The sequence below is a fragment of the Girardinichthys multiradiatus genome, chromosome 6 (genome assembly GCF_021462225.1).
Source record: "Girardinichthys multiradiatus isolate DD_20200921_A chromosome 6, DD_fGirMul_XY1, whole genome shotgun sequence".
Classification (NCBI taxonomy): domain Eukaryota; kingdom Metazoa; phylum Chordata; class Actinopteri; order Cyprinodontiformes; family Goodeidae; genus Girardinichthys; species Girardinichthys multiradiatus.
This window is the reverse complement of record NC_061799.1, coordinates 1,333,706-1,405,794: the sequence shown is the minus strand read 5'-3', so window position 1 is coordinate 1,405,794 and position 72,089 is coordinate 1,333,706. Positions and strand designations below refer to the sequence as shown.

The following is a 72,089-nucleotide window of genomic DNA, read 5'->3' as shown; positions in this document are numbered from 1 at the left end:
AGACATTTTGTTAGACAAGCTGTCTTCTAAAGTTACTCAATAAATTTGTAACTTACATTTATACAGGTCCTTCTCAAAATATCAGCATATTGTGATAAAGTTCATTATTTTCCATAATGTCATGATGAAAATTTAACATTCATATATTTTAGATTCATTGTCAGCTGCTGGTGTTGGTCCACTGTGTTTTATCAAGGGCAGGGTCAATGGAGCTAGCTATCAGGAGATTTTGGAGCACTTCATGCTTCCATCTGCTGAAAAGCTTTATGGAGATGAAGATTTCATTTTTCAGCACGACCTGGCACCTGCTCACAGTGCCAAAACCACTGGTAAATGGTTTACTGACCATGGTATCACTGTGCTCAATTGGCCTTCCAACTCTCCTGACCTGAACCCCATAGAGAATCTGTGGGATATTGTGAAGAGAACGTTGAGAGACTCAAGACCCAACACTCTGGATGATCTAAAGGCCGCTATCGAAGCATCCTGGGCCTCCATAAGACCTCAGCAGTGCTACAGGCTGATTGCCTCCATGCCACGCCGCATTGAAGCAGTCATTTCTGCAAAAGGATTCCCGACCAAGTATTGAGTGCATAACTGTACATGATTATTTGAAGGTTGACGTTTTTTGTATTAAAAACACTTTTCTTTTATTGGTCGGATGAAATATGCTAATTTTGTGAGATAGGAATTTTGGGTTTTCATGAGCTGTATGCCAAAATCATCCGTATTAAGACAATAAAAGACCTGAAATATTTCAGTTAGTGTGCAATGAATCTAAAATATATGAATGTTAAATTTTCATCATTACATTATGGAAAATAATGAACTTTATCACAATATGCTAATATTTTGAGAAGGACCTGTATTGTCTGTCTTTTGTTTTTACAATGTGTAATTGCTTTTTTATAGCATATTTTTCTTCTTGAATCCAAATTAAAAGACAGATGATTTTTCTAAATGGAGTCCCATAAACTTAAAATGGTTAACATTTGAAAACTAAATATTATTTCCTAAAAGTAGTTAGAAAATGCAAGTATTTTATGCGTGATTCATATATGTACTTGAAACTCAAAATAATGAGTAAAGAATACCAAATCAAAAATGTATATTTAACATGAAAACATTTATCAGTGTAACTTAAAAATATTTATCCAGACCTACTACATATGGTGTGTTCATTTAACTTTTATTTTTGAGTCTTAGTTACTTTAAATATTTGATGTAATCAGTTTCACCAAAAGTTTTTAGTTCAATTAACTTATTGGGTTTTACAGTGTAATAGTAAGCAAGCAACATAAACGCAACGAGAAAAAAAACTGTGTAAAACACAAAAGCTTCTGAAACGCAAAGTGTTTAAATGTGCTTATGTGTTAGATTAACTCAGAAATTTAGTAAAGGGAAAAGTAGATTATGTCAAGAGAATCTGAAACATCAAACAGATCCATCATGTGCAACAGTGAAAACAGGAAATAAAGCAATAAACCTCACCCACAGGAGTGACACCGAGTAGAGTATCTTAACACACTCTTTACTTATTATATCACTTTTATTATAAAGTTCAAAAGGCAAAGCACTCAAGCTGTTTAACATATATGTGTTCCATTCTTGGAAAAAGCTGCAGAACCACCCTCTGCCTTTAACTTTTCCTAATGAATAAAAAATCCTCCCCTCCTCTATCTGTGTTCGACACTCTGAAATGAGTGCAATGCATAATAAACAAAGAGTATAATTCACAGCGTCTGTTTGTAGAGCTGGATAATGTACCTCATGCTGGTGCTTGCTGTCACTCAGGTCAGAGCTTTGCAGAATGCCAACATAAGCATCTGGTCATCCAACGTCTGAACCACCCCTCTCCCCTTCCTCCCTTCTCTTTTTATAAAAGATCATGAACAATTACTTTTTCCACATTAATTTAAGAAAACATTGTGGTATATTCATTGGTTTCCTGTCTTTTATATTTAGTTTGTAGCAGACACACTGAAAAGATCCCTCTCCATTGTAGCTGATGAAAAGCTTTTTGGCAAAAATAATGTAGCCTTTACCAAGACGCAATTCTCCTCAGCAGAGAAAGTGCTGGAGATTTTTTGGAAATCTACCATTTCATCAAACAAAGTTAAAATGTCTTGTGCTGTTTTGTATGAGTGATGGTTGGATTGAATGGGAGATGGACAGATGGATTGGGTGTTCATCTGCAGCGAATAATTATCCATTAAGTGAAAAAAAACAATAATGTTTGGCTTAAAATGAATCCATCCATCCATCCATCCATCCATAACTGTGCCAGCTTTGTCACTGGTACACCTCTTCAGAGTTCAGTGGTCAAGAGACAGTACAAGGGGAGAACACAGCACACCTTACAGGAAACTTAAAGTGGCCAGTTAACCTAGTATAAATGGTTTTGGATGGTGTGAGGAAGCTGGAATATCTGAAGAAAACCCATGCATGACTTGATAAAGCATCCCAACTTCACACAGAAAGCCCTCAGACTTTGAACCCAGAACCTTCTTGCTGCAAGGCTTAGGAACTGTGCAACCCGAAATTAGTTCTAGTTTTAGTTTAATTGTGCATTAGTAAGGATCTGATCTAAAGAGAAAAAACAACAACATTGTTTTGTCAAATGAGACTAATATTGTTTAATTTTAAATTTGGATAACAAAATTCATCCTTTACTACCATGTGAAACTGGAAAAATATTTTCTGTCTTTATAGACAGTTTGACCAAACATATGATCAACATGTGTATGTTGAGCATAGCTACAGTAACAATGGTGGCTTTTGCCATGAGCCATATGGGTATTTGCCCAGGGTGGCACCAAAAAGAGAGAAGTACCAAGTAAAAAATATAAATATATAAATGTCAGTTGTTCCCCGAACAGGTTTTCCATTACTTTCATGAGCAGAGTTGGCATCCCAGTGTGTGGAGTATGCTTCTCCTGCTTGTTGCTGACGATATGGAGAGGAGGTGAAGTCGTTTGTTTGGAACATCACTGATTTTATTCTGCCCTAGAATCTCAGATAATTTTATGCATTTTGATTGAATGCAGCATAAAGGGGTGCTTGCCCAGGGAGCAATTCATGCCAGAACCTCCACTGCTTTATATATTTTCTTGATCGTTGAAAAGGACAAAAACTTATATCAAACAAAAGGGCATGAGACCCTTACAAACGGTAATACAAAATATCAGTATGCTTTAACCTTCACATTCCATTTGGCCTCAGTACTTTCCACTGTGAGGTTTCATTCAGGTTTCTGTGACCTTAGGGAAAGCTGATTTTCAATGAAGTGTGGGTGTTTCAGAAAAGTGGTTTCTAAGTCTCTAAATGAACTCTAGATTGACCATTGTTAATCTTGTCGATGAAAATAATGAGAGTAATTTTGTCAACAGCCTTTTCTTACATATGGAAACTAGTCTAAAACTAATGGAAAAGTCAATTAGAAAGACAGCTGCACCGTTGGTAGCACAGTTGCCTTGAAGCAAGAAGTTTCTGGGTTTGGATCCCGACTTCAGGTCTGCATGGGGTTTGCATGTTGTACCCGTGCATGCATGAACTCTCTCCAGATACTCCGGCTTCCTCCCACAGTCCAAAAACATGACTGTTAGGTTAGTTGGTTTCTCTAAACTACATAGTTGTTTGTCATGTGTATCTTTGTATTTCACTGGGATGGACTGGTGACCTGTCCAGGATGTACCCCACCTCTTACCCAGCAACTGCTGGGCAAGTGTAAACAATGGATCGATTGATGAATTAGAATTGAATTCATCACAGAAAATATAGTCCCTGTATTTGTTACTTTATCAATAGATTATTGTGATTCTTTAATATCAGGTAAAGCTTCAACTTATTCAAAACTCGGCAGCGAGAGTTCAGATTAATTTTGAAATAAATAAAACAGGTCCTGAGAGAGACTACAGGTCCTTCTCAAAATATTAGCATATTGTGATAAAGTTCATTATTTTCCATAATGTCATGATGAAAATTTAACATTCATATATTTTAGATTCATTGTACACTAACTGAAATATTTCAGGTCTTTTATTGTCTTAATACGGATGATTTTGGCATACAGCTCACGAAAACCCAAAATTCCTATCTCACAAAATTAGCATATCATTAAAAGGGTCTCTAAACGAGCTATGAACCTAATCATCTGAATCAACGAGTTAACTCTAAACACCTGCAAAAGATTCTCGAGGCCTTTAAAACTCCCAGCCTGGTTCATTACTCAAAACCCCAATCATGGGTAAGACTGCCGACCTGACTGCTGTCCAGAAGGCCACTATTGACACCCTCAAGCAAGAGGGTAAGACACAGAAAGACATTTCTGAATGAATAGGCTGTTCCCAGAGTGCTGTATCAAGGCACCTCAGTGGGAAGTCTGTGGGAAGGAAAAGGTGAGGCAGAAAACGCTGCACAACGAGAAGAGGTGACCGGACCCTGAGGAAGATTGTGGAGAAGGGCCGATTCCAGACCTTGGGGGACCTGCGGAAGCAGTGGACTGAGTCTGGAGTAGAAACATCCAGAGCCACCGTGCACAGGCGTGTGCAGGAAATGGGCTACAGGTGCCGCATTCCCCAGGTCAAGCCACTTTTGAACCAGAAACAGCGGCAGAAGCGCCTGACCTGGGCTACAGAGAAGCAGCACTGGACTGTTGCTCAGTGGTCCAAAGTACTTTTTTCGGATGAAAGCAAATTCTGCATGTCATTCGGAAATCAAGGTGCCAGAGTCTGGAGGAAGACTGGGGAGAAGGAAATGCCAGAAGTCCAGTGTCAAGTACCCACAGTCAGTGATGGTCTGGGGTGCCGTGTCAGCTGCTGGTGTTGGTCCACTGTGTTTTATCAAGGGCAGGGTCAATGCAGCTAGCTATCAGGAGATTTTGGAGCACTTCATGCTTCCATCTGCTGAAAAGCTTTATGGAGATGAAGATTTCATTTTTCAGCACGACCTGGCACCTGCTCACAGTGCCAAAACCACTGGTAAATGGTTTACTTACCATGGTATCACTGTGCTCAATTGGCCTGCCAACTCTCCTGACCCGAACCCCATAGAGAATCTGTGGGATATTGTGAAGAGAACGTTGAGAGACTCAAGACCCAACACTCTGGATGAGCTAAAAGCCGCTATCGAAGCATCCTGGGCCTCCATAAGATCTCAGCAGTACCACAGGCTGATTGCCTCCATGCCACGCCGCATTGAAGCAGTCATTTCTGCCAAAGGATTCCCGACCAAGTATTGAGTGCATAACTGTACATGATTATTTGAAGGTTGACGTTTTTTGTATTAAAAACACTTTTCTTTTATTGGTCGGATGAAATATGCTAATTTTGTGAGATAGGAATTTTGGGTTTTCATGAGCTGTATGCCAAAATCATCCGTATTAAGACAATAAAAGACCTGAAATATTTCAGTTATATGAATGTTAAATTTTCATCATTACATTATGGAAAATAATGAACTTTATCACAATATGCTAATATTTTGAGAAGGACCTGTAGAGTAAATCAATCAGGATGCAAACATATCAGAAAACAAAATCGAAAACTAAACATGAGCAAGGTAATGTAATACATGCAAAACCAAAGACTATAAACCAAACAAAAGATAAACTCTGGGATAGAAATACTTCCATTCAGTTTTATTTATATAGCACCAATTCATAACACATGTTGTCTCAAGGCACTTCACAAAGTCTGGTTCATACATTCCAAATAATCCTCACCATTGAACAGTGCAGTCAGATTCAGTTATTTATTCAAATTGGATAAAAAGTGTTTCTATCTAAGGAAACCCAGCAGATTGCATCCAGTCAGTGACTTGTAGCATTCACTCCTCCTGGATGAGCATGTAGAGACAGTGGACAGTCACTGGCGTTGACTTTGAAGCAATCCCTCATACTGAGCATGCATGTAGCAACAGTGGAGAGGAAAAACTCCCTTTTAATTGGAAGAAACCTCCAGCAGAACCAGGATCAGTGTGAGCAGCCATCTGCCATGACCGACTGGGGGTTTGAGAGAACAGAGCAGAGACACAAAGAGATCAAAGAAGCACTGATCCAGGAGAACATTCTATGGGAAGGAAAAGTAAATGTTAATGGATGTAGCTCCTTCAGTCGTTTCATCTAGAAAGAAAGAACAGATAAACTCTGAGCCAGTTTTCAAGGTTAGAGTCTGAAAGAGAGCACATAGAGTTATACACAGTAGAAGCTCAGTCAGTAGATATATCTAGGAGAGAGAAAGGGTTAAACATTGAAAGACAGGGCCATGTGGATCATCGGTAGAAGGTGAGCATTAAGTTGTTGCCAGCAGAAGCTTGGACGATGCCCCTCTCCAGAAAGGTGCCACAGGTAGACACAGAGTCAGGCCAGGTGTAGCTTCTAGGAAGAGAAAAGAGAGAGAACATAAAGTTAAAAGCTGAAATAACAGCAAATAATGCTAAATTGGAGAGTAGTGTGAGAATGCAGCAAAGAGGGTGAAAGTGGTCATTATGTCTTCCAGCTCAAACCTATAACAGCATAACTACAGAGGTGTTATGCTCTGTAGTGTAGAGTGTGGAGTACTCGGTTAACTTAAACTCAAAGGTTATTAAAAAATGGTCAGACAGGACACGGTTATGAGAAAATGTTGTGTCTTTACACTCAATGCCATATGTCAACATAAGGTCCAGAGTATGAAGAAAAAGGTGAGTAGTTTTGTTAATGTTTTGAGCAAAGCCAATTGAGTCTAAGATAGCATTAAAGGCTAGATTTAGGCTATCACTTTCAGTGTCAACATGGATGCTAAAATCCCCCACTATAATAACTTTATCTGTATTTAACACTAAGTCAGATAAAAGGTCTGAAAGCTGACGTAAAAATTGAGAGTAAGGACCTGGTGGCCGGTACAAAACAACAAACAGAAGTGGTTTTAGTGCTTTGCAATTTGGATGAGGAAAACTAAGGATTAATTATTCAAAATAGTTGTACCTATTGATTGGTCTGGGACTAATCAATAAATCGGACTGAAAAATGGTTGCTACTCCTCCTCGCCCAGTATTTCGAGGAATGTGAAAATGTAAATAATTAGTAGGAGTTGACTCATTTATAGAAACATAATCCTCTTGCTACAGCCAGGTTTCTGTGAGGCAAAATAAATCAATCTGATTGTCAGAAATCAGGTCATTAACTAGCAAAGTCTTTGAAGAGAGAGATCTTATGTTCAGTAAGCCACATTTAATTGTTTTATTTTTTTTTTCAGTCTGAGTTGTGTTTATTTTTATGAGATTTTCACGATTTCCTCCTTTTACATTATTTTTTAATCTATTCAATTTTGGCCATAGGCAAGACACTTAATAGGGTAATGGGTGGGTAGCATTATCAAAGCTGCAGAGAGGAGTGTTAAACTACGACCCTGCTTCCTGATCTGAACCCTGAGTTGTCAGTTTTGGAGAACTAATAAATTCAGCCTGATTCCTAGAAAGAAGAGCTGCTCCATCCAAAGTGGGATGGATGCCGTCTCTCCGGATCAAACCAGGTTTTCCCTAAAATGTTCGCCAATTATCAATGTAGCCCACATCGTTTTCTGGACACCACCTAGACAGCCAGCGTTTTTCTTCTACAATGTTTCTCTTCAAATTAAAATTAATCTACAACACAAATGAAGAACTATTATTTTCATTTTTAGTAAGAAAATTTACAAAATCATCAAGATCATTATATTTCTATAATGATTCAAACTTTGTATCAGAACAGAAAAATCAACATTTTCATCCTTGAAAGCCCAGTATTTTAGATGAAATCCTCATATGGCCTACAGTGCAGGTGCAGTATATGATTTGTCTTTTTTTTCCAAGAAAAACTACTTCAAGGCCATTTGTTGGGCTTCATGTGAGACAGTAGAACAGACAACTATCATGGTTTTGTTTGCAAAGTAATGCTTTTAATGCTTCTTTTTACAACATGTACAAGATATTTGAAGCAGTGTTGAAGATCCAAGGTCCAGTTGTTCCCAGTTTAGCAGAAGTTGATTGACAGCCAAATACACTAAATCACACACTGCCAGTGTAAACCTGAGTTCCTGAAATTTTTGACATGCTGACAACAGTAGAAATTTAGTTTAGGATTAGAAGTTTAAAGAATATGCTAATCTGTACATGCCTGAGGCAGTCTTTTAGTTTGAACTCCACAGAACTTTCCAAGCTCTCTCTGTAGAAGAAAGGGGACCACAGTGCCGAGAGAACCACTAGCCTGCCAATCAATTTGTTTAACTCCATGGGCAAGTGAGTGATTGGTGAACTCTGCACACACACTCTCTTCTTTCCAACAAAGCAGCCCATATGCCCTCTCAGCAGGGGCTAGCCCTGATATGGGGCCCGTGTATTTAGAGACCCAGTTAAAGGAATTTAGAGCTAATAGAATGAAAGGCCTAATGCCAGTAAACGGAATCTTAGTGTAATTCTTATTCATCATGCAATCCTGGTGCTCCAAAAAGCCTACAGTTACACTACTCTAGTAAGTGGGAACTAAATAATCCAATGGCAAAACGGTTTTTAGTTATATGGCAGAAATCTTATTTCCAGAGGAATTCAAATGTTTTCTGCAGTAATAATAGTAATAATTATAATTATGACAATTGACCTCAGTCAACTTTGTAGCAATCCCTGATCCTAAACAAGAAAGTGACATTGTAAAGAAACAACCTTTTAACAGGAGGAAACCCCCAGCAGAACATGGGTTAACATGAGCTTTGACTGAAGCAAAGACAGAGAAAAGACTGGTCCTTGATTACTTTTTATGTAAAAGCAAAACTGAGTAAACAAAGTTATTACTAGTGTTAGCTCTGATAATTGCTTGGTCAATGAAAGACATAGCAAGACAGAGAAGCTAAGTAGGTGGTAGTATCTATGGGATAAAAATGAGAGTATGCAAAGTTAATTACAGCAGTTACCTGGTTACCTTTAGCTTTATTCGAGACAGACAGGATTAAACACAAAATGACAGTGCACTCAGGACCATCTATAGAGAGAGACAATTAAGTTCTTGGCAACATTTGCTGAGTTAATGGCAGTGTTGCTGTAGGATTGATCAAGGACACAAGTTTTGGTAAGATGGTGAAGGTTACAGTAAAGTAGTTGGTTTTGATGGCTACTTGTATGTAGGGAGCCATATTTTCAAAGTAACTTGGTGTCATTATTGGTGTCAAGTTTCTCAATCACACACTTACTGACATGCTACTGTGATGCTCCTGTACGTTTTCTTTGTTTGTAGCTATGAAAATACAAAATGTGGCAACAGCTGTGTGCTGAACATGCATTGAAAGTGAAATGTCGTTGTTCCTGCTCTTACCTTTCATATGCTACTATCGTTGTCAACAGATGATTTTATGTTTTTAGAATCTACATTAGAAATGTCCGCCAAAATCCCATAGTGAATCCTTATGCCGCAATGCTTTTTGATAGATTGATTGTCATGCCTTGGATGACTGAAGATCTACACCAGCTTTCCTCAAGAAGTTTGCATATTCTCCCCTGTGTATGCGAGGGTTCTTTCCAAGTCCTCTTGCTTCCTCCCACAGTTGCTCTACACTGTGTTTTTCTGTGACAATGAGGGTATTAAAAATGGAACAAAGTCTTTAAAGACACACCTCACAAGAGGTTGGGGATTACAGCACAATAAACTCTACTTGAACATAAATCCATATGCTGTCACTTGCCTGCTGCTGGAATTTTAAGTCTGGTCAGTCCAGTCCAAATTCCTTTAGCTATTTTTTTTTCCTCCAGTGATAGTCTCGTGAAATAGTTATTTTCGAAATAAAATAAAAAAAAATGTTTTAATAACCCCTGTTATAACGTCTCGTCAAGGGCAGGTTGTTTCCGCTGACTTACACCAGCCATTCTCTCCTATCAGAACCTCTGGGGGAAATTCATCTAGACAGCTAGAATTTATTTACTGTTTCTATTATATGTGCTAACCTCTAGTTTGAAATGCATTACACTATTCAAACAAGATTATTCTTTAGTGAAAACAAACTTTTTAAAAGCAGCTGATGTTTAGTGAAACTATTACTTGAATTGCAAAAGTAAAAAAAAAAGCCAGTAAAGGGCTTTAAATTGGATTTGGATCACATTGAGAACTGTTCAGTTAAAAAAAACTGCAAAAATAAAATTCAACATGTTAATGTGCTTTCAGTATGTTATCTGTTCCAGGTTTGAACAATTGATTTTTTTTAAACTGGAACTTTTTAAAGATTATCTATTTGCATAAAAATAATTAATTAATTAATTTATAGAATTAAACAACATACTTTATGTCTCACTTAAATGTTTGAGATCATCAATGAAATTTCTATCAAAGAGAAAACAAAAACCACAGTTTTCAAATGATGATTTTTCTTTTTCCTGTCAAGTTTTAAACTCGACAGGAAGGGTGTCACATACTCACCTTAAAGGGCTTATGTAAAGTCTAAATGTAGTTTTTGTGGATGCCCTAGCATAAGTAAATACTATTTAAAAGTCTCTCAGCCCTGTCACTAAGGTTACTATTTAACTTTCCTTTGCCTTTTAGCTAGAGAATGTCAATAAGATGCCGAAATGTTATGGTTTGCAAGATATAGGACCCCAGAATGCAGACGAGCAGGCAGCGTGATGGTAAGTGCAAAGGTTTAATAACAGAAACTCACTCACAGCAGGAGGCAGGAACAAAACAAACGGGCAGGCAAGACAGGCATGGCATGATAAAAAAAAAAGCAAGACTTGGCTTGAGAACAAGACATGATCTGAGAACAAGACATGAGCATGAAAAATGTTTCCGCAATGAATGACAAAACAGGAGTGTATATATGGAGTGAAAACCAGGTGGAGCAAGGAGACAGATTAACTTGGAGCAGGTGAACCGAATAAACTTAATTAACAGAACAAAACGTGACTGGAGCAAAACAGAGACTCTTGAACACAAACTAGAAAAACATGAAGCAAAAGCATAACCAGATCCGAAAACCAAACTTGACAAAACATGAACAAGACGACAAAACAAAAGCATGACCAGGAAAACAAACAGAAACATGATTCAAAACTTGAACTGTGAATAAGACCAACAAAAACCCAGAAACCAAAAACCAAACAACCCCAAATCATAACACAAAAAGAAAAAGGCAGATAGATACTTTTCAAGATAAGCCTGGAAATAAGTTGAAAGCTGTTGAAAAAATAGTAGAGTATTTTAATTAGACATTGTTTATATTTATGTTGCGATATTACTGTATTTTAGGCATACCTTACCTGTGCACCTTGCCTGTTTAGGATAAGCAGTTGCATACAGCACAGTAATGTTCAGAGGTCAGCAATGAAATACATTTATACATAAAATAAAAAGAATTCTGTTACAGTGTGTGTGTGTGTGTGTGTGTGTGTGTGTTTGTATGTGTGTGAGTCATGGCTGGAGCTTCTTTCTATCCAAGGTGCAGTCGGTGTCTGGTGTGCAGTGCATGTAGGGTGATATAAAATTCCTAATTTCATTTGAAATGTTTTAATTAGGGTTTATGTGAAAATATGGCCAAGAATGAGGAGGGGAAAGGTAAAGAGAAAGGAAAAGGCAGACAACTGGATGGCAGACCGGAAGAACAGAGTGAGGTAGAAATCAGAGATGATAAGGATGCTGTTATTTGGCCACAGTTCATTAAGCCTAATTAACCAGATCTAAAATCAGTCCTTACCCAAGTATACTCTGACTTTTCAATTTCAGTGGTACTAGAAATTTGTGTTTAATAACATCTAACGTCTCCCCTCCACCCCATGCATAAAAAGTTACCTTCCCTACCCAATGGGTAAACATCCTCCACACGTTTGAAAAGCTTGCTACACTACTGGCTTTGCTTGGCCACCATTTTTGACAAATGAGTTCAATTTCTCCCAGGTTATTGCCAGACCTGTAGACCCATGAAATGATTGAAATATAACTTGACTGACAACATAACGTAGGTAGCTCTAAAGAACAGCACATATTGATTTCTAATCAATAACGTCTATCAGTCTGGAAAGTGAGAGCCATTTTTCACAAAAGGAGGAAACATAAAACATTTTGGGCCTCGCTTGTCTCAGTTAAGGTCAGTGTTCTTGATTCCACAATAAGACAGATTGGGCAAAAATGGCATTCATGGGAGAGTTCTGAAGAAAAACCAAAACATCTATCTCAATTCCTCCAAAAAAACTTGATGATTTCCAAGACTTTTTTGGAGTGACACAACAAAAGTCGAACTCTTTGGAAGGTATGCATCCTGTTACATCTGGTATAAAACTAACAGCATTTTACAAAAATAACATCATACTGACAGTGGAACATAATTGTGGTAGTGTAGTGGAGTGTAAATAATCATCAACTCTGCTCTCTACCAGTGCAGCCATTACTTTGTCACCTTAAGCTCAAGAACCTGTGCTTTATGCAGCAGGAAAATGATCCAAAGCACACAAGCAAGTCCACCGCTGGAGATGCCTACTGAAAGTCCAGACTTAAATACGATTGAGATGCTGTTTCACAATCTTAAACATGACATTCATGCTCTAAACCCTACAATGTTGCTGAATTAAAATACATCTACAAAGAATAGTGGACTACAACTCCTCCACAGGGATATAAAAGAATTATTGCCAGTTATCTAAAAACACTTGACGGCATTTTTTGGGTACCAAAAGCAGGTATTAGGTTTAGGGTGAGATTACTTTTTTGTTTTAAATAAATTGTGTATTTACTCTGCTTATTTCTGTCTGATATTAAAATGTGTTTGATGATCTGAAACATTTGAGTGTGAGAAAAAAGCAAAATAAAAAAGGACTATATGGGGGCAAATTCTTTGTCACAGCATTTTATCTATTTATTTATTTGTGTATAGAAGGGTCAAACATCTTAATAATAGAGAACATTTTAAAAATGACTAAAGATGTAAAGTAAATATATAAAAAGTTACCTTTGATTAATTAAAACTGAGGACATTTTTTAAATATAACCAATTATCGCTATAGCAACATTTGGCCACATATTTTCACTCAAACTAAGACACTAACAGTTAAACTTAGTGCAAAACACGGCTTAGCAATAAGTACATATCTATGCAGTTTTCTGGACATTCTTTTCTTCTCTTTTCTCTATGTCTATGATGACTCACATTCTCTCAAGTGTTAGGTGATGTAGATTAACCACTGATAACTGATAACCACTGATAACTTGACTAATGGTCTGTCATCCTATGTTTCAACACATCAGTTATCAAAAACATTTGCTGCCAAAGGTATCTGCTAACAAAATCAGACCCATTAGAATAAACCGTATTCTTCCTGTAAAGTATTGTATTGTCTCTCAGCGTTGAAACAGCGGATATGATTATTTCACTCTATTATTTTCTTTGGTTATGACTGGGCAATATGTTTAATTCTCCTGATTATTCAATGAAACCCTTTATTAAGAACAAAAAATTAAGCCAATTAAAACAAGACCTCTCATAGTTTAAACCAATTTATTTGAGGGGATTTGCAGAAAAGACTTATCTTTTGGTCCCATCGCTTTTACATCTGTGGGCCATTTAATGCCCAGACTTTAATCACAAAGCTGATTGTTTTCACTCAGCAAAACTATCTGAAAATAGTTTTTAATCTCCTTCTCCAGTGGAGTCTGTTTTGGTCAGACATAATCTTCCATAGTCTGACCGAGCTGCATAATCCCGGCCCCTCCACCTTTATTGGATCCCCGTTGGCGGCTGGATGTGTGACCCCACCCCCCTTCTGGCGTAGCTTCTCTACTGTATGAGTCTGCCCTGGGGGCTAAACAATATGTTCGTATTTTTAGTTATTTAAAACATAAATCTGTCCCTGAAAGCAGAGCTGCATTGTTTGTTTAAAAGTAGTAAAGATGACATGCTTCATTTTATTATTCAACTCATTTTTGCCACTCTTGCCTTTTCTCTAGCTTTTTCTTCCACTTTTCCTGTGTGTTTGTCTTTTTTTTTTTTCTTTCTTATTTTTGGCTGTTTTTTACTTTTTGCTTCAATCAATTATTCCATTGGCCACCTGCAAAGTGTTTTTTTTTTTTTTTTTGCAGTAAACTCCTTTTTCTTTATTGGTCTTTTCCTATTTCTTCAACCAACTGAGCCATAATGAGAGTTCTGTATGTTTTTATCCCAAGACTCTGGTGCACGAGTGAGCTACCACATTGCATTAGTGAGCTCAGATAGAGTGGAACTTTGCTCTGAAATTGCAGCCGTTAGAGATGCAGTGACATGGAAGTGACTGACAGCTGGGCTGGTTGAGAATAAATGGAGGATCAATGACAGGTCAACAGACCATCCTGATTTGTGGGAGGTGGAGTGGAGGAGGGGATTGGGGGGGGGGGGAAGGGTGATAACTGATTTTTTAAATCATTTAGAATTTGCTTTCTTCTATTAACCAACATTTAGCCTTTAATTAAAATATCAGTCAGCTTAATTTTGTATACCCACGGAAGATGAGGATTTCCAACATCTAAGTCACCAACTATATGGTCATTATACAAAAAAGTTGGTTGTTCGTTGAAGAAGTTGAAAATTCCCTTCATATCAACTCTTTAGAGACTTTTGAATATTACAAATACTCATGAGTCGAATGCCTCTATCATTCATGAGACACTCAGTATTTTGCATTACCTGCAGTTTGTACGTCCTCTGCTGACATGTTTGAAGTAAAACATCCCTCTGTTTTTATGCAGACCAGTGCTTTTGACCAAACTGGAGATACAATCATTAGGTCAATTATTAATATATATATATATATATACATACATATATCATTGACCGAATGATATAATTATATGTATATATATATATATATAATATATATAAAATTAGTATATTCTGTGATGCAAAAACAGAACGAAAGAGCAAAGTGTACCGGAGTCAAATTCCTTCTTTGTATGTACGAACATGGCAATAAAGCTGATTCTGATATATATAATTGACCGAATGAAATAATTATATATATATATTTATATATATATATATATATATATATATATATATATATATGTATATAATTGACCTAATGATTGTATCTCAGTTTGGTCAAAAGCACTGGTCTGCATAAAAACAGATGGATGCTTTACTTCAAATATGTCAGCAGAGGGCGTACAAACTGCAGGTAATGCAAAATACTGAGTGTCTCATGAATGATAGAGGCATTAGGCTCGAGTATTTGTAATATTCAAAAGTCTCTAAAGAGTTGATATGAAGGGAATTTTCAGCTTCTTTGACGAACAACCAACTTTTTTGTATAATGACCATATAGTTGGTGACTTAGATGTTGGAAATCCTCATCATCCGTGGGTATACAAAATTATATATATATATATATATATATATATATTTGTGGGTGTGTGTGAGTATGTAGTTGTGTTTGTTTTTTTTGTTATTGTAGGGCCACATTGTGAAGAAATACTTTCAGGCCCCACTTGGTAAGAACAAAAGACCATCTGTTATCAGAAACAATGCCACTGCTACCATAGGTTACAGTGATGTACAAATACATGTCGCTATCGTTCACAGGACATTGTCCCTGTGGTGGAAAGAATAAAATTAAAATAAGACAAATATGGAAATAAATGCAGAAAAGATGCTCGCACAAACACACACACACATCCTTGTCTTTCTATCTTAGCAAGGACCTTGCATTGACTTCAATACATTTTACATGCATTTCTATGGCCTAACTCTGAGTCCAACCCTAAATCTAACAGAAACTCAATTCAGAGAATAGTCCTGAACCCCTAACCCTAAACCAGAAAGGGATATGTGAAGAGCAGGAAAATGTGCTCACTTTTCAAAAATGACCTCTCTTTGTTGGTTCAAACCTCCGACGGTCCTCACTCAGACGCATACGCAAAACCCACACACACACACACACACACACACACACACACACACACACACACACACACACAACCAGATAGAGAGATAGAGAGAGATCACACACAACATTAAAATTGGACAAAAAATATCTAAATGAATATGAACAGCATTTTACAAATGATGAATTTATTAATTAAGAAAAACTAGCTGGTCCTATGTAAAAGAGTAAATACCAGCTAAACCAAGTGGTTGGAGTGTTTCTTATAAACTATCAATAAGTCTTTAACGTCACTGTGGAGAAATGTTGTCCTGTTCTTTACAGAATTTCTTTATGTCAGGCACATTGGAGGGTTTTTTAACATTAATGGCCAGTTCAATGTCAAGCCACAGCATCTTAATAGGGGTTGAGCCCCATCGTCAATTAGGCTCCAACTTTGACCAGGCCCCAACTAGGCCATACCTCTGTAATAGTACACGTTTTTTTCAGTCCCTAAAAGAACTGCCTTATATCACTATCCAAAAGTGCCATCCGTGGCCCATTCAACACCACTACTAGAAACCAGAAAGTACCCACCAGACACAGTTAAAACCTTCTGCTCTTTAACTGGATTATTCAGCTTTATGAACTTGATTTTATCTAAATGACTCTCTCTGTTGAGAAACTATTTGCTAAATCTCAATGTTAACCAAAAAGGTATAACTTGCTCTACTCAGGCTGTTCCTCCTCAAACAAGCAGCTGTTATGTCCGAGTTACATGTCCAGATGGTTTGTTCCTCTTCCAAAACAGAAGTGTGAAAGTGAACTTTATTTAGCATTCCTGTGAACTATCCTGAGGCCTATACTATGAAGCAAGTTCAATTCGATCCAATTCGATTCAATTCAGTTTTATTTATACAATGCCAATTCACAACACATCGTCTCAAGGCACTTTATAAAGTCAATTCAATCGAATCATACAGATTTGAAGTCAGGTTCATATATTCCAATTAATTCTAACTATCAAACAGTGCAGTCGGATTCAGTTTATTATTCAAACGGATAAAGAGGTTTTCAATCTGAGGAAACCCAGCAGATTGCATCGAGTCAGTGACTTGCAGCATTTATTCCTCCTGAATGAGCATGTAGAGACAGTGGACAGCCGTTTGCATTGACTGTGCAGCAATCCCTCATACTGAGCATGCAAGACAATTTCAAGCCTAGTTTAGTCTGCTGTCCCCCTCCAGGAAGGTGCCACAGCTAAACACAGAGCCAGGCCAGATGTAGCTTCTAGAAAGAGAAAAAAACTGAGATAAGAGAGAAAAGCTGAAATAACAGAACATAATGCAAAATTGGAGAGTAGTATGAGGATGTAGCAGAGAGAGTGAAAGTGGTCATTATGTTCTCCAGCAGCCTGAGCCTATAGCAGCATAACTACAGAGATAGTTCAGGATAACCTAAGCCACTGTAACTATAAGCTTTATCAAAAAGGAAAGTTTTAAGCCTAGCCTTAAAAGTAGACAGGGTGTCTGCCTCACGGACAAAAACTGGGAGCTGGTTCCACAGGAGAGGTGCCTGATGACTAAAAGATCTGCCTCCCATTCTACTTCTAGAATGAAGTGCTCTGTGGTTTCTGACCGAACGCCAATGACGCAACAGGATTTACATGTTAATCCTATGTAAAGGTCAGGAGCGAAGCAACGCGAAGGATGCCACGTAAACGGCGAGATTCGCACGGAAAGAGCAAAGCAAGAGCAAAGTGAATACCTCGGTGGATGCGAAGCATGCAAAACGAACGGCGTGATTGGGGCAAATAGAGCGAAGTCAAACCCGCGATGGACTTGAAGCAAATTTTGCTGGAGTTGAACAAGCTGCACTTTTCTGTCAATTCATGTCATGTCTATAGCAGTCTTTTCCACACATCAGTTGTCATACAGGTATGAAACTCACAGCAATTGCTCAGGGTACATCTATGTTCTTGTAGGAAATTATATTTTATTTATAGCTATTTAAGTTTTAGATGCATATGTCAGCAAATCTGATTTCTAGGTCGCCGATCAGCCGTTATTACATAATTATTCAATACTTGTGGCTACTATGCTATATTATGTTGTCATATCAGCTCTTGCAAGTTGTATTTTGGTGGTCCTGGTCCATATGTTTAGGCACAAAAATGTTTAATATATTTAAAAGATTTGGACAGCACAATTTGGCTGTTTTTCTATTGAGCTGAGATTTATTTACTCACCGAAGACAGATGAACAGGCATTCTGCAACGGGGATGCAGCACCTGTAGTTCGTGTCCCGGAGGCTGATTCATCACTCAACACATCCCCAGCAGGTCCTCAAACTGGGTCCTGGATAGACGGAAGTACCAATGAAAGCGATACTTCCGTCTATTCAGTCATCCAGACGCAGCTCCTGGAGTTGCTGATAGTATTCTTCGAACTGGTTCGGTCTGACCCAGGGACGTCGACACTGGTGGCGTTGTTTGGCTTTCCATAAATAAAGCACCATGACTCACTCTATTTTGAGTTGAAACCAGGAAGCAGCTGATAGAAACTCCTCCTATTTGATGATGCAGTGAAGCGAGTGAAGTGCCTGTTGGCCACGCATATTGCTGGCAAAATATCAGGCAAGCGACAGCAGATGAAAAATTTGCTGGAATCATGGTAAATGGACTGAATTTATATAGCGCCTTTCCAGTCATACTGACCGCTCAAAGCGCTTTACACTAGAGCCACATTCACCCAATCGCACTCACTAACGCTCACACATTCATACACCGACACGCAGATCGGTAGGCAACTTGAGGTTAAGTGCCTTGCCCAGGGGCATATCGACATACAGCAGGAGGAAGCTGGAATCTAACCCACAACCTTCTGATTGCAAGACGACTATTCTTCCTGCTGAGCCACAGTCGCCTGTGGTCTGTCTGAACGCACCATTAGGAATATATGGAACAATCAGATCTCTGATGTGTGATGGAGCTAGATCATTAAGGGCTTTGTATGTGAGGAGGAGAATTTTAAATTCTATTCTGGATTTAACAGGGATCCAGTGAAGGGAAGCTGAAGTAGGGGAAATATGATCTCTCTTTTTAATTTTCATCAGAACTCTTGCTGCAGCATTTTGAATCAGCTGAAGGCTTTTAACTGCATTTTGTGGACATCCTGATAGTAACAAATTACAATAGTCCAGCCTTGAAGTAACAAATGCATGGACTAGTTTTTCAGCATCAATATTCCAAAGGTGAAAGAACGAGATCCTAGATACTTGTTTAATATGGGATTTAAATGGAATCTCCTGGTCAGAAATAACACCAAGGTTTTTTACTTTATTATCGGAGGTCAATTTAATGCCTTCCAAGTTAAGTGATTGACTAAGAAGTTTCTTTTTTAAAGACTCCGGACCAAAGACGACAACTTCTGTTTTGTCTGAATTTAGAAGCAAAAAAATTTTAAGTCATCCAAGTTTTTATGTCTTCAAGACATGCTTGTAGTCTATCTAACTGGTTGGGCTCATCAGGATTTATGCATAAGTAAACAGAGTATCATCAGCGTAACTGTGAAAATTTATTCTATGCCGCCTGAATTTTACCTATTGGAAACATATATATAATAAAGAGAATTGTCCCAAGCGCTGAACTTTGTGGTACTCCACAATTAACCCTGGAGTTTAAAGATGATTTATAATTTACATGAACAAACTGGAATCTGTCAGACAGATACAATTTAAACCAGCCTAGCGCTGTTTCCCTGATCCCTACAGCTTGTTCCAGCCTTTCTAAGAGAATATTGTGATTGACTGTATCAAATGAAGCACTGAGATATAACAGAACCAGAACAGACACAAGTACATTATCTGGGGCCATCAGAATACCATTAGTGACTTTCAGCAGAGCTGTTTCAGTGCTATGATGAGCTCTGAAACCTGACTGAAACTCTTCAAACAGATACTCACTGTGTAAATGCTCACACATTTGATTAGAAACTATTTTCTCAAGAATTTTAGATAAGAATGGAAGATTGGAAATAGGTCTGTAATTTAGTGAGTCATCTTGATCAAGTGAAGGTTTCTTAAGCAAGGGTTTAATAACAGCTGCCTTAAAAGCCTTTGGTACATATCCATTTACTAAGCATAGATTAATCAAATTTAGAATGGGGCTGGTAATCAAAGAGAACACTTCCTTAAATAATTTGGTTGGGATAACATACAAGTTAAAGGTTTAGAAGGTTTAGGGTTAGCTAATATTTTTGATAACTCAAGAAGCTCCACTGGATCGAAGCAGTCCAAACAAAGATCACATACAGTTACCTCCAGTGCTGTCTCACTTAGTGAGGATAAGTTATTTCTGTTCGGGAGTATGCTAATGATTTTAATTTTAATAGAATCAATTGTATTTAAGAAGAATCCCATAGTCTTTACCTCTAGGAGCTGGGGGAATGGATGGCTCAACTGAGCTATGACTGCGTAAGTTTAGCAACTGTACTAAAAAGAAACCTAGGATTATTCTTATTCTCTTCTATTAATAATGAGAAATAAGCTGTCTTAGCTTGGCGAAGTGTCTTTTCTAACATTATGTTGTAAAGTAAGCAGCTCTGAGTTAAACAATGGAGCCAGTCTCCTATGAATAATTACCTTCTTTTTCAGGGGGGTTGCATTGTCTAATGCACCACGCAGTGAGGAAGAAACACTATGAACAAGAGAATCAATTTGTGAATGGGAAGAAACAAAATTATTGCTCTCATTTGTGTTTGTCTGTGATAATGGAGAAATTAAAAATGGAAAAGATTATTTAAAGGTTGTTACAGCATTGTCTGATAATGTTCTAATATAGTGAAATTTTCTTTCAGGTGTGGAGTACTCAGTTAAACTAAACTCAAAGGTTATTAAGAAATAGTCAGACAGGACAGGGTTATGATAAAATATTGTTATGTCTTTACACTCAATGCCATATGTCAGCACAAGGTCCAGAGAATTAAGACAAAGGTGGGTAGGTTTGCTAATGTTTTGAGCAAAGCCAATTGAATCCAAGATAGCATTAAAGGCTGTATTTAGGCTATCACTTTCAGTGTCAACATGAATCCACTATACTGACCTTATCTGTATTTAACACTAAATCAGATAAGAGGGCTGAGAACTGATCTAAAAATTGAAAGTAAGGGCCTGGTGGACGGTACAAAACAGCAAATAAAAGTGATTTTAGTCCTTTGCAATTTTGATGAGGAAAACTAAGGATTAAATATTCAAAAGAGTTGTAGCTATTGTTTAGTCTGGGACTAATCAATAAATCAGACTGAAATATGGTTGCTATTCCTCCATGCAAGGTATATGAAAATTTAAATAATTAGAAGGAGTTCGCCCATTTATAGTAACATAATCCTCTTGCTGCAGCCAGATTTCTGATAGACAAAACAAATCCATCTGGTTTCCTCCTTTTAGATTATTTTTTAATCTATTCAATTTTGGCCATAGGCAAGACACTTAATAGGGTAATGGGTGGGTAGCATTATCAAAGCTGCAGAGAGGAGTGTTAAACTACGACCCTGCTTCCTGATCTGAACCCTGAGTTGTCAGTTTTGGAGAACTAATAAATTCAGCCTGAATCCTAGAAAGAAGAGCTGCTCCATTCAAAGTGGGATGGATGCCGTCTCTCCGGATCAGACCAGGTTTTCCCTAAAATGTTCGCCAATTATCAATGTAGCCCACATCGTTTTCTAGACACCACCTAGACAGCCAGCGGTTGAATGACAGCATGCGGCTAAACATGTCGTCACTTGTCAGATCAGGGAGGGGACCAGAGAAAATTACGAAGTCCGACATTGTTTTGGCAAATTTACACTCCGAAGCAACACTAACTTTGGTGACCTCCGATTGGCCTAACCAGGTGTCATTACCGCCAGCGTGAATAACAATCTTACTGTGTCAACGCTTAGTTTCAGGTAGGATTTAATGTCGCCCGTTCTGGACCCTGGAAAACATTTGACTATGGTTGCTGGTGTCTCTAGTGCCACGTTTCTGACTATGGAGCTGCCAATTACCAGAGTTAGCTTCTCAGCAGGTGTGTCGCTGAGCGGAGAAAATCTGTTAGAAACGCAGATGGTGTCCCGTGGACTAGGATTAGGGTTACCAACTGTTCCGTATTAGCCGGGGTGTCCTGTATTTTTGGCCAAATTAAAGTGTCCCGTATGGGGACGCTCTTTCTCCCGTATTTTTACTGCAACCTGCAATTTGTATTTACAAACACTAGATGGCACTCATTACTTACCTAGACCTAATTAAACAAGTCATGTCGAAGTAGAAGCGTAGCACATCTTTGCTTAAATGATTCTTCCAACGAGAAGCTACAGATATCTAGAACAATTTATTTTATACACATATATAGAAAAATCTACAAAGAAAAGAAGACTGCAACAATAAAAATGAATGGGAACAAAAGAATCAGTGGGTTAAACCTGTCAGTGGTCACGTGCTTAAAGCATATTGCAGTTTATAATATTGGGAGTTTTCAGTTGGACATGAAGGTGAGAATGATTTATTTCAGCATGATTCCATGGAAATGCACAAGAAAGCCATAACTGATAAAGGATCTAGCAACATTACTGCCTTTTTTGCTGCAGTGACAAGTGAGAAAGTGACAAAGTTGCAGCAATTGCAGCCTCCTATGTGTATCACACTGTGAAACATTATCTTAGCTACAACAGCACTGACCGTCTTGTTTCAAGACTCAAGTGTTGTAAAAAAAGATCCACACTGAAGGCCAAAATGGCTAAGGCTAACATGATTGCAATGAATGTTTTAGGATCAAAAACTGTGAGGGATAATTTGAATGACCTGCACCCACCTGGCAGTGAACCAGCATACTTCTCAGTTGCAACTGATGCCTCAAACAAGGGAAACCTGTGACTGTTTCCAGTGTCTGTGAGATATTTCTGTGCAACTAATGGAGTACAGTGCAAGTTACTTAACTTTTATGAAGACTGTGATGAAACAGCAAATGGCACCCATCAAGCTTTAAAAAACAGTCTGGAAAAGCATGGTTTGGAGATTGGACCTGTCACAGCATATGCAGCAGATAAGTCTAATGTCAACTTTGGACAGCACCACACTGTTTACCAGCTGTTGGGGCCATCCATTTTGGTCGCATATTTTGACATGCGCAGCTCAACAGACGTAGCAGCTCTGACGTCACTGGGAGTATAAACCGGCTGAGATGGAGAGTTTCGGGGCCATTTCCCGCCTGTCTCAAAGGACAGCGCAACAGAGGCACATGTCTGGAAAGACAAGAGCTCATGGGCGAACTTTTCCTCCACAAGGAAATTCCCGGAAGAGCTTGAAAGCTGGAAATTTGTCTGATACGAGAAGATTAGGAGATTTATTTACTGATCGAAGACCGCGCCCACACCCGCGCAGATGGAAACCCACAGAGGTTCTATGTTCAAGGAGATGAGTTTTCCCTCCTTGTGTATGCAGTTGACGGTTCATCTTTTCCCCTCCTGGACGGATGGGAAATTACAGTTTTTTTTCTTTAATTTGATCATGGACGCGTGGTCCCCACACATTTACTGTGTTGAAGTTATTGACTCTGCCATTTCAGAACATCATCAGCTATCCAGATAACACGGCAGAGAATTAACTGATCACTCTCTGACTGAGGCTGTTTATCCAGTTGTCCACCACATGTCTTTCCCATTTGGAAAATCCATTACCCACACTCTCCTGTTGCAGAGGCCGGAATTGCAGACACCATTGCAACAGGTGGAGCAAATGTTGGGACTGAAACATGCTTTTGGTACAGTGTATCATCCTCAATCACAGGGCAAGGTTGAAAGAATGAACCAAACATTGAAAACAAAATTGGCTAAAATCTGTGCACAGACCAAATTAAATTGGGTGGATGCTTTGCCAGTTGCTTTAATGTCTGTCAGGATGTCTGTTAATAAGTCCACAGGTTACGCCCCAGATGAACTACAGACTGGGACCAGCACAGCGGATACCAGGACAAACAAGTGAATTTGCACAATTACCTTCTAACACGGGCTGCACGGTGGCACAGTTGGTAGCACTGTTGCCTTGCAGCAAGAAGGTTCTGGGTTTGATTCCCGACCTGGGGTCTTTCTGCATGGAGTTTGCATGTTCTCCCCGTGCATGCGTGGGTTCTCACCGGGTACTCCAGCTTCCTCCCACAGTCCAATGACATGCCGGTTAGGTTAATTGGTAACTCTAAATTGCCCTTAGGTGTATGAATGAGTGTGTGCATGGTTGTTCATGTGTTGGGTTAGAGTTAGGATGACCTGTCCAGGGTGTACCCTGTCTCTCGCCCATGGATTGCTACAGATAGGCACCAGCTCCCCTGTGACCCACTATGGAATAAGTGGTAGAAAATGACTGACTGACCTTCTAACACGTTCTTTAATGAGTTGCAGACCCTAGCGGCAGAATTTTCCAGAGGACCTGAGAAAACAAGAGGCTACCCTGTGGTACCAGGAGTCAACTGGGTGTAGCTCAAAGTCATCATAAAGCCATGAACCCGGGTTCACAGGCCCGTTCCAAGTCCTGGAAAAAACATCTCATGCGGTTCGTCCGAGAGGAAAAGGGGAAATCTGGTATCATTGGAGCCAGTCTGCACCAGCTGAGGAGCCTACAAAGTCACAGGCACCAGAGGTGTCATAAAGGGGCATAATAAATCCCCTGGAGGCTCACCGGTCTGATCGCACTGAGCTGAAGTGGATTTATCGACTCCTGAGACTTTTCTTTTAGTTTTCAAGATTGAAAGAAGAGGATTTATCGACTCCAGAGACTTTTTCTTTTGGTTTTCAAGAGGATTTAGCCACTACAAGGAGTCATTATATTCAACTAATGAACAGATAGATTCAAGATTGGAAATTGGAACATATGTGACTCTTGATTTTGATTGTGTGATCATTGAATGTGGGGTCTTGTCTGTCAATTAATCTTTGAAGCATTGGTTATGCTGTTGTTTTCTGTATACTGGATGTATGACTTTGAATCAACATTCTTGAGTAAGTCCCACAGTGTGTGAAGGTTATAAGCTCCTGGGTAAGTGGAATTGATCTGATACAAAAAATAAAAATGTCGATGTATGGTTGGGATGTTAGTTTTAAATGGAAATATGGGGGAGGAGGTTTAATAATGACACTGGTGGGAATAATTGTATTCTTGACGTGTGATGTTGTCCAGAGTGGTGAGCATCCCTCCAGTCCCAATTTCCGCAGTTGTCGTCATCTACTCTGGAAAATGACTGAAATATCAGACACATGCATTAAAAGACATGAAAGTATTGAACAAGATTATGTACTTGGCTCGGACACCACGTTTCAGTTTGATCTCTGTTCTGTGTTTACATGTGAGGGCAGCAAGCTAGCCTGGACTAAATATAATGTGTATCTGAGTATCTATCAGAAAGGTGCGGTGGATGGTATGGAGAACATCGGCATGCCGGCCCAGGGTTTTGTCATTTGGGACACTAAACAGGGACGAATACTGTCAGATAATCCATATGCAGAAACATTTCAGCATTTGGTGACCTTGGCTAGAGGACAAGCAAAGGGTAAATTGACAACTGGAGGTATTAATTCAATATTACTCAGCATTGGAAGAATACAGAGCAACCCCTACCACAACCCTAATATTACAGTAAGGCCACCTACTCTTAGATGTGGAAATATGAGTTCCGGATTTTATATAGATTTAGGAGTAGATTTGCCAGGATGGCTCGCACGAGATCAGGGTAGAATTGTTAGAATTAATCTTGTTTCTGTTATGGCCAAAGGTGGTGAAGTGAAAACCCTGTGGTTCACATAGACTATAACACCTTAACCCCAGAAGATGTTATCCAAGGGGCTCTGGGATTTACAGAGTCCAATTTGTGGTTGACGTGGATGGCTCAGACAGCACGTGAGTTGGCCATGAGCAATTGTATAGCATGTGCGGCTGCTAGACCCACTCTGGTCACTGTACCTGCCCCCATATATGAGAACGCGGATCCACTAGGATTTAAATGCATGATGCTGTTAACTCATGGTAAAGAAAACCCTGCATGTCATACCTTAGCAAAGGTGTTTCTGGTTATTAGCAATAGCTCACTGGTAGGCCCTTTTTCTCCTCAGAGTGAGGGAAATGATTATCCCTGTTTCAATTTTACAGGGGTTACTGAAGAACCACAGTTAAAATTGGGAATTGTCTCTCCATCATGCTGCAACAAAACTTACCCAGCTGGCACTGTAGGACACTGGGCCCGAGAAGGTTTATATTACTATTGTGGTGGAAGTGTTTTATTAGCCCAAATTTCCCCTAAGGCAGTAGGAAGCTGTGCAATGGTGCGGCTAGTGGTTCCCTTACTGCTGTGGGGGGATAAATCACCACATGGAGGAATGGTGAGGAAGACCAGATCCTTTGATCTTATGGACAGCTCATTAACTTATATTGATGCAATTGGTATTTTACATGGAGTTCCAGAACAGTTTAAATTAGTTGACCAAGTGGCAACGGGGTTTGAAAATTTACCGGTAATTTCAGCAGTTTTTCCTGTAACCCCAAATAAAAATGTAGGCAGGATCAATTACATACATTACAATGTCTTAAGGTTGGCAAATCTGACACCAGATGCGGTTGAAGGGTTGGCAGAAGGGTTGGCAGAACAGTTGGCGCCTACTTCTCTTATGGCTGTGCAGAATAGATTGGCTCTGGACATGTTGGCTGAAAAGGGGGTGTGTGTACAATATTTGGTGACATGTGCTCCAATTCTGCTCCTGATGGTTCAGGGACTCGAGCATTAGAAGGCTTACGTACTAAGAAAATGCATGAATATTCAGGAATTGGCGGGGCACTGGAGAGGTTGTTCACCAACACTTTTGGTACGTATCTCATTGCTGAATTCATTGTCTGTAGTTTTGGTATTCTAGTAATGTGTGGATGCTTTTGTGTGCCATGTATTCGCTCCCTTACAGTACGACTCATAACGTCAACTATTGAAAAAGGGGCACGCACTCATGCAACTCCATATGATATGATGCAAAATGTTGTTATTGAAGGTAGGGAATTAATTGCCCAGTTGTAATTCATGGTTATCCTTTGTCACTTCGCAAAGTACTAATCTTTTGGTATGCATTTGTTACTATAATTCCTACATTTTTGAATATTGACCTCTTTTGCAGAGGTCAAAAGGGGGAATTGTTGAGAATTAAAATCATGTACTTTCATGCTATTAGTTTAGTTTGCATGTGAGAACATTAAACTGAGATTTAACATGAGTGAGCCTTGAGGAGAGAGTCAGTAAGCGCAAGGGTCAGGGTGAAACTGTTACGACTTGCGAGATATAGGACCCCAGAATGCAGACTATAAGGCAGCATGAAGGTGAGTGCAAAAGATTTAATAACAAAAAAACTCACTCACTACAGGAGGCAGGAACAAAACAAACGGGCAGGCAAGACAGGCATGGCATGATCAAAAAACAAGATTTGAGCATGAAAACTAGACATGAGCATGAGAACAAGACATGAGAAATGTTTCCACGACGACTAACTGAACAGGTGTGTTTATATGGAGTGAAAACCAGGTGGAGCAAGGAGACAGATTAACTTGGACAGGTGAACCGAATAAACTTAATTGACAGACAGAACAAAACGTGGCTGTGGCAAAAACAGAGACTCTAATACAGGTCCTTCTCAAAATATTAGCATATTGTGATAAAGTTCATTATTTTCCATAATGTCATGATGAAAATTTAACATTCATATATTTTAGATTCATTGCACACTAACTGAAATATTTCAAGTCTTTTATTGTCTTAATATGGATGATTTTGGCATACAGCTCATGAAAACCCAAAATTCCTATCTCACAAAATTTGCATATTTCATCCGACCAATAAAAGAAAAGTGTTTTTAATACAAAAAACGTCAACCTTCAAATAATCATGTACAGTTATGCACTCAATACTTGGTCGGGAATCCTTTTGCAGAAATGACTGCTTCAATGCGGCGTGGCATGGAGGCAATCAGCCTGTGGCACTGCTGAGGTCTTATGGAGGCCCAGGATGCTTCGATAGCGGCCTTTAGCTCATCCAGAGTGTTGGGTCTTGAGTCTCTCAACGTTCTCTTCACAATATCCCACAGATTCTCTATGGGGTTCAGGTCAGGAGAGTTGGCAGGCCAATTGAGCACAGTGATACCATGGTCAGTAAACCATTTACCAGTGGTTTTGGCACTGTGAGCAGGTGCCAGGTTGTGCTGAAAAATGAAATCTTCATCTCCATAAAGCTTTTCAGCAGATGGAAGCATGAAGTGCTCCAAAATCTCCTGATAGCTAGCTGCATTGAACCTGCCCTTGATAAAACACAGTGGACCAACACCAGCAGCTGACACGGCACCCCAGACCATCACTGACTGTGGGTACTTGACACTGGACTTCTGGCATTTTGGCATTTCCTTCTCCCCAGTCTTCCTCCAGACTCTGGCACCTTGATTTCCGAATGACATGCAGAATTTGCTTTCATCCGAAAAAAGTACTTTGGACCACTGAGCAACAGTCCAATGCTGCTTCTCTGTAGCCCAGGTCAGGCGCTTCTGCTGCTGTTTCTGGTTCAAAAGTGGCTTGACCTGGGGAATGCGGCACCTGTAGCCCATTTCCTGCACCCGCCTGTGCACGGTGGCTCTGGATGTTTCTACTCCAGACTCAGTCCACTGCTTCCGCAGGTCCCCCAAGGTCTGGAATCGGCCCTTCTCCACAATCTTCCTCAGGGTCCGGTCACCTCTTCTCGTTGTGCAGCGTTTTCTGCCACACTTTTTCCTTCCCACAGACTTCCCACTGAGGTGCCTTGATACAGCACTCTGGGAACAGCCTATTCATTCAGAAATTTCTTTCTGTGTCTTACCCTCTTGCTTGAGGGTGTCAATAGTGGCCTTCTGGACAGCAGTCAGGTCGGCAGTCTTACCCATGATTGGGTTTTGAGTGATGAACCAGGCTGGGAGTTTTAAAGGCCTCAGGAATCTTTTGCAGGTGTTTAGAGTTAACTCGTTGATTCAGATGATTAGGTTCATAGCTCGTTTAGAGACCCTTTTAATGATATGCTAATTTTGTGAGATAGGAATTTTGGGTTTTCATGAGCTGTATGCCAAAATCATCCGTATTAAGACAATAAAAGACCTGAAATATTTCAGTTAGTGTGCAATGAATCTAAAATACAGGTCCTTCTCAAAATATTAGCATATTGTGATAAAGTTAATTATTTTCCATAATGTCGTGATGAAAATTTAACATTCATATATTTTAGATTTATTGCACACTAACTGAAATATTTCAGGTCTTTTATTGTCTTAATACGGATGATTTTGGCATACAGCTCATGAAAACCCAAAAGTCCTATCTCACAAAATTAGCATATCATTAAAAGGGTCTCTAAACGAGCTATGAACCTAATCATCTGAATCAACGAGTTAACTCTAAACACCTGCAAAAGATTCCTGAGGCCTTTAAAACTCCCAGCCTGGTTCATCACTCAAAACCCCAATCATAGGTAAGACTGCCGACCTGACTGCTGTCCAGAAGGCCACTATTGACACCCTCAAGCAAGAGGGTAAGACACAGAAAGAAATTTCTGAACGAATAGGCTGTTCCCAGAGTGCTGTATCAAGGCACCTCAGTGGGAAGTCTGTAGGAAGGAAAAAGTGTGGCAGAAAACGCTGCACAACGAGAAGAGGTGACCGGACACTGAGGAAGATTGTGGAGAAGGGCCAATTCCAGACCTTGGGGGACCTGCGGAAGCAGTGGACTGAGTCTGGAGTAGAAACATCCAGAGCCACCGTGCACAAGCGTGTGCAGGAAATGGGCTACAGGTGCCGCATTCCCCAGACCTGGGCTACAGAGAAGCAGCACTGGACTGTTGCTCAGTGGTCCAAAGTACCTTTTTCGGATGAAAGCAAATTCTGCAAGTCATTCGGAAATCAAGGTACCAGAGTCTGGAGGAAGACTGGGGAGAAGGAAATGCCAAAATGCCAGAAGTCCACTGTCAAGTACCCACAGTCAGTGATGGTCTGGGGTGCCGTGTCAGCTGCTGGTGTTGGTCCACTGTGTTTTATCAAGGCCAGGGTCAATGCAGCTAGCTATCAGGAGATTTTGGAGCACTTCATGCTTCCATCTGCTGAAAAGCTTTATGGAGATGAAGATTTCATTTTTCAGCACGACCTGGCACCTGCTCACAGTGCCAAAACCACTGGTAAATGGTTTATTGACCATGGTATCACTGTGCTCAATTGGCCTGCCAACTCTCCTGACCTGAACCCCATAGAGAATCTGTGGGATATTGTGAAGAGAACGTTGAGAGACTCAAGACCCAACACTCTGGATGAGCTAAAGGCCGCTATCGAAGCATCCTGGGCCTCCATAAGACCTCATCAGTGCCACAGGCTGATTGCCTCCATGCCACGCCGCATTGAAGCAATCATTTCTGCAAAAGGATTCCCAACCAAGTATTGAGTGCATAACTGTACATGATTATTTGAAGGTTGACGTTTTTTGTATTAAAAACATTTTCTTTTATTGGTCGGATGAAATATGCTAATTTTGTGAGATAGGAATTTTGGGTTTTCATGAGCTGTATGCCAAAATCATCCGTATTAAGACAATAAATGACCTGAAATATTTCAGTTAGTGTGCAATGAATCTAAAATATATGAATGTTAAATTTTCATCATGACATTATGGAAAATAATTAACTTTATCACAATATGCTAATATTTTGAGAAGGACCTGTATATGAATGTTAAATTTTCATCATGACATTATGGAAAATAATGAACTTTATCACAATATGCTAATATTTTGAGAAGGACCTGTATACAAACAAAACCAAACTTGAACAAAACATGAACAAGACGACAAAACTAAAGCATGACCAGGAAAATAACAGAAGCATGATTCAAAATCTAAGACGAATAATAACAAAAGAACGAGTCAAAACCTTAACTGTGAAAAACATAAGTAAAAACCAGAAACCAAAAACAACCCCAAATCATAACAGAAACAGGGGTTAAAAGGTTCTCGGCAGCTGCGAGCTGTAAAAGCTGGCTGTAGGGACAATAAAGCAATAAATGTCAACTTTTGGTCATGGTATAGATGCCACAAGGGAGCTTGGCTGATTTACAACATCTGACGGAAAAAGGGAAGGCACAGTCAGTAAGCTTTGAAGTCCACAGTATAAATATGTACTTAAAACTTGTAATGACAGAGACATCTGGGTAAAGACAGCCATGCTTTGCTGAAAATCTGCAATCTCTCTCCGTAAGGGCCCTTATGTAAATTATTCTTTCCTTTGTGTAATTTTCTTTCTTGTGTTCTTTTGTATAATAATTTTGCATTACAAATCATTGGACTTATTATCTTCCAAATTAAACTTGCGTTAATCTTAATTTCCTGCTCTTCATCTGTTCTTTCTCATGACATCCGGACTGGGAGAGGTTGAGGCCGCAAGAATATCAGTGATAGAATTATTTTACCTCAACACTGAATAGGTGCATTTAGATGTCTGGGCAGGATGAGGCAGCTAAGGTGATGTAGGATCACCAGTAGTTAATCTCAGGTATTAACTTGTTGCATGCAATACTGATTGAATGATGTTATGCTGAGCTGTATTTTGATTTGTTGCGCAAGCGCTGCTGAATTGTGCGTGGTTAATGTTTGTCCAGCTGATCTCAAATCAGCCAGGAGTTAGAAGTTGGACTTTTAAAAGTTTTTCATTCAAGGCAGCTGCGGTCTGGGCCTCGCCTGACCACTCTTTGTTCCTGTTTTATTGCTGGAGATTTTCTACTGAGTTCCCGCCTCAGAGTTTATAACCCTTTGTCAAGATTTGGGGCGATCAGCTGGTTGTGGCTAAAGGGGCGTGGCCCCAAAGTTTTATCAGCTGATCGCTGCAATCGAAACATCAGCACCAGGAGGGTTTCTCTTTCCATTTAACCCAAATTACACATTTTGTCCACAAAAGTACTGGTTTGATCTTCATAGACACTAAATGCGCATATATATATTTTTTTTATTATTATTGTTAGATAGTCATTGTTATTCCCTTTGTGTAGAACGGTGCTTGTTAGTTAGGTGAAGGTTTTGGACCAGAATAATGGTATATCAGGATTATTCGGCTTCAATAAATCTTCATATATATAATTAAGAGAAGCGTTTGTGTTTATTTCATGCAAGAGTGATTTATCTGTCAAAACAAGGTCGAAGTTCCCCCACCTTCGGTGAAGCGGTGAATAAACGGTGACAGTTTGTGGTTTGGTTAATAATTTGTAATTATTAAAGAGCTTTGAGCCCATAATCACAACACCAGAGGACATCTCTGATTTCTATTCGTAAGTAATAATTTTTGGTTAAGAAATAAAAAAAAATTTAAATTATAATTCTTGATGAATATGAATTAATCAATAATCATAATCCTTACACAGCTATTAAAAAATGAAAGCAAACTGCCCAGCACACATAGCTCACAACACCTGTAAGCATGTCTGTGATCAGCTGCCAGTTGATATCGAGTCAATTACTTTGAAGCCATTTCTCAGTATCTGCTTCCAGAACAGAGGAACTGCATAGCTTTTTTAGTTTTGTTGACATTGAGTGGTGTGTAATTCTGCAACCTGTTTGCATAAGATGGCTCTCTCTTTGCCCAGCTGGAGATCATCTTCTGCAGACCTAGCCAGCTCTCAAATCACACTTCAGGTCTCTTGGGGATACCTGCCCTGTGCCTCTGCAGAAGATTTTCGAGAATTATGAAGTTTTTTTCCAAAACACTGAGGGGTGCTTTTGATCATCTGGTAAAAAAGATGGAGAAACAAAGCTGTGCATCATAGATGTTTATGAGGAAGTGTGCAGTTTCCGGATGAAGATGGTTATGCAGAAGCAGTACAACTTTTTTGGAGACTACACCAAACAACTCATGGACAAAGAAGTTCCTGTCCTCAGGTGCAAAGTAGAGGGTGAAACGGGAGTGGATATTCTCTCCTGTCCCATCCCGCTCCCACAGAAAAATGTCTTGTCCCATCCCAATCCCAGGCCAGCAAAAAAAAAAAATCCTGTCCCGTCCCACTCCAGTTAAATGGACTCCCACTCCCATCCCGCTCCCATTCAGAACGACTCCCACTCCTGTGCCACTCCCATTTTTGTTTTCTTCATTTAGTCTTTTGGCAATTTCTTTCTTTGAAAGACCAGTTAGGTTCTTGTTTTCAGCTATAGTGAAGGCCAGTTAAAGTAAAAAGAATAATAATCAAGAAATAAAATATCAAACAAGGAAACAGACCATGCCTATCTTAGTTGAATAAACAAAATATACATAGTTGTATTTTACTCATTTATTAAGTGATTGTTTCCTTTGAACAATGACATCACTTTTATGTTTCAAGTTGCTGAAAAGAAAGAAAAATGCACCTAGTAAGAGAACTGTACTTGGTGAACAAAAGTGCAAAAATGCATTAGCTTCACAATTTAGAAACTGTACCTCAATGGTTCACAGCCCTGGTCCTCAGGGACCCCTTCCCTGCTTGTTTTAGATGTGTGTCTGCTCCAGAACACCTGATTCAAATTCTGACATGACCTCCTATACAGGCATCAAGAATGGAGGGTCAAACTGGACAAAATTAATACAATAAAGTCATCATTAAATAAATAAATGTTGTGAATGTTACATAAGTGAAGTAAATGTAACATGAAAGAAATGTAACATTAAAAGTGCCATAAAATTAAAGGTACCATTTATTTATTTAATACATCATTAGAAACAATAAATGTACCATTATATCATGAAATGGACTATTATCCAATTAAATGTGCCACTGAATAATTAAGTATAATTTTAAAGACGGCATGACGTAATTAGTGGTACACTTAATATTTAATGATTTATTAAATAAATTGTACATTTAATGGTACATTCATTTTTTTTTTCTATTTCACAAAGTATTTATTTAATATCTTCCCGTGATGAAGCCTTTCCCCTCTACTGTGGCAAAGGCTCTTAAATCTTTAGTGCACATGCGAGCAATTTTGTTGGTCGGATGAGACTTGACATGTGATGGTACTTTCGTTTGACGAATGAAGAGATGCAGGACTGATTCAATCCAGAATTTGCCTAACAAGTGTGCCTTAATCACTGGTGTACAAGCTGGGTAACAAACAGCATACTGCATGTTAACACCGCTACATTCAATTCTCCTGAAGTTCGGTAATATTTGCGACTTTCCTGTCAGCTCTATGAGTTTAATTGATAAGTCCTTATTTCTGACTTTACGTTGCAAATCCAATTTTACCACGTCCAGTTCTCCACCTGCGTTTGCTCCCTCCATTGCTGCGTTCTGAATGCAGGTGGAAAACATCGATCAGTTGGCTTGTGGGTCGTGTCGTTCATTTCACTCGCATTATAGTATAGGCTTCTTGGAAGAAAAAAAAAACTACACAATGGCTGCGTCGATCCAAGTTTTTTTTCCTAAAGGTTATAACAAAGTCTTAGTTTTACATGTCCAAAGACAACTGATCCTATTTTGTTTTCCCTCCTATTGGTTAGCTCCCGCTCCCGTCTGCTCCCGTTCATTTTTGATCCTGTATTGTCCCAATCACGTCATCTTTACTAATACTGTCTCCCATCCCGTGACCCGTTGGATTCCCTAAAAAATGTCAGCCTCTAGTCCAAACTACAACAAGACTTCCTGAAGACATCCTCAGTCACTTGCAGTGGCGGATGCTGGTCTTTCAAGGAGGAGAAGTTCAATTTCAAGATCGCTGATTCGCTCATTACGCTGTCAGTCAAAAAGGGATTCAGCCTCAGACAGATCATCCAATCATCATGCAGAAGCTGAGCGTCCGGGCCAGCCGAGGCCAGCCCACTGTCCCCCAGACGCTGACAAAGTCCAGCATTTATCCAATGACTCGTCTCGTGTCGGTGCAGCCGAGGCTGCCCCATGGGCGGGACAAAGCCCAGCATTTTTGCTTCGCTATTGAACTCACTGTTTAAAGCACTGTGAAGCTGCAGGAATGAGTGACAGGAAAGCTGCGTTGTTACCAGTGATAAGAAGCTGATTCTGAACAAAAGTTGAGCGCGTTGTAGCGCATATTTAGTCAATGACATGAACACACAACAGTATATATTTGATCACTTATTTTTTTGACATTTTAGGGGAAGCTGAGCTTCTCTTGCAGTCTTAGAGCAATCGCCACTGGTCACTAGGTATGTGTAAAACCCTCCTGTAACAATAGTGGATACTTTTGAGCATGTTGAATAGTAAAAAAAATGATTATTTGTTCAAATGTTTAGGTTTCTCACTGTAAACTAAATGATGTAGTTATCTGTGTTGTAATTTACATGTTCATTAACATACATGAACAGTGATGCTGTGAAAATGTTTCCATTCACATGTCCTTCAAATTTGGCGGAAGCTGTTTAGTGTGCTGTTTACTAATCCTATCACATTTGAAAGCTCTGCAAGCTTCTGCTATTTCCATTTCTGATTTGTGGATCCTTTGTATTTAAGTTCCGCTCCCTGTGTGATATCTGTGTTTATCATGCTGCATTCCAATTTCATCAGAACTCGAAACTAGGAAGTTAAAGTAACGTAATCTCCATGGTTATTAAATGTTACAAAAATAAGGAAGAGCTAAAAACAAAGTAAGAAGCTTTTACATAATGTTGATGCAAGGAGTAGCCATCTTGAATCTGAAATTTCCTACACACAAACGCAGTTTTAGTGTCCTTCCCTCCGTTGCTCTGCTCAGTATCTCCAACAGCTGTTCTATATTGCCCCGATTAGACTTGACTGGTTCCTTTGTCATTCATCACATCTCCTCTGGACATAAGCTTCCTGGTTTTTATTTCAAATTTTGGTCTGAAATTTTCGACATTGATCAGAGAAAGGAGAACATATGCCAGACAGCTGCTTCAGGATGGTAAATATTCAGGGTTTCTCAAAGAAATCCTGCTAGTAAGCAGGTTTTCTTCACAATCTGTCCCTGATGTAATATACTCAGATTTGGATTTACCTCTTTTTTTTTTTTTACCTCTTTTATTATAAAGAACAGTGTGTTTCCATACATTGGGTTAACTTCATCTGTGTTTTTACATAACCAGCTTTATAGAATACCCCCTGATCTCATTGTAGAGGTTGTTTCAAAGCATATATCAGTGCTTACAAAAACTGAATAAGATATGATAAAAAACAAGTAAAAACAATCACAGAGATGCCATTAAAGGTGTGATGTCTGTCTGAAGCAAGAGTATAGTTAAACCCATTATAGGATGCACTCAAGACAATTATAATCATCTAATATTCAGTCATTCACAGAAAAATGGGAAGAATTTGACGAAATTAACTCAAAAAAAATCTGTACGTGAAAGAGCTCAAGATAAAGCATGCTGGTTTACATTGTAATTTATATTTTTCTAAATGATTAATGTGATTTTTGTGAATGACACGTGTGTAGACTGACGCATACTGCAGAGGCCATTGAAAGCATCGCATGGTGGGGGAGGGTGAACTGAATCGAGGTGTGAGACAGAGTGCAGAACAGCAACGGTTGGATGGAAAAGGAGGGTGGACAAATTTTTGTGATGGGATAAAAATCAAGCAAATGCAGTCCATTAATTGCATACTTTCATTTTCCTTTTTCTGTTCTGGAAGTGGTGCACTCTGCCTGAATACACTGATCTGCAATTTCACACACACACAGGCAGAGGCAGCTCCGCCTCCTCTGCAGTGAAGCGACAGCCAGGGAGGGCAGCAATGGAGGAGCCAGCAGTGCAGCATGAAAAAATAGACAAGTCACAGGAACAACGAGAAGATGGAGGAAAGGCAGATTGGAAAAATGAATGCTCTTTTTCTGACTTGCTTAAGCATTCTTGCTTTTTATGTTGGTCATCTCCTGGAGACACAGACGTCATAGAAATGGATGACGGAGTCCTGGCCAAGGCAGGCGAGATCAGAGTAAGACCGCAGCACCTGCCTCTGGTGTGTGCGCCTGTCTGTGTTTTCTCTGTCTCTTGGCTTTTTGTGCATTTATGTGATTTTTTGTTTTCGCATGATTTGTTTCCATAATGCAAAAAGTACATGGTTCTGATGTGTGTCAGTTTGTCCTTGCTGCGTTTCCTAGTTTGAGATCGTTCTATCACTGCATTTCCCACTGTGCTCTCATGTGATGTCATACATTCAGTTTTGAGCTGTAGGATTTAACTACTGGGAATATTTTGAAAAATCTAAAACAACAATTCATTTTTATAGAATATTTGATGGTAACATTTATGTTCCTATTCTGTTCTATTTAATTCTTCTAACCTTTAGCTCTACCATCTCCAAGGGCCTTTTTGCAGTTTGAACTTTTTCAATCGATTGTGGGTGCGTTTCGTCATCCATCCATCCAATTCAATTCAGTTCAGTTTATTTATATAGCGCCAATTCACAACACATGTTGTCTCAAGACACTTCACAAAAGTCAGGTTCATACATTCCAATTAATCGTAACCATTGAACAGTTCAGTCAGATTCAGTTATTTATTCAAATTGGATAAAAAGTTTTTCTATCTAAGGAAACCCAGCAGATTGCATCCAGTCAGTGACTTGCAGCATTCATTCCTCCTGGATGAGCATGTAGAGACAGTGGACAGTCACTGGTGTTGACTTTGCAGCAATCTCTCATACTGAGCATGCATGTAGCGACAGTGGAGAGGAAAAACTCCCTTTTAACAGGAAGAAACCTCCAGCAGAACCAGGCTCAGTGTGAGCGACCATCTGCCACGACCGACTGGGGGTTTGAGAGAACAGAGCAGAGACACAAAGAGAACAAAGAAGCACTGATCCAGGAGTACTTTCTATGGGAAGGAAAAGTAAATATTAATGGATGTAGCTCCTTTAGTCGTTTCACCTAGAAAGAAAGAACAGATAAACTCTGAGCCAGTTTTCAAGGTTAGAGTCTGAAAGAGAGCACATAGAGTTAGTCACAGTAGAAGCTCAGTCAGTAGCCATGTCTAGGAGAGAGAAAGGGTTAAACACTAAAAGACAGGGCCATGTGGATCATCGGTAGAGGGTGAGCATTAAGTTGTTGCCAGCAGAAGCTTGGATGATGCCCCTCTCCAGAAAGGTGTCACAGGTAGACACAGAGTCAGGCCAGGTGTAGCTTCTAGGAAGAGAAAAGAGAGAGAACATAAAGTTAAAAGATGAAATAACAGCAAATAATGAAAAATTGGAGAGTAGTGTGAGAATGTAGCGAAAAGGGTGAAAGTGGTCATTATGTCCTCCAGCAGCCTAAGCCTATAGCAGCATAACTACAGAGATAGCTCAGGATAATCTAAGCCACTCTAACTATTAGCTTTATCAAAAAGGAAAGTTTTAAGCCTAGCCTTAAAAGTAGACAGGGTGTCTGCCTCACGGACTAAAACTGGGAGCTGGTTCCACAGGAGAGGAGCCTGATAACTAAAGGATCTGCCTCCCATTCTACTTCTAGAGACTCTAGGAACCACCAGTAAACCTGCAGTCTGAAGTGCTCTGTTAGGAATGTATGGAACCATCAGATCTCTGATGTATGATGGAGCTAGATCATTAAGGGCTTTATATGTGAGGAGGAGAACTTTAAATTCTATTCTGAATTTAACAGGGAGCCAATGAAGGGAAGCTAAAATAGGAGAATAATGATCTCCCTTTTTAATTTTCATCAGAACTCTTGCTGCAGCATTTTGAATCAGCTGAAGGCTTTTAACTGCATTTTGTGGACATTCTGATAGTAAAAATTACAATAGTCCAGCCTTGAAGTAACAAATGCATGGACTAGTTTTTCAGCGTCACTCCTGGATAGGATATTTCTAATTTTGGCAATGTTCCGGAGATGAAAGAAGGAAACCCTAGAAACCTGTTTAATATGGGATTTAAATGACATGTCCTAGTCAAAAATAAGGTTTTTTACTTTATTACCGGAGGTCAATTTAATGCCATCCAGGTTAAGTGATTGACTAAGCAGTTTTTTTTTTTTTTAAAGACTCCAGTCCAAAGACGACAACTTCTGTCTTGTCTGAATTTAGAAGCAGAAAATTTAAAGTCATCCAAGTTTTTATATCTTCAAGACATGCTTGTAGTCTATCTAACTGGTTGGGTTCATCAGGATTTAAGGATAAGTAAAGCTGAGTATCATCAGCGTAACAGTGAAAATTTATTCTATGCTGCCTGATAATTTTACCTATTGGAAGCATATACAGGTCCTTCTCAAAATATTAGCATATTGTGATAAAGTTCATTATTTTCCATAATGTCATGATGAAAATTGAACATTCATATATTTTAGATTCATTGCACACTAACTGAAATATTTCAGGTCTTTTATTGTCTTAATATGGATTATTTTGGCATGCAGCTCATGAAAACCCAAAATTCCTATCTCACAAAATTAGCATATTTCATCCGACCAATAAAAGAAAAGTGTTTTTAATACAAAAAACGTCAACCTTCAAATAATCATGTACAGTTATGCACTCAATACTTGGTCGGGAATTCTTTTGCAGAAATGACTGCTTCAATGCGGCGTGGCATGGAGGCAATCAGCCTGTGGCACTGCTGAGGTCTTATGGAGGCCCAGGATGCTTCGATAGCGGCCTTTAGCTCATCAAGAATGTTGGGTCTTGAGTCTCTCAACGTTCTCTTCACAATATCCAACAGATTCTCTATGGGGTTCAGGTCAGGAGAGTTGGCAAGCCAATTGAGCACAGTGATACCATGGTCAGTAAACCATTTACCAGTGGTTTTGGCACTGTGAGCAGGTGCCAGGTCGTGCTGAAAAATGAAATCTTCATCTCCATAAAGCTTTTCAGCAGATGGAAGCATGAAGTGCTCCAAAATCTCCTGATAGCTAGCTGCATTGACCCTGCCCTTGATAAAACACAGTGGACCAACACCAGCAGCTGACACGGCACCCCAGACCATCACTGACTGTGGGTACTTGACACTGGACTTCTGGCATTTCCTTCTCCCCAGTCTTCCTCCAGACTCTGGCACCTTGATTTCCGAATGACATGCAGAATTTGCTTTCATCCGAAAAAAGTACTTTGGACCACCGAGCAACAGTCCAGTGCTGCTTCTCTGTAGCCCAGGTCAGGTGCTTCTGCCGCTGTTTCTGGTTCAAAAGTGGCTTGACCTGGGGAATGCGGCACCTGTAGCCCATTTCCTGCACACGCCTGTGCACGGTGGCTCTGGATGTTTCTACTCCAGACTCAGTCCACTGCTTCCGCAGGTCCCCCAAGGTCTGGAATCGGCCCTTCTCCACAATCTTCCTCAGGGTCCGGTCACCTCTTCTCGTTGTGCAGCGTTTTCTGCCACACTTTTTCCTTCCCACAGACTTCCCACTGAGGTGCCTTGATACAGCACTCTGGGAACAGCCTATTCGTTCAGAAATGTCTTTCTGTGTCTTACCCTCTTGCTTGAGGGTGTCAATAGTGGCCTTCTGGACAGCAGTCAGGTCGGCAGTCTTACCCATGATTGGGGTTTTGAGTGATGAACCAGGCTGGGAGTTTTAAAGGCCTCAGGAATCTTTTGCAGGTGTTTAGAGTTAACTCGTTGATTCAGATGATTAGGTTCATAGCTCGTTTAGAGACCCTTTTAATGATATGCTAATTTTGTGAGATAGGAATTTTGGGTTTTCATGAGCTGTATGCCAAAATCATCCGTATTAAGACAATAAAAGACCTGAAATATTTCAGTTAGTGTGCAATGAATCTAAAATATATGAATGTTAAATTTTCATCATGACATTATGGAAAATAATGAACTTTATCACAATATGCTAATATTTTGAGAAGGACCTGTATATAGTGAAGAGAATTGGCCCAAGTACTGAACCCTGTGGTACTCCACAATTAACCCTGGAGTTTAAAGATGATTTATCATTTACATGAACAAACTGGAATCTGTCAGACAGATATGATTTAAACCAGCCTAGCGCTGTTCCCCTGATCCTTACAGCATATTCTAGCCTTTTTAAGAGAATATTGTGATCAAATGCAGCACTGAGATCTAACAGAACCAGAACAGACACAAGTCCATTATCTGAGGCCATAAGAATATCAATAGTGACTTTCAGCAGAGCTGTTTCAGTGCTATGATGAGCTCTGAAGCCCGACTGAAACTCTTCAAACAGGTCATCGCTGTGTAAATGCTCACACTTTTAATTAGCAACTATTTTCTCAAGAATTTTAGTTAAGAATGGAAGATCCATCCATCCATCCATCCATCCATCCCAGGGCTCAATTCATTTTGAATGAAATTCAATACTAATTTGGAACAAGTTGTTTTGCCAAATGATAATGTCTGATAACAATACTACCTAACATTGAACATAAAAGTAATTTTAAGAATAAATCATTAAACCCGGCGGTTCTGTTACTTTCTGTCTCTGTTGTGAATGATTAATATTTTAAGCTTAGAAATCTGAAATGGCTTGTTGTTGATAATTCCAGATCTGAAAGAACTGCATGGACACTTACAATCCAAACATGATTCGTTTCTTCGAAAGCTGTTTTCCAAAGATTTAAGTTTAATTCAATTCAATTCAAAAATAGTTTGTTGAAATAAAACGAAATTAAATGTTGTTGTAACTCATTATCCTAGTTTCTTTAAAGAGTTCTTGTAGATGGTGGTGGCTGTGGGCAGGAAGCATCTCCTGTAGCGGTCTGTATCACAGCGCATCTGAAGAAGCCTCTGACTGAAAACAAACTGTTGTTGCATGCCAGTTCTATAAAGAGGATGCTCAGGGTTGTCAGTAATGTTCTTCATCTTATGAAGATCTTTATTTGTAGAATAATGGTGGAAACAGGTGGAAAGACTACAAAAATAATTTACTCAAGTAAAAGTAGAGGAACCAGTGTAAAATGTTACTCAAATAAAAGTAAAAGGTACATCATTACAATTTCACTTTAAGAAAAAGTTACTTAGTTTACTGTTTAATGAGCAGAAGACAGTCCCTCTGGTGCATTTTGTAAAGGAAAAGAAGAGATATTGGTCTCCAACAGTTTTTATTTAAAGTAGCACCTTTATAAATAAAAATGCAACAGAAGAATACAAAAAGTCAACATATGACATTGGGTATTCAGGAGGTATTATGTGAAAACATAAATCTCCAATTTTCTTCTCTCAGTTGCTGTCTTTATGGTTCTCTGCAGTTGATCATTTCCTCCATCTCAGCACCTTCTCTGTCACACAAACCCTCTGCATCCTTTACTACATCTATGAAGCTTCTCTGTGGATTTCCTCTTCACCAGAACCAGGCAGTTCTGATCTTCATCTTCATCCCATCCTTTCTCCACTACCTCTCATATCTAATGGTTTTAAATGCCTGACTCCAAACCGAGCACATGTTCCTGTTTTCAGCTTCAGACAATATGAATTATAATCACAAGTGCCAGATAAAACTGATATTAAAATATATTTTAGCATGTTTACATGGTCAGTCTTGAACATAAACCAGATACAGTCCACTTATTGACTCCTACATGTAGTAATTAGATGTGCACCTGGTTAGTGCAAATTATGTTTTAGATTAAATCCAGTAACAAAGTTATTACATATTATAAACAGCATGTCCTGCACCACTGTGCAAGAAAAATTAGCATAGTTTCTCACTAAACTAAAACCTTTTACCTCCAAGTGCTGCGTAGGTTCCACGTTGAGTTTTTAAATGCAGATAGTTCAATCTCTTTATGCAAACTAAGTTCACGCTTATAATACAGCTGTTGCCTCTCTTGTACTTATAGTTAAACTCATCTCTGAAGTCTGGCTATGGATTTTCTTCGTTTTGGAGATAAACTACAACTGTACTTGATGGGTTTTTAGCGCCTCTAGCAAGCGTCTGACTGAAGTGCCTCCAGGTTGGGATCTAATTACTAACACAGCCATAGATCAATGCCATGTTCATTTTTTAAATTTAATAACATTTTTATTTTTATTCCATAAGGAATGGGATTCCAAAAAGTGCAAATTCCAGACAAATTCTACTTACTTACAGTAGCGCAACTAAATGTAATTCCATATTTTCCACCCCTGCTGGCAACATAGATGTCAACTAGATGGCTTTCTTTTTTTATGTCTCAACTTTTCAGCGCCACCTTTGCATTTGTAGTTTGCTTTCGCTGCTCCAACCTCACTGCTAATGAGGACTTATTTAATGTTGCTCACAGTGTCCGTGACTGATGGGTAATGTTACGTGGAGGAATGCCATGACGAGCTAGAGCCACAGCTCTGCGCATCTGTCTGTTGGATGCGAGAAACAAAGGGGTAGATTTAATTTATGTGGCACTAGTAGGGGCAAGGCTTTTATGATTTGTCACTGCTGAGTTATAAGCGCCCCAGTGTCGGGGTGCGACATTTTGGACTCTGTTGTGGTTTTGTGTTTGTTTACTTTTCGTCTAGTTTGGGTTTTGTAGTCATGTTTGTTTGTTTGTTTATTTCCTTTTGCCCCTGATAGCTTTGTTCCTTCTACTGCCTCCTAGTGTTTGTTGTTTTCTCTTCTCTCGTTCTTAGTTTTTTAATGGTTGCTTTCTTATTACTGTGTGGTTTTCTTATTATTATTATTATAGTTCTTTGTCTTCCTTGAATTCTCTAGTTTAGTTTCTCATTTAGTATCTCTGTGTTTATTTGGTATTTGTTCTCTTTCCACTCTTCTAGTTTATTTTTTCCTGTTCCTCCTCTTGTCATTTGGTTCCCCTTCTGTGATGTAGTTCTTTCCTAGTTTACTTCCTCGGTTTAGTCTCTATAGTTCCAGCTCTTCCTTATAGTTTAGCTTTAGTTATTGTTTTCTTTTGGTTTGCACATATTCTAGTTCTCACGTTCTTTGTTTCCTTTCCAGTTTCTTCAGTCAGTGTTGGTTTAGGTTTGTTTATTTTTGCAGTCAGGGTTCCTTTATGGGTTCTTTGTCAATTATTAGGTTGTGGTGTTTCTTCTATTTCCTTTAGTTCTCAGTTTACTTTAGTTAATGATTATTCTAGGTTTTTATGTTTCTTTTAGTTATTTATCTCTGTCCATAGTTTCGTTTAGTTCTGCTTCCCTGAGTCTTGTTATTCAGTCCTTACTCATAGTTTTGTTTTTATAGTCAGTTTCCTTTTGGTTATGTTATAGTCTAGCTCCTCTCGTGTTCCCTTGTTTTCTAGTCTGATCACCATAGCAACTATTCATATTCCCTAAGTTCTCTGCAGCCTGGTCCACACCTGATTCCTACCTCCTCTGATTTCCTGCCTCTCAGTCTCATTGGTCCATACTCCACTTCCCTCTGTTTATAAGCTCTCTGGTTTTCATTGTTCTTCGCTGGTTCCTTCCGTTCACTACCCCATTCCCTACCATGACTATGTTCAGTTTGTGCTTCGCTTCTGCTCTGAGTTTCATGTAAGTTTTCGGTTCAACGGTGCTGCTATGATTTATGCTACGTTTTTGGAAGAACCTTTGAATAAAGAAGCGTTCTTTTAACATGCGGCTGCCCAGCTCTTGTCTGCACTTTGGTCCGCCTCAAACCCAGAATGTGACACCCAGAGGCTGTTTGTTTTCACAGGGCTTTATAGGACAAGTTTTTCTGATCTCCGCTGTTCACTGTCAGCCGGCCCAGTAGTGCTCATTCACGTGTTCTGCAGTGTTCTGAGCAGATCTTCCGAAGTGGAGGGAGGAGAGGTTGAGAAGGTGTTGAGGCATCATGGTGGCGCAAAACAAGAACGTGATGGGTGACTGCATGGCCGAGCGTGACATCACCTCCACGGGATGGACAATCGGCCCATTAACCCACTGGGGAAATCCCCGGTAGTCATGTATGTCAGTCTGCCCCTGTGCCTTAGCCAAGGGGAGCTCCCCACAAGATCTTTACTCTCCACCAAACCAAACAGTAATCCAGCCTTTTTGGTTACCAATGTTTTTTCGGCATCTATGTGTTACCACATTTCTGACTGGCTCTTTCTCATTTCTTATTCCATGATTGCTTCATCCTGATTGGTCCTTCTTGGTTTCATGAGCATATGTTAACAGCAAATACATATTTTCCTGGCAACACAATAATCCCGCATCATAACTGTGTAGCTATGTCTGTTTGAAGTGTTCACAGAGCTCAGATTGATTTAATAGTAGCCTGCAGCTTGTCTACATGGTTGGTTCTGATGTCTGTCATTGTCCTTTCGGCAGCTGAAAGATTTTCTATGGCAATGGTTCTTAACTCGCCCCAAGACAAGTAAAAAAGGTTTTGGTCCAAAATTCAGTCGCTTACTGAAGCATTAATCATAAAGCAACATAACAATCAGTCATTAATACCAACCATTTATAAGAGATTCTGTTGCTGTTTTCATACCAAGCACATGAAATAAAAAGGGCGACTATGAACAATTATATGTTCAATAATAGTTTTTATCCACAAAAATATAAAAAGTTAAATTCAAAAGCAATCAAGCTTAAAATAGTTTTCTTCTGGCAACTGATCAGCAGCTGAATGCTAGAAATATCTTGCTTCGCAAAAAATCAAGCAGCACTAATTCCATCCTTGATGTGAAACAATGGGCTGTATTGGGCACATTTTCTGAAAAAAATCCACTTTGGGTCAGGACTTACCATTTGAAAGAGACTTTGTTTGCTGGCCAATCAACCTAATATAATTAAAGAATACAGAAATATCTGGTGGAACAGATGTTAAAGGGTCAGCTGTGGCAGAGCGGAAAAAACAATACTTAAACTCAACTGAAAGAAACAGGTGATGTAGAAAAATGATATAAAACAGAACGAACAGTCCAATGGTGAGTTCACATTTTGCCAGATTGTGGAAGACACTGAGAAGGAGAACATGAAATGTCAGCAGGACAAAATAAAACCAAACTTGGAATAGAACCAGTTGAAAGCTTTTCTGCTTCTGCTTAAACTTATTGAGTAAGTTTCAACCAAACCATGCAAGAGAAGATATTTATTCCACAAACTGTAACTGACTTAGGGATTTCAACATGAACAACATGGGGGAATGGTGCATAGATGTTTACTTCTTTCCAGTCTTCAGAATATAAACTCATAACTTGAAAAACATATTATCTTTAATTCCCCGTTAGAAACTCAGCATGGTATTAATCATTTAGCAAAGATAGGGCTAAACTTGATGTTAAAAGCTAAGTGCCCCTATTTGGTATAATGGACACCCCAAACTCTACACATATTCTTCTCTGGAGAATGGCATCTTTTCATTTTACAAGATTAATTCTTGTCTTATTAGGTCTGGCTCTTTTTTAATACTAAACTTTCTTTATGTCAAACTAATTTGTTGATGTTTGTGTCTGTTTGTGTGTTGTCATAGGAGCTGGAAAATGCATTGGCAGTGGAGAACGTGGAACTTCAAGAGCAGCAATCAGACTGTAAGGATTTACAGGAGACCCTGGTGAAACTAGAGAAACACAAAGAGAAACTGATTCAGCAGATAAAGGCAACCAGACAGCTCTGCTATGAAGAAAGTCAAAAGGTAACAATGAATTACTTCTGTAGAGCTACTTATGTGCCTGTTACAATGAAAACCTAAAGCCTAATTTGGAGACGTCTTGGAAGAGTGTAGCAGTGAATCATGGCTCAGTGACCGAGACCCCCCTGACCCCTATCACATCCACGACACACTCTGGTATTTTAACTGGTCTCTTTAGACAGTTTGGTTTCAAGATAAGCATTGCAGATCAGTTTAACAGAAACAATGTGAGTTCTGATCCCTAGGAAAAGAACAATTACATAAATTCCAAGAAAGCAGTGCATTGAGCAGGTTACATTTGGCAGCAGCCTAATACTCAACCTTTGATGACCAAATAAGCTGATGACCACGCCCTGAAACAACAGTTGTTTTAGTTTGATTTCAGCTAAAAAAAAATCTTCTCATCCGTTTAGCCCTGAACCGATGAATAACTGTTTTAGCCTCTTAGTCCTCCAGTGGAATTTCCATGGCAATGAGCTGACTTTAAGAAACGTAAAATTAATTATAAAAAATCTACTGAGATCTCCTAAAGATTAAAAAGTATGGTGTTACACCCCTGAACATAGGGGAGAAAGAATCACACCAGTGATTACTTGTTGCTTCTCTCTTGCAGTAGTTTAATGCAATGAAATGAACATAGGTTTTTTTACATTTACTGCTCAATGTCACACAGTGGATGAAAAAGCTCATTAATAAACCAAAATAATAAACTGCTTACTATTCACTCTTTAACATGTTTCCTCACAAAATAAATGATAATGGGCACATTCCTATTCCTAGCTCCTCCCGCTAGCTTAACGGTCATTTCCTAGTACACAGCTCAGACACAGAAACGTTATGTCTGACTTCACCTAAAATTATGATAAGATTCTTCTAAATTTGACAAAACAACGAAGGGTTATATATAAATGTCTTAACCTATGTACATATTACAAATATATCACATTTTGGTCACCATTACCTGAACATAAGGGAGAAAGAATCACGCGAGTGATTACTTGTTGCTTCTCTCTTGCAGTAGTTTAATGCAATGGAGGAGAGCGCGCGAAAGCCCCCTAGTGGAGAATGGAGCCACTACCAATCGATCTCAGGAAAGGCTTACTAGCTGATTACTGATGTACACATCGCCATCCCTTGAATGAAATTACATTAATTCAACACGAAACATAACTTTTTAACACTTTGTTTTACTGTATTTACATTGTTGTTTAGGCTTATGCTTATTAATATGAATTAATATTTATGTAACCCTTTTTACTGTCAGCTCTTAAGTATGAAATCAATGTGTGAGCACAGCTATATAAAATCTTTTAGTACCACATTGGGGGTACAATAGTAGTCTTTCCAACCTGTCACAATGGCAACCCAAATTCACAGCTTATCACCTGAGACCATCATCGTCCAACAGTACCATGTAGAGGAACACACCAATGCAACAGGAAACAACACTCTCCAATTATTTTTACAATTCAATTCAATTCAAAATTCAAAGATACTTTATTGATCCCCGAGGGGAAAAATTACCTCTGCCTTCCTCCCTCCCTGTTGGATGGAGTCAGGGGGAGTCAGGTTTAACCTAAACCGGCACAGTTATGGTTGAGGTGCAAACACACCCTCCATTTCTGCTACCTGTATGACCCCTTCTCTTTTCCAATGGTTATAATCAGTCTGACAGAAAGAGGTATCCCAATCCTTGTGGATTTTACTATAACAATGGCCACCAGTGGGCTCTAGTTGGAAAATCGTTATCAGTTTATTATTTTACTTAGTACCCGTACACATAGCCCATTCAAAGATTGCCAAACTCTAACACTCAGTAGTTTAATCTAACCTCCCAAACAACCCCACACCATTCCAAACCCTTTGTGAAGTGCCTTGAGACGATATCTGTTGTGAATTGGCCCTATACAAATAAAACTGAATCTAATTGAATTGAGAAGAGGGAAAACCTGAAGACGGTATTTTTCTGCTCCAAATTCAGTTCTATGGTGGGTCTTATTTTAACCATGGAGTCAAAGTTTGCATTAAAATTTAATATTAAGGATGGCAAGGTATTCAGTTGAACTGAAACATTTCCCCTATTGGATACACTCTGTTATTCTTTCAGGTCAGCTGCTCTTCAGTGCTCCAAAGATCAAGTGTAATAAGCTTAGGGGGGATGTGCGTTTGTGGTTGCAGCTCCTAAGATAACCTACCACTGCAAATTAGACAGGTCTCTTCTCTCTCTGTTTTTAAACCATTTCCTGAAGCTTATCTTTTTGCTCTGACCTTTGACACCACTTGAGATGCTGATTTTTACTGTATTTTGATGTTTTACCTGCTTTCTTCTTCATTGTATGATCCCTCTCACCCCTGTATTATGTTTCTTAGCTAATTCATCTTAGTGTCATTTTAATATGTATGGCACCTTGGTCCTGTTTCAAAGCTGGATTTTTCATGATTTAAAGGTGTTTGAATTTTGTTTTGGGTTTTTCTCAGATTCTGATTATGTTTTTCTAGTTGTGTTTTGGATCTTGCTTCTGATCATTGCTTTCCATGTGGTGCTTTAGTTCTGTCATTAGGTTTAGTTACTTATGAATCTTGTATTCTGTTTTGAGTGGATTTAAGTTTATGTTATAGCTATGTTTCTTAGGTTTGATTATGTCTTTGATTATGTATTCCTGTTTTAGTTTCAGCCCTGTTTTGTGTTCACTGCTGCCACAGCTTGTAATCAGCTTCATTCAGTCCACCTGCATCATGCCAGGCAGTCTCCCTGTTTCTCCTTTGCCATGCCCTTTATATACACTGTTCATTCCTCATGGAAACATCCCATCCACTGTTCACAGTTCTCGGTGCATTGTTACCTTGTTGTCATGCCAAGCCGGCCTGTGTATCACACTTGCCTCTGTTACCACTTACTGAAGTGAGTTTATTCTTTAATTAAAATTCGGCCTTCTGTCTGCATTTCGGGGTCCACCACCACACCACGTCATGGCAGGATTTCCCTTATTGCACTGGTGGAACTAGACTTTAATACCAGGCCTGGCCAGAGGGTGGGCAAGGCTTTGTCAGGGGGTCCATATATTAATAAAAGAAAATATTCTGTTTTTCCCTGCTGGTGCATGAAGAACATGGCTTCTAATTGTCATGTTATTGTCTGTCGCTATACAAAAGTTGTAACATAAGAAAATCTGATGCAACATCAAGACTGTCTCAGGCAAATTTAATTTAAACTACAAGCCCCCATCAGTGAGCTTTAAACTGAACCAGCCAACTACTATGAAAGTAAACTGAGTGATGCATGCCAGTCAGAACTAAGCAACTAGACCTTAACAATAGCAACCAAGCTACATGAAAGCTATATATTCCCTTAGCAATTTATTCCAGATTATTTTTAACTTCTGCTAAAACATTCCTCTGAATTTAGTTGATTTAAAGTGAGTTTTTTTTTATTGTTATATTCTTTATGGAAGCATGTCCCTTGAATTCAGTCACTTAATAATTAAATGTATTATTCGTGTATATCTGTGTGCTTTCATTTGCTTGTCACTGTGGTGCTGATACACAATTACCCACAGATGAACAAATAAATGATTATTCTATTATTTTTTCACTGTAAATATTGATGTGGTCCTTACAGAAATATTTCATAGTGTAGGAGGATCACTTCCATTCGAAACATTCTTACAGTGTGGAAAATGATCTGGTCCATGCTTATTTTGGTTTGCTCATAAACCTGAAACAAATGCTAATTTCCTTATAATGTGGTCGTAAGAAAAACTTGTTTTTTTTTATGAGTGAGTCTGTTTATTCCCAGATACTATCTCTGCAAGCAGAGGAAGTGCAAAAGGAGAGCCAGGTGGAGGAGTATGAGAGAGAACTTGCCCGAGCTCGGTGGAGGCTGAAAAAGCTCAGGGAGGAGGTGAAAAAAGCTAAAAGGAAGGTGGAGAACGCTCAGGAACGGAACAGTCCCCTCCAAGACTCTATCAGACAGTCCTATGAAGAAATCCTGCAGGTAAAAAGGAACAAAATGTGTTAATAGTTTATGTGCTGTTGCGTAGGACAAGGAAAACGTAATAGCAATGTTGAAAGATTGTCAGTTCTAAAAGACACATGAGGAATTCAACCATGTAAAAGGTCAGATTTAGGTCTACTGTCAGTTTAGAAAGATCACTTAAACAAACATGTTTTTTTTTTAGCTGTGGGGAAAACCTGGAATACTTGGATAAAATCTATGCATGTTAAGACATCACAGAACTTCACACAGAAACACATTTTTTAAACAAGATTCAAACTGGCAACCTTTTGCTGTAAAGAGACTACTAAGGCTATTGCATTGTGATCCCACTGAATTTGACAAGACTGATTGAAACACACGACAGACAGAATATATACTTTGCATTGTTGAGTTAACTCCTTCTAACTGCCTAAATGTTTACATTTTTCTGACAAAGCAATGGTAAAAAAGGAGGAGCAGCACTTTCGCGATCGGGTTTATAGATTACACCTGCATAAGTTACAAACATGTTCTGACATGAACGAAGGAAGTCATCTCACTATGGCCAAAATGGCCTGGTCTTCCTTCCAACAGGGCTTCAAGTTTCCTTTCTACAGTTCACACCATATCATCCAGAGCTGGGCTAATTTGGTTTCTCTTTTTATTCAGTGCAAGTAAAATCAAAATGTAATTATAAAATGAATAACTGCACAGTCATAATCAATAAATTAGAATTTGCTTTCTGATGAGACATGTACCTTTTTTTAAAATAATCTTTAAGCAGGAATTAAACATACTTTTCATTAAGCCCACATTTCGATATTTAACCTATTATTTTATTTGTCTGATGTAATATTTTAATCTTAAATGGCATGTTTTCATTAGCTGGAAGCAGAAAACATTAGTCTGTGTAGAATTAACCTACATAAAGTTTAACTTAGTGAACTGAGTCACTGGAAAGAATTTGGGAAAAATTCAGAAGTGTCAATGCATGGAGCTCGAAGCTTAATGTTTGGTGGGGCTGCCTTCACAATATTGCTATTTCACACTCAGGTTCAACTGGTTAGCTTGTGGATAGTTGACCAATGCAGACCCAAACACAGTGAGCACCAGGAAGAACCAGGGGCTTTTTCTATTGTTGTCAGAACCTATGACCAAAATGAACTACTTCCTGGCGCCTCCGTTTGAGACCCTCAGGTTGGAGAGGCTGTCATGATCCAAGGGTGTTTGTGTTTAGCTTTAATTTGTGTTTGTATTTAGATCATTGTTGGGTTGTTTATTGTTATTTAGGTCTTACTGTACTCAGTTCATTTTGTGTTAGGGTTTCCTCTTATTTTTGTGTTCTGTTGCAATTTTGTTTGTACTTATGTTATTAGAACATGAGCCAAAATATGTTTTAAGGAGCAAAAACAACAACTGAGTTCTTTTTGGCAAGAACATTTTATCCTTCTTAACAACTCAAGTGCAGAACTCTTGGGAAGTCCTCATAAGTCCCTTATAAGGGCAGCCTACATTTATAATAGTTGTTAGCCACCACACAAAAAGGTTCTGCCCATATTGTGCATCAACAACAAGCTGCAAGAACTTCCAAGAGCAGAATGATATAATTTTGTTCTGGCAGCCCTGGGATAGAGAACAAATGTTCCTGTTCTTGCAGAGTATGCATAGGCCTTTATGCTTTTCTCCTTATGATTTGTAGATAGTTTTGCCCAGGCCTTTCTCCGTTAACCCAGTAATGCTCAGTGTATTTTTTGTGTGTTTTTTTGATCAACCTTCTGAGACTCGTACATTATCAGTGTGAATTTTGTTTCCTAAATAATCTGATGTTTATAATCAAACAAATGCAGTTCACGGATTATCCATCAGGGACCAGCAATTCATGCACCAAATGACCTTAAATTGAGACATTCACAACAACTGCTCTCAATTAGTCTTTCCATCCACTATTGTGTGGTTTATCTTAGCCACAAAACAGGACAGGCCCAGACTGCAAAGAAAAATCAGGTCTGCAGAGAGGATCATCAGGTCCAACATTCCCTCCATCTAGGATTTGTACAGGTCTACGATCAGGAAAAGGGTTGCCAACATCTCTGCAGACCCTACACATCCTGGACAAAAACAGTTTAGACTTTTACCCTCAAGTTGGCGTTACAGAACACTATTTTCAAAAACAAGCAGCCACAGAGAGTTTCTTCCCCCAGGCTGATTTAGAATATACATTAATAAAAATAACCTTATAACAAAGGCAAATCATAAACAATACACAAACCTTTTATATCTGAGAGGACTGGCTATTTTATAAAATGTGCCTCATTTCTTTACATTTGCAAACATGAAAAAGGCAATCAAATGTGGTATAATGAGGAACAAGGGAATAGGGTTATCTGCTCCCAGATATTTACTGCTCATAAGCTCCTAACAGAACTTTATCTTCAACATGTTAAACTTTAATTCATTATATGTATATATCACCACCAATATATGTATGTACTATATTTCTATAGTGTTTTGAAAATACCTAAACTGTGGTCATTTACTAGACACTCTTCACCCTTTTCTTGTTGTAGGAAGAGCACACCCTGTATTCTTTGTCAGGAGGAGTAGTGACACCTGACAGCCAGCTTGAGGAATCTACATCTCCTGCAGACACCACTGAAGATGATCCCCTTCCTATGAAGCCATGGGGAAGGAGCCAATCACTGCCTGCATATGCTGACCTAATCATGGTAAACCGCAATTATCACAGGAACCTCACAGGTTTTAATATATTTTGAAATTCAACGTTTCTTAGAAAGATTGTTTTAGAGTGAAACAGTTCAAAAGTAACAACTCTGGTGGCAAGACTTTAAAGTGAATGATGGTCAGTGTTTATGTTGTAAAATCTTTTTAACACATGATGTGCTGATTGAGACAATGCTGTGCAACAGTTCTTTTTTATTTATGGCACTAAAAACCTGTATTCCTATTGGTTCAAACACCAAATTGGCAGAGAGAGAAGGCAGGAAGACACACAGCAAAGGTTGGAATTGAACCTCAGACATTTGTGACTAAACACTTCTATTTTGCATTCAGAGAATAGCACAGTACTTTTCATACAGTAATATGGTTGACTTTCATTTAAATAAGAGCTGCACAAACTTGGAGACTAACACATTAAATTGCAGAGATGCTGTCCCCATTCTCTAAAACCCTTTGTCTTTTCTGGTGACGCCAATTGTATGGCCTAACTTCTGTCTGTCTGCACCAGGGCAGCTGTGGCTACAATGTAGTCTACCACTGTCAGTGTGTGAATGAGTGGATGACTGACTGTAGTGTAAAGCACTTTGGGGTCGTCAGACTAGATGAAGTGCTATACAAGTCCAGGCCATTTACCATTATTGAAGATGTGTTTGAAGGTATCTGCATATCCGCATGTATCACTGGCTTTTATCGCCCAATCTTGCATTTCCCATGCATGCTTCTCAGAGTACCTCTGTGTTTACAGCATAGCGCAGCTGATTTAGAGTGTTCCCAATGTAAATTAGGACTGGAGCAAATGCCGGTGAAATGTGTGGTGCAATGGAGCGCTAGCAGTGTAACTCCAGGGTCAGTCTGGGTCAGTAGGCTACACAATCATGAGGAAGACTGTTAACCGAACAAATGACCAGAAGACAGTCATCGACACCCTCCACAAAGAGGGTAAGCCACAAAAGATCATTGCTAAAGTAGCTGGTTGTTCACAGAGTTCGGTATCCAACCATATTCATAGGTTGAGTGGAAGGAAAAAGTGTGGTAGGAAAAGGTGCACCAGCAACAGGGATAACAGCAGCCTTGGGAGTATTGTCAAAATCCATTCAAGAGTTTGGGGAGCATCCAGGGTATGGACTGAGGCTGGAGTCAGCATATCAAAAGCCACTACACACATACGAATCCTACACATTGGCTACAAATGTCACATTCCTCCTGAAACAGTGACATCAGAAGCATCTTACCTGGGCTAATGACAAAAAAACTGGACTGCTGTTCAGTGATGCAAAGTCCTCTATGTTTTCTGAAGTTGTCATCCAGATATAGAAATTGTCAGTTTACAAGAAACTGTGAGTGCAAGTGCTGTTTGGGCTCCAAATGTGAAGAAAGATACCACTCTATCAATACCATGTGAATAATTATTTTTGGGAATGTGAAATTACAATAAATTATTTTTTACTTGGTACAAAAAATCCTGCTGGTCAGATGAATGACTTGTGAGGCAAATGGTGAATTTAAGAATTTTATAGTGTAGTATACTGCACTGTGCATAAAAAAGTAGTTCACATTAGTTTACTTTTTCCATTTTATGTAACTTGGCTTACTTGTGTCTTACATTTTCTTAATTGCCTTCTGTTTTCTATGTGTTTTGTTGATTCAACCAGGGGGCTGGCGATTTATCTTTCTGTAATAATTTAGCAGGTACAAGAGAGGACGATGAAAGTGGGAGCAGCTCTACAAAGGTGTGATGCTTATTTCAAAGTACTCAGCATTAATTTTAAGTTCAGCAAAACAATTATGGCTTGCAATACACTTAAATGTTTGTAACATTTACAGATGGACAGATCATGTTTTGTGACATGTGTCAACAGGAAATAGATAGATCAGACATTGAAGAAGATCCAGAGAATGGCAAGATCCACAATGAAATGGATAATGAGAGAGAGGAAGCTTCTACTCTTAACCCAGCCCCTCTGAGTCAGCTGGACTTCTACCAAGTGAATTTGTTTACTTACTGCCAGACCGACAGTATGTATCTACCACACAACTCAAATTAAACTTCCTGTATTTCTCCTACTGGCTACTATTTTTCTTGAGTTTACAAGAATATGACACAACACCTAACACAACAAGCACAAGGCAATGAATGTGAATTACTAGCATGCCTCAGTGTTATCTTGATAGTGTTTACATGTGAAATATAATCTGACAAACATTTTTACTTGGTACTCATGTGAAGCAATGCGCTGAAGCAATTTCTTCTAGGGTGGAAAATCAAGTAGGAATATAAAGGTTCTAAAGAGAAGCATTGACATACAACACAAAAAGGGAATAAGACAGGTGAAAATAGGCAACTAAACTAACAGACCGAGAGGAACAAACCTGGGAAGACTAACCTGTAATGCATAGATTCCTCATGAGGTTTCCTAGGTGGATGGCAGTGCAGGATATCTAGCAGCTAATTTGGTGAGGAGACCAGAGTGAACCTACTCCACTATCTCTAGTGAGGTGAGTTCTGATCATGCGATTGACACTTTTAAAGCAATAGGCTACTCAACAAACCCAAAATTTACTTTGAAAATCATAAACAAAAGCTGAGGTAAAAACTGTGTACTAGGTAAATGAAACTGGTTTAATGGCTCTGTCAGGGATTTACCCAAACCAGCCAGAGAGACACTGACTGATTTCAAAAAAGATTCCTAATTTATTACAAAAAGTCAAAAAACGTACCCTAAAAGGATGAATTGGGCCCAAAACAGAAGTCAGCATTACAGGCTTTAATTGAGGTAGCAACATGAAGAAACTCGAGCTCAAAACTGACCTAACAAACAGGACCTGAGTGAAACTTAAATAGTGGCTGATCAGACAGGGCTAGGGATTAGGCTAAGGGCTATAGTGTGAATTGAGTTTAGGTTAGGTTTAGTGTTAGGCTTGTACCGTAGGGTTAGGGTGAGACTGTAGAAATTAATGAATGTCAATGCAAAGACCCAGTAAAGATTGAAAGGCATAGTGTGTGTATGTGGGGGGGGGGGATGTATGTGTGTGTTTGTGTGGCCTAATATTCTTACAGTAGGTAGCATAAATGTACAAATTTTAAACACAAGACTATATTGTACATATGAGTGGCAAATCGATGTTTCCAAAAATATAAGTTTGAATGCTAGATGCATATAGATTGTACTCAGTACCTAGTCAAATGTTTATGCCAAAACATTTCATCCTATTTCTTTCTTGCTTTGTAGATGATCTCTTCAATGAGGACCTGTTTCCTAAAACGGACTCATCTGGTAAGGAACTATTCTTTCTTAATCATCTAAATAAGATTGGCTTTCTCCTTGGGACCAACTGAGTTACAACACAACATTTTTAAGTTCACTCAATCTGCAAAAAGTAACAAATTCCATTTTGATTGACAGTTTATTTTGGTTATCAGAAGAAACATAGTTTTGTTCTTTTTCTTTTGGAAAGTCGCTCCTGATTCTGCTTTCAATCTTTAATGGGTTTAAAACCTAATGCCAAATGGATCAGATATGGTCAATTAACTGCTTAAACTATACACCTTTTGTATCTGTTTTTCAGATGGATTTGCTTCAGACCCTTTCAAAGGCAATGATCCTTTCGCAAAAGACATTTTTTATTCCAGCACTAATGAAGAAGTGGAAAATGTCTGTGATGAGGCAGACACCAGTTTGTCATGTGCTGAAAACAAAGCTTCAACAGGAACTCAGTGCTTTGAGTCTGAATTCCCAGATGAAGATAGTGACATAGAAATCAGCTACAGCAGAGAAGACTTAGATGCTATTGCCATTGTAGATGATTTCAGTGGATTTAAACCCATACAGAGCTCATCAGAAGAGCTAATGCCAGAGCCCATAGTTGACAGAAAGTGTCCGGGGCAGCATTCTGTGGAATCAGACCCAAGTGGGTATGAGTTGGATCTCTGTCTTGTCTCTTCATCCTCTAAAACAGAAGAACACCACCATGGATCTCTAGCTAAAGAGGACACCTCTGAGGGAACAGGAGGATCACAAGGTACAGTAATACTTAAATCAGGTCTTTTTATTTGTAATATGTTACTTTTCATCAGTCTTTCATCAGTGTAAACACTGAAGCTCATTTTTAATTAGTTACCAAATCTCTGTCATTGAGCTGTTTTAAAATTTACACAAATAAAGTCATCAAATTGGTTTTGAAAATGTATATGCTATACTTTTTCTGTTAAATTCTGATTTTCCATTGGAAAACGGAACTGTTCTGGAGTAGATTAGTATTGCAGAAATTGGTTTGGAGTTTAGATATTCACCTTAAAAAATCTTAGTTAAAACTGAAATGATATGTGCAGAGACTGACTTTGGTCAAGTTTGTCCCTGTTTAAAGCTGAAGTCAATATGTATCTATTGTAAATTATAGACCAGCTAGTATTCCCCAAACTGCATCTGTACAGTGGGGAAAATAAGTATTTGTCCTCCTGTTGATTATAATTTTGTAGTAGAGACAGAATGTCAACCAAATATCTAGAAAAATGCAGTAGATCAGGGGTGCCTGAGTCCAGTCTTCAATTGCTATTATCTTTCAATTTTGGGATGCATTCTTTCTTCACATCTGAATCAAATGAATGTCTTTCTACCAAAGCTGCGTGACTGATGATGAGGGAATATCCATGTAATTCTCATTTCGGGGGGTGACATGAATGATTTTTTTATTGTAGCTGATACTGATTAGCTTGTTTATATATATGTTTTAGGGATTGTAATGAAAAAATCCCAGACCTTCCATACATCTGACTGTGCTAGCAACTGTTGCAATTATGATTATTTGATTTTGAAGATTTATTACAAATTATATTTAAAAGTTATAATTCATATTGTATAATTCCCAACCAAAATCATTCACAACAAATAGATATTAGGCATACTATGGGATTGTGAGTATTGGGCTACTAGCACTTAATTACAATTAATTAATTTTCATTAATAAGTATTAGCTGATATTACACCAAATTTAACTGTATAATCAAACCATTAACCAAAAAGTGGTGATACAAGCACTAACCTCATTTGACAGAAAATGACTTTTATATTAAATAAACACAAACACCTTCTCTTTATCTACATTAGAATTTATTAAACAGAATAATTCCCTCTTACAAACAAATTATTCAAGCCCCACAAACGTTTCACCTGACAAGAAACTACTAAAGTGTTAAACTAATGCAATTAAGAGTCAAATACAAAAATCGATCCAATTTATAAAGACTGCACTCTGAGTTTTAAGGTATATCAAACCAGCAATGTATGGATGAAGGTGGGACTAATCGGAGCTCTGGGATGATTTGGAAAATAGAAAGCCACACTGAACACCTCCTAAGCATTTATTCCCGTAGGTGAGGGTGTCGGACCAGCAGCTGTTGGCTGCTAGCGGACAAGCAGCATAGCTCCTAGCCGCTGCTGGCTGATGCCTAACTGATTCAAACAAAGAGCAATAAAACACACGCAGGAAACCAGTGAAAAAGAGCAAAGGCAATACGGATGAGACAATGGGATGATCAGATCCAGCAACGCGGCTCAGATTGCGGACTTACTTCAAATAACTTCAATAATCCAACTTTAACAAGGTGCTTCCTTTTACACAGATGAACTTTCAAAACAAAGTACGATGGAGTGTTCCATTTGATGGCTGAGCATACAGTGTAAAACAAATTGAATTAACCTACTTCTAACATACTTTATCCTGCCCAGACTACGAGAAAAGTAACAAAAGAAACAAATTTACTTACGTTACTAGAGTAACGTCTTCTACCAGTCAGGAACGAAGGTGCGAGCGTGCAACAGAATTAATATATGTGTACTGAATTTCATAATTCAAGGTCAAAGCATGGCTCGGGGCAGATTCTTTTCAAAATCCAATTCCTCCTGTGGACGAGATAGGCTATGGCCAGCAAATATTTTACTGGATATCTTTTGGGGGCTGAACTAGGATCGATCATATTGAATTTGGTTCAGATCGAATGATATATGTCCAAAATAGAGCCAAACGTATGGCCACGGCGTGACGTTACACTTCGCCATGCTGCTACAGCCGTTCCCCCAAACGAAAACTCTGGTTCAAAAACAAAGAGAGACCAACTTGTTATCTGCCTTCTGACACAATTTCAAGAGGGTCAGAGAGGGACCTTACCAAGTGAAAACAGTGACTTTCTGTTCTCTGGGGGTGTGGTTTTGATGATGTCATTATTTGACCACATAGGATCGTTGGTCACCTGAGAGTGATCAATCATACCTACTCGTACTCGTACTCATCATCTTCCACTTTATCCAGGACCGGGTCGCGGGGGCAGCAGACTCAGCAGAGACACCCAGACGTCCCTCTCCCCAGACACCTCCTCCAGCTCCTCCGGGGGGAGCCCAAGGCGTTCCCAGGCCAGCCGAGAGACATAGTTCCTCCAGCATGTCCTGGGTCGTCCCCTGGGCCTCCTCCTGGTGGGACGTGCCTGGAACACCTCCCGAGGAAGGCGTCCAGGAGGCATTTGGTATAGATGCCCGAGCCACCTCAACTGGCTCCTCTCGATGTGGAGGAGCAGCGGTTCTACTCCGAGCCCCTCCTGGATGGCCGAGCTCCTCACCCTATCTCTAAGGGAGTGCCCGGCCACCCTACGGAGGAAGCTCATTTCCGCCGCTTGTATCCGGGATCTCGTTCTTTCGGTCATGACCCAAAGTTCATGACCATAGGTGAGGGTAGGAACGTAGACCGACCGGAAAATCGAGAGCTTCGCTTTTCGGCTCAGCTCTCTCTTCACCACAACGGACCGGCACAGTGCCCCCATTACTGTGGCAGCCGCACCGATCCGTCTGTCGATCTCCCGCTCCATTCTTCCCTCACTCGTGAACAAGACCCCAAGATACTTGAACTCCTCCACTTGAGGCAGGAACTCCCCTCCAACCTGAAGAGGACAAGCCACCCTTTGCCGGTCAAGAACCATGGTCTCGGACTTGGAGGAGCTGATCTTCATCCCAGCCGCTTCACACTCGGCTGCAAACCGCCCCAGTGCATGCTGTAGGTCTTGGCTAGAGGGGGCCACCAGGACCACGTCATCTGCAAAAAGAAGAGACGAAATCCTCTGGTCCCCAAACCAGATCCCCTCCGTCCCTTGGCTGCGCCTAGAAATCCTGTCCATAAAAGTTATGAACAGGACCGGTGACAAAGGGCAGCCCTGCCGGAGTCCAACATGCACCAGGAACAGGTCCGACTTAGTGCCGGCAATGCGAACCAAACTCCTGCTTCACTTGTACAGAGATCAGATGGCCCCTAGTAAAGGGCCCCTGATTCCATACTCCATACTCCTCAATCATACCTAGATTGGTGTTATTCAGCCTTTCTATGTAAAAATCATAGCATTTCAATTTTTTTTTGCAAGAAGGTAAAATTTAATGCCTGGCCCAGCCCCTTAAACATGCTCACAAACTCACAATTTTGATCACTTTTAATCCCCGAATCCTTAAGTGCTGGGGAATGCTGACCAAATTTGAAGTCAAATCCCTTTGCTAAGCCTGACATCAATGAAACATCAAAAATACCCAAAAAAGACCTTTTGAACCTAATGGCTGACTTCCTGTTTGTTTAAAGAACAGAGTTTAGGATCATTCTTTAAATACCACTGCTGCTCATTAGCATGCATCAGTAAAATGATGGATTAACATAATATTGTCTGTAAACATAAAGATATCACAAAATGTGAATTTTTGTGCAAAATTCCTACAAATTGCCTATGTTGTCTTAAATAGCAGAAAATTCTACAAATGACAACACATATCAATATGTGTTGCCATAAAAAATCAGCTCAATCTTCCTGGTTTTGTGGCTCATTCACCCAGACAGCTTTTACATCTTCATAATTGCTCCCAGTGTGTCTCTGAAATAAAATCCTTGTGACATCCTGGCCACCTCATTGCTTACGCTTTAAGCAGAAAGCTATTAAGCTATATTAGGAACAGCTTAGCTTTCCTCCTCACATTGTGCTGGCCCGTGCTGACCTTGGACATAATTTTGTTACTTTTGTTTCCCCGTCATAGATTTGTTAATTTTTCTTTAAAACCAGTGCACTAAATGTTTAGCTAGTGTCAAAATTGTATTCTTCAGTCAAAAATACACAAAATATTGAAAGGGGTTCTTAGGTGTGGATGAGGCCTTTAATGTGCAAGGCACGATCCAAAAAAATAATTTTTATTTCTTTACCTTTTTACTTCTCAAAAGTATTGAATGAAAAAATATTTCAATTTAAACCTGATATCATAGACTAGAATATCAGATTATTCCACAGTGAACTGAACCCACCAGCAGGTGCAGATGCTGGAGAGAGAAATATTGCCTGAATTTTAATTAAAACCTGAATTTTAGTTAAAATCAAAATGCATCAGAACTTTCAACATTTTTACACACACAATGCTTATATAAACATGCTAAATTAAAGAAGTCAAACTACTGAAAGTAAGTAGTAAGTTCTAAAAAGATTTAAATATCAGGTCTCACATGGTTCAGTGGTAGAGCAGGCACACAATATGCTGAGGCTCAGTGCAGCTGTCCTGGGTTCGATTTACAGGCCATGGCCATTTGCTGCATGTCTTCCTCTTCAAATAAAGGCTAGTTCCACTAGTGCAAAAAAAAAAAGATTAAAATATCAATATGTAAATATGTTTCCATGCATAACACATTGAATAAAAAGTACAAATAATATAAACGAAAAATCATTAACAAGCAAGCCTGTGAGGTATCTGAATTTCATCATGCTCAATTTGGCAAATGTAGAGAAATAGTTCAGGTCTTCCTCTATGGTGTGAAAGAGCAGGGGTCAACTTGTATCACAGGGTGTTATGGCCACCCACTGTTAAGGTGTGTTAAACTATTTTTTGTCCAAGAAAAGGACTGCGACCCACTAAAAACTGGTCCAAAACCCACTTTTTAGGTCCCCATCCACCACCCCTACTGCCTGCAGTTTGATAACAAGCTCCTCCCATGTAGTTCCCTTTCTCATGATCATTTTCACACCCTTAGGCAGAATCTTGCACGGAGCTCCAGACTGAGGGCAGTAAATAGGCGTGTCACATTTCTTCTTGTATTTCTGAAAGGGAAATGTATAACAACCTACTTGGCTGAACCATTTTTGATTTTGATGCTAATTTAATCAAAGGAGCATGTACAGCAGTTTAGATAGCATTTTATATACTGAGATTAACAGTGCTTTCACACCAAACCTTAGGAACACTTTGTACAGTGCCAGGGTTTCTGGAGCAGATTATGCCAATGTGAACCCAGAGAGTCAGTCGGTCATGAATTAATAGGCATCAAGACTGCTAAACTCACAAACATTCCATTTTTGGATTTTTTTGATAGTTTGGTTGACAAAACTGTGCTTAATGTCAGCTCAGAAAGTAAACTCACATGACTTCTTCTTTCCTTTTAGGTTTTATAAAAATCTTGTTTTGATTTATAAATTTAGATTACAATGTCCATTGTAATTTTGTCTCTTTCTCTGCTAGTTCCAAGCTGTGTTTCAGCTCAGGCTATTCATCATCATCACAGTGACCATTTGATGTTGGAGCCACATTGGATAAGTGACATACAACAAACTGTTCCTCATGATTTACCTTCCAGGAAGGTAACAGAAGTGATAAGAAACACTGCAGAGGAACCCAGAAATGCTGAGTCCCCCAACAATTCACTAAACTCTCAGAACCAACTTGTTATTAAATCAGACTGTCATCAAAACAATTTAGATTTAAGTTATAGCTCAGCCAGTCCTGCTTGTTTTGACCCTTATGGGTTTAAACTCAGTCCAGAGAACTCTAGCCACACACTAGTAGACCCTGATGAAGCTGAGCTGAGCCCAGAACATGCAGAAAACGTTATTATCTTTGATGGTGAACTCTCATCTTCTCCACCATATGATCTACACTTTGTTCCCTATGGGTTTGAAATCACTGCCTGTCAAATAGTGCGTGACTCTGACCCTTATGGCTTTAAACTCAGTCCTGATGAAGAGAACCAGGTAGTTTTAGACCTTTGTGGTCATGATAACCTAGACCCAATGGTTCCTAGCACCAATGAAAACAATGAGGAATTAGAGAACTTTAACTATGCTTACCAGGAAGTACTAAAAACTCATATATTTGAAAACCAAGAGGTTCTTGAAGAGTGTGACTACAACTTTCAAAAAGTCTTGGATTCTAGAAGTTTTGGAAACCAAGAAGTGTTGGAGCCACCCAGCCCTTTCAAAAAAGAGCTGGTTGTCTGTGAAAAAAAGGAACTCGTTGATTTCAGCTCTCATGAAAATCAAGAGGTGGTGGAGACCTTTCCCAGCATTAACAAGGAGTATTTACTTGAACCTTGTAGCTATAATAACCAAGAGGTGCTGGAAACTAATACCCATGGCAATCAGGAACTGCGAGAATTTTCATATCCTGAAAACCAGGAGATTTTGGATTTAGATTTTAGCCACGAAAATCAAGAGCTTCTGTGTTTTTACAACACAGAAAACCACACAGTACTTGTCTCAGACTGCCATCATGACAAGGAACTCCAGGATCTCAGCCTCACTGAAAATCAGGAATTGCTAGATTTACATAGCCATGACAACCAAGAGACACTAGACATGTTTAGTCATAAAAATGTAGGTGATGTAAAACAAAATCAAGACATTGTAGAAACAGAACTCGGTTTCTCAAATAACAGTTCAGACAGTGATCTAGCATCAAATAATGTAGAAAAACTGGAATTTGGCAGCACGAATGTATGTTCTGCCAGCACCATAAATAGTGCAACAGCTGATGCATTTAACAAGACCATCAGCAGCATGTCAACCAAACAGGACTCAAGTATATCCGAATCGGCCAACAGTCAGATGTTTTTTGGAGCTGATCTGGGATCGGTGTTTGGTGCTGGAGGATACATTGGTTGTCCTGATGTAGCCGATGACTTGGAGCCTCTGAACAGATGCCAAGAAAATCCACCACCAAAATCAGCACCAGATCCAATACAACCAGTAAGACCTATTAGGCCTCCGAGACCATCTCTCAAGGTAAGTTTGAAATCTTGAAGTTGTTCTGAATTATTTAACTGGCCTTTCTTTACAGAAGCTGTTTCCTGCCATCAAAGATTTTCACCTTGTTACCTTAAAATCACCAGAAAACTATGTCCATATATTGGGATTATAAATGTCATAATAATGAGATAATTGCCCAGAGGGAAAATTTTGTTTTAATTTAACATTATGTGATTCAGGTTAGAAAATCTGTGTTTTTGTGTCTTCTATAAAAGTTATTCCCTCAGTATTTATGTGTTTTGGGTCAGTTGATCCTTTTCTGTGGTGCTACAAAGCAGTGTGTGGCTTCACAGGATATTACATTTACAAACTACTCATAAACTACACAATACTAAGTTGGAATAGCTTGATCTCTCATTCCTACCTGCAAACAGGATAGAATAGAATAGTCAATTTGTCTCAAATGAGAAAATGTTCTTCTTATTAAATGAACCCATGATATTGTCTATTTACATAAGCTTAATAGTTCACAAAATATTAAAATAAATCCTAAAAAACATCATGGAACATGTGAGTATTTCACTTTAACAAGAGACCACAGAAAAACAGAATTAACATCAACAACATCCTCTGCAACTCTAAGCTTCAGTACACGATGAACAAAGGTCATCTTGTTTCAGATAAGTGTGATAATAAACAGCAGGTTGTTGCTTGTAAACTGTTTTTTTAATCTATTTACCGTATTTTCCGCACTATAAGGCGCACCTTCAATGAATGGCCTATTTTAGAACTTTTTTCATATATAGGGCGCACCGGATTATAAGGCGCATAGAATAGAAGCTACTGCAGTCAAACGTTTGACTGGGGTTGCGTTATGCATCCACTAGATGGAGCTGTGCTAAAGAGAATGTCAACAAAACAGTCAGATAAGTCAGTCAGTCAAACTTTATTAATACACTACAAACCAGCGTTCTGATAACTCCATTCACTCTCATGGTAAGGTCTCCTCTACATAGAATTCTATTGAATAGAGCCAACCGCACGTTAGGAATGCATTGGAGTCTATGAAGTTGAAGTTGAAATCAAACGTTAGTTAAAACGTGAAAGGGAACTTTTCCCTGATTCAGTAAACACGTAAAAGAAACAGTTTGATGCACTAAATCAAACGTTAGTACTATTAACCTTTCCTGTTTCTGTCCCCTGACCGTAGTCTGATGACACAGGGGAGACGCTTTCTCCAGGGCCGAAGTTACTAGTTTCCTCGGGGTTAACTCCCTCACTCATACGTTGCTGAGTTGAACATGAAGAAACAGCATCAAAACACTGAGTTGTTAACGAGATTCGGGGTTCTTTTTAATGACTTTGCAGAACGTAAAACACAGGGCTTACAGACTCATACACCGTTGCTCCGGTCGCCGTCTCTACCCACCCCACACACACAATAATACCGACGTCACTCCTTCACTCTTGATTCTCAGCTACGGCAGCACACAGCGCCACCTCTGTCCGGAGGAGTAATGTCAACATCTTCCATACACACACACGAAACATACACCCCACACACTGAGCTTCTAATCACATATAGTTCAGGCAATTCCTGCAACAGTACATTCAAACGTTATACACACACAAGTGGTGTTGGACTAGGAGTAAGCACAGTACAGGTGTTTACCGCTATTACTTCGGCGACGCCCCTGACTACGGTAGCCGTAATGCTGTAAGCGGTGCGGCTTTGTAGTTTACTAGTCGTACAACCAGTATGGATCAACCAATTAACCAATTGATCCATATATAAGGCGCTCCGGATTACAAGGCGCACTGTCATTTGTTGAAAAAATTTAAGGTTTTTAAGTGCGCCTTATAGTGCGGAAAATACGGTATATTTAATAACTCATTGGGAATGTTTTAGTTATTTTTAAACTATTTAGTTTAGCTATTTAATTATTTATCGCCCTGTTTCAAACCTCTAATTATATCTAGCACAGTGGTTATCAAACTTTTCCTGCCGAGACCCCCTCTAGAGAAAAAAGTATTTCAAGGTCCCCCATCTCAACAAGACTCATAAAAATGAGTCAAATTTAATTTTAGTGAAAAAAGAGAGTAACTTTATTACTGATCAATATAGTATTCATTAGAATTTCCTATATTTATTTTCTTTTCTTTTGTCCCAAGAAGAAAATAAAATACTGTTTGCCATACCCTTCTAATTGCAGTTTTTCAAAATGAAGAAGTGATAAATTACGGTAATAACTTTACTGTCATAAAACAAAAATGAAGTGCTCCATCAGCCTTTACTAAATAAAAAAATCTCTCAATGTGTAATCATTTAGGAACTATAATAGTCAATGCAAAGAATTAATTTATAAACCTAAAAATTCTGCACTGATTGCTCATACCTAAATTTTTATTAAAATTATTAATATTAATGGTTGTAGTAGTACTATAGTTATATTTTTCATCAGTGTATTTCACTTTATTCAATACAAATCACTTATTACCAACACACAGAATCACAGTCTTTTGTGTAACATTATATCTGTCTTTAACTGTTTGCTCAAAACTGGTTTATTTTTAAAATGCGACTTCCTGTCTCTGGGATTGTATAAATAAATTTAAAGATTTCCAAAAACTGCATACTTTTGAGACAATGGTGATAATCTTATAAAAAATATGGGCCACGTTTTAAGTTTGTCCAGCAAAAAAGAAAAGAAATAATATATAATATTAGTTTCAGCCCTGTATTGTTAAGTCAACAATTGTGATCTAGTTTGTGAGCTTTTTTGTCTTAGGACTGTTGCATAATAAATAAAAACAATGATTGCTTTCAATTAAAGCTGTAAGCAGCTATGGATGGGCCTTACAGCTTAATGCCACTCAGGCTTGTGTCGTAACTGAAGGTTTCTGGCTCCTCCATGTCTCTAGCAAGCCCGTGGCTCAATTCCGCAAGTCGCTACTAGGTGATACCGTAAGCAAGTCTTGACATTACCTTCAGTCACACTTTGTTAAGCTCTGGTGAGGAGTCATGAAATTCTGCCAAATTCCAAAATTATTGGGCGATGCTACAGTGATCGCATCTATACACCATACCAAAACGTTGAAATGTTGAACAAATTAGTGTGAATCACTGTTTACCACTGTTCAATTCAATTCAGTTTTATTTATATAGCGCCAATTCACAACACATGTAATCTCATAGTATGGGAAGAAACTTGTGCCATCAGAAACTGAATTTGAATTTCTCAAACTGAATCTGTATTTGTGTAATTTGAAATTAAATGCATTGGTTTGAAATGAATTTCACTTAATTGAAACTGAATGTAATGGTTTGAAACTGAATTCATTTGCTCTGAAAATGTATTTTGTTGAATTAAAAATTCCGTTTCACTACTTTTACTTTCAGTTCTAAAATTCAATTTCATTTCTAAAATTTAGTTTTTTGTGTCACACATCCGAGTCCTTGAAGCCACAGATTAATCAAACACAGATTGACCGATTCACGGATGTCATTCACTATTGCTGCGTCCAAATTGAGGGGCTGCATTCTTTGAAGGACGCATTTGTTGGCCGATTACGTCATTGTGAGGCAATGAAGTCTACAGCTTCGCAGGCTCCTCCAAATAGGGCCGACAAATGCGTCCTTCTTTTCCCCAGATATTAAGGATGGGTCCGGTGTATCCTTCGTGGGCCACCCTATCCCATGATTCATTGCGGGTCAAAGTAGATTGCGCTAACGGAAGTAGCAAAGCCTGGAGGAGAGGGAAAAGCTGTGAACAAAATTGGAAAAATTGCGATTTCTGTGAAACAAAATGAACTTGTTTTTAGACTAGAATGTAGCTGTATAAACCTGAAATATCTGCTCGGTTTATCAAGATTTCGCTTAATTCCACACGTGCTCCGATGTGTTTGGAGACAACCCGCTTCTGCTGCCCTGACACCGGGCTCCCAGCTGGCTGACCTCGCCAGCGCACAGCTGACCTACGGGTTAAGGTGCGATGAACCCCGAGAGAACAGCTGACTCCCGGCACGTTGTTTTCAAGCTCCTGCTGGGTTTCCCCAATGGATGGAAGTTAAACACAGATATAATTCATTCAGATGATATGTAATATTGATGTTTGGTTCTTTTATTTTTATACTCGACTAATAAACTGATTTAAACATTGTTCCTAACGTTAATATGTTAGTGTTTAAATTGTTACATTTTTACAAATAGATTTTTATATTTTATTTTTATATATGAACACAAAACATTAACAATTTAAATGGCTGAATAATGAACAAGATTATAAAACAAGAAAATAAGTCATTAGGGCTCCCTTTGTTCAGCTTCACAGCTCTGTGCTTCACGCTATCACTGTTGCTAGGCAACATAAGTTACACTGAGCTAAAGGCAGCGGAAACGCAGACCGACCTAACACCGGCTGCACCATGCTAATCTGGCATGTTTAGCTAATAGCTATAGGTAGCATAAGTGTTGCTGTTTGACCATCATTTGTTTACATGACACTTCTTATAGATGCTCATTTGACTTGGTGATGGACATCTGCTAAGCTCATGTATGCTGCTGAGCTCCAGCTCAACATGCCGTAAAGGAAGTTTAACCTGATGTGAAACGTAAATCAATGAATCTGTGTTTGATTAATCTAAGGCTATCCTCAAAGACCCGGATGTGTGACACAAAAAACTGAATTTTAGAACTGAAAGTGAAAGTAGTCAAACTGAATTTTCAAAACAACGAAATACATTTTCAATGCAAATTAATTCAGTTTCAAACCATTAAATTCAGTTTCAAATCAATGGATTCAGTTTCAAATCAATGAATTCAGTTTCAAATCAATGAATTCAGTTTCAAACCATTACATTCAGTTTCTATTACTAGTTGCTAGTAGTTTTTCTATCTAAGGAAACCCAGCAGATTGCATCCAGTCAGTGACTTGCAGCATTCCCTCCTCCTGGATGAGCATGTAGAGACAGTGGACAGTCACTGGCGTTGACTTTGCAGCAATCCCTCATACTGAGCATGCATGTAGCGATAGTGGAGAGGAAAAACTCCCTTTTAACAGGAAGAAACCTCCAGCAGAACCAGGCTGTGTGAGCAGCCATCTGCCACGACCGACTGGGGGTTGAGAGAACAGACAGATAAAGAACACAGAAGCATTGATCCAGGAGTACTTTCTATAGGAAAGAAAAGTGAAACATTAATGGTTGTAGCTCCTTTAGGGGCTTCATCTAGGAGAGAAAGACGGCTTTCAAGTGTACGGTCTGAAAGAGAGCACATACAGTTAGTCACAGTAGACACTCAGTCAGTTGCCATTTCTAGGAGAGACAGGGTTAAACACTGAAAGACAGAGCCAAGTGTCTGTAGAAGGTGAGTGTTACGTTGTTGGTGGCAGCAGATCAGATCAGCTGATTCCCCCCCACCAGGAAGGTGGTGGGGGGGGGGGGTCCCTCAAGGAGGGGAAGCTCAATTTCAAGATGGCTGATTCGCTCATTTCGCTGTTAATCAATCATCATCAATCATCATGCAGAAGCTGAGCGTCTGGACCAGCTGAGGCCAGCCCACTGCCCCCATTAACCCCCAGAGACGCTGAGCGTCCGATGGGCGGGACAAAGCCCAGCATTTTTGCTTCGCTATTGAACTCACTGTTTAAAGCACTGTGAAGCTGCGGGAATGAGTGAGAGGAAAGCCGCGTCGTTACCAGTGATAAGAAGCTGATTCTGAACAAAAGTTGAGCACGTTGTAGCGCATATTTAGTCGTTGACATGTACACACAACAGTATATATTTGATCACTTATTTTTTTGACATTTTAGGGGAAGCTGAGCTTCCCTTGCAGTCTTAGAGCAATCGCCACTGCTTTTAATTCCCCATGCCTCAAGGGAAAACTGACCATACTAGTTGTGGTCTATATCAAGTGGAACTGCAAACGCAATGTGAATTCCTTGTTATTATAGCTCCACAGGCCCTTCTTTTACCTCTGTTCTGAGGTGCATCTGAGGGCAACTTGAGAGTAAACCTGCTCCCCTTCAGGTCAAACAGCATTGCACTTTACCTCTTTTGTAGTTTATAGAAGAAGGACAATTATTTAGAGGCACAGAAACAAGACAAAAACAGCAAAAACAATGTTATACTGTTTATGTAATAATACTATTTAGAACACGCAGTACAGTTCTGTCCTCAAGGAGCTAAAAGCGGCACACAGCACTTACATAAGCAGAAGGTACGATGCTACTGCTATCAGAACAATGACCAGGACGTTATATGAACACACAATAAATTCATATCTAAAATAAAACTTTTCTCTTTATGAGACACTCAAGCTAAAAATTACCATCCTGAAGGAGATGACTGAAAACATTTATCTGAGCTTATGCAACACATTTTGTGGCTATTCATTTAGTTGTTTTTGCAATCTATGCTTAGCATGGCCAAGTGGGGTTACTTATTGAGTTTTAAAAATGCTTAGTCTAATGACAAATATTCTCTTTTGTCTTTGTTTCAGAAAAAGGAGGAGGGAACATCCCAGGGTATTGACCTGAAGTGATCTCTGCCATGTCTGCACCATCTTCTAGCAAAGACAATAAAAACAAGTAAAAAACAGTGGGGGAAATAAAGGAAAATGAGTTCACAAATTGAAAAATTTAAATGTAAAAATGTAGGATGATATAGAAAAGAACAAGACGTTATTGTGGAGTTACATGTGCTGATACATGACAACAAATTACTTCTCATCCAAAAAATAAGTTGGTCAACTTTAGCCAAGTGGGAAGGAGATAAAAGTAAAATGTAAAAACAAATTAGAACCACTGTACCAGTTGTCTGTGAATACATTATTTTTGGATGTCAGAATCTGAAAATGAATGGCATTCTAGAGAGATGCTGGAGATACAAACATGTAAATAGATAAATTAAATCTGAACTTGTGGCTTGAAGAATTAGTTGTCAGTTAGTAGTTTAGGCTAAACAGCCATAGAGTGAGGTCAGGGTGTGGAGTGGCCTCCTCTGATCAGTCACTCCATAATGTGTAGTTTTAAATGTGATTCTCTCCCTGATCCAGGCTCAGTCGTTGCTTTGCATGAACGTTTGCTTTATTATATCCACAACTGCACAGCAGGGAAATCAAAGCTGAGTACCTCTGTACATGCTGCTCCAGGACAAGTGAAAACTACATCATAATTATAATGATAATTATAAATTATTTGGTGACAACAAAATCATCACTGATAACCTTATCAGTTTCAATTCATTTAAATCCACCATACTATTTACTAACACAAAAATAAGGTCAATTTAACAGTTGAGGTTTTAATAAAAACTATTATAAAGTATGATATTTTATTCACAGGAACATTTCCAAGTGAGAAAACAATACCAGAATCGGACAAAACAGCAAATGAGAATTCTCCAGCTGTTGGATGTCAGGGCTCAAAACAAAAACATTTCCATTGTCCTTTCTGTGGGTCCTGCGATGGTTAAAAAAGGTTTGGGGCTGGTGCCAGGGCCAAGAGGGTGACCCAACAAATACACAGGGAGAGATTTAAATCTGAGTTTAGATGGGGAGGACGGATAGCAAACAGTAGGGTTGAACATGTTTCCACTCCAAAACAGACAACAGGTAGAGATAAGGTACAAGGCTACGAGACAAAACCTTAGAGACATTTTAGGCATAAGGAATAGTTTTCTCCCAGAGTCATCATAGTTTTTCTACTGGTATTAGTAAATTCTTTTTTTTCCTCATTTATTGATCAGAAGGCTATGGATCAGAATCAGAATCAGAATCAGAAAAGCTTTATTGCCAAGTACGTTTTTGGACATACAAGGAATTTGTTTTGGCGTAGTCAGTGCAATACAATACAAATTAAACAGTATAAACATATCTACAATATAATATAAATATATGTGCACAGTTTTAAGTGAGTGAGAGTAAGTATAGAGCAGTATAAGATGCAAGAGCAATACAACAGTGCAGATGATCAGTGTGCAAGTATGGCAGTGCAAGTAAAGCAGGAGTCCAAGCTGAGCGTTAATGTAACGCATAGAGTTACA

At 39.1% G+C, this 72,089-nt stretch overlaps 1 protein-coding gene across 2 annotated transcripts; it reads left to right on the top strand.

Annotated features, from left to right (window-relative positions):
• The first annotated feature begins 35,633 nt into the window (after positions 1-35,633).
• Positions 35,634-71,878, top strand: LOC124869609. Of its 2 annotated transcripts, XM_047367558.1 has the most exons (11): positions 35,634-35,763; positions 36,298-36,797; positions 46,150-46,311; positions 50,105-50,302; positions 52,852-53,010; positions 54,676-54,753; positions 54,883-55,039; positions 56,254-56,298; positions 56,591-57,043; positions 62,545-64,082; positions 70,546-71,878. In XM_047367558.1, the coding sequence occupies exons 2-11, from the start codon at positions 36,597-36,599 to the stop codon at positions 70,585-70,587; spliced, it is 3,033 nt and encodes a 1,010-aa protein (XP_047223514.1). In that variant the 5' UTR covers positions 35,634-35,763; positions 36,298-36,596; the 3' UTR covers positions 70,588-71,878. The 2 variants fall into 2 exon arrangements, with proteins under 2 accessions (XP_047223514.1, XP_047223515.1); XM_047367559.1 differs by lacking the exon at positions 36,298-36,797 and having other exon boundaries at positions 35,635-35,763.
• Positions 71,879-72,089: the final 211 nt, after the last annotated feature.

Bases quoted from the DNA above. Each gene is read 5' to 3' on its own strand.
- LOC124869609 (XM_047367558.1), top strand. From the start codon at position 36,597: ATGGAGGAGCCAGCAGTGCAGCATGAAAAAATAGACAAGTCACAGGAA. The intron at 53,011-54,675 runs GTAAACCGCAAT...TGATTCAACCAG, and splicing joins CATATGCTGACCTAATCATG to GGGGCTGGCGATTTATCTTT. The intron at 54,754-54,882 runs GTGTGATGCTTA...ATGTGTCAACAG, and splicing joins GTGGGAGCAGCTCTACAAAG to GAAATAGATAGATCAGACAT.